This window comes from Condylostylus longicornis, unplaced genomic scaffold, assembly GCF_029603195.1.
Source record: "Condylostylus longicornis isolate FDR11 unplaced genomic scaffold, ASM2960319v2 ptg000080l, whole genome shotgun sequence".
NCBI lineage: Eukaryota > Metazoa > Arthropoda > Insecta > Diptera > Dolichopodidae > Condylostylus > Condylostylus longicornis.
In genome coordinates, this window is record NW_026578048.1 from 4,183,313 (window position 1) to 4,255,401 (window position 72,089).

Below are 72,089 nucleotides of genomic sequence, written 5' to 3' on the forward strand. Positions count from 1 at the left end.
TATTAAAATTAGTGCATATACCTATATGATTATAGGAAAATATTTAGACAGCATCATAGCCTCAATAATTTTGTTATTACTCATGTATCCAGGTTCTTGTTTATAGCACGTATAATATACAAAAGAAATGTGGTGTTGTATAGCATGTTAAAATTTGTATGTATTGGTTTGTTAATATTTTGTCACTGCTTTTTAAGAATTTAGCATTGCTATTTGTACTGGTCTCATAAAGGAACCTATTGCTCTTCTACTAATCAAATGCTGACAAATTATTACGAGTATGATGAAAATGATATATCTCTGGTATAAAATTATATAAAAAATTTTATTATTTAACAACAATTGTCGGAATTTGAAAATTGAAATAAACTTTTATGTAAATAAAATATTTAAATACGTGATATACTTGTAGTTCATTTTCAATTGAAAGTATTTTAAAATGTCCAATGATTTTATAACATCAATTCAATAAAAAAAAAATATTGAGCTTTGATCAATTACATTGGCGCTATTCTATTACTAAATTTGTTTACGTATATAGACATTAATTTAGAAAAGTATTGAAATAAGTCTTATTCATAAACAAGGTCTTTTATATTTCTTAAAAAATTATATTTTTTTTTCAAAATTTTCATATGTCTTTCAAATTACATAATACATACTTAATTTTTGCACTATAAGGCAATTATTTTATAATGCCATGGCTAGTATACAGCCTGTGCGTAAAGAGAATTTCCCTTTTAAGATTTTTGGAAAAAAGGAGTTAATTGACTTTGAATTTTAAACCTTATTTAATGTATCTCTAAATAATAATATTTTAATAAATTATATTAACCCTTAACTGATATTCGGGTGCAAAAAAATTTGACTTTTTAAAGGATTTGCATAATTTACCGGTTTTTCTAAAACTAAGTACATGAAAATTAACCAGTATTTCTATTTAATTTTTGTTAAAATTTTTGGATAAAGCTATTGGCAGTCACAAATTTTTCTAATTATATTACTTTTCTTAACATAGAGCATTAAAAATGTACCATAGTTTACGAGAAGTACCAGATTGTTTTCGTAAACTATGATACTTTGATTTCGACGAAATTTAGTTTGAAGATGTTTTTATTTAGTTCGATTGGCCAGTACATGATATCATGCCCTAGTTTCTATAGTCGTAGAGAGTTAAATTGGTAAGTGACTAGCCTACCTTAGTTTTTTTTTATTTATATTAAATATTTCAGTTTATAATATTTACTGTTTATTTTTCTTAGTCTTTAGTATCGAATATTATGAATATTTGAAAATTACTTGTATAATATTTATTATTATTAGTATTGCATATTAAGTTATATAATATTGAATATAATTTTTATAGTGACCTGACCGGGGTTTGAATCAGAGACCCTTCGGTTAAAGGACCATAACCACTGCATCAATGGTCAAGTTCGAAGATGTTAACTATTTGATTTTGTGTTTTACTAGAATTTATTATGCAATTTTATTTATGTGAAATAAAAAACGCGATTATACTTAAGGGTTAATGGGTTAACAATTATAAATAGAGTTATAATAAATGAAATTTGAACTGAATTATGTATACAAAACAAAATTTTCGAAACTCCTTTATTATTACAAAATTTCATTTTTTTCCTTATTAAATAAATATAATTATGAAATAATATAAATATAATTTAATAATGATTTATTAACCAATAATTTATTAAATTAATTAATTCGAAAAATAAAGATATTTTGTTATTTATTTATACACATACATACATATATATATATATTTTTCGGAACATTAATAAAATTTTAATAATAATAATAAAATTAAATTATGTTCTACACATGCAATATGGAAAGCGTATTTACTTTCTAGATATATGAAAATACGAAATAACTGTAAAAGTTGTTTTTTAGCTGGAAAAAAACAATATTGACAGAATTTACTAAGAAGAATAACAATTGTTTGTATGTATGTAAAACCAAACACAAATCACATTACAAATAATGAAAATAATCTGAAAAGTAGCCTAAAAATATTGTAAAAGTGTATAAATTGAAAGAAACGCAAAAATTTATACAATATTACCTTTATTTTCACCTGTAATGATTAATTTTAATAATTCCAATTATTTAGAAAAAATACGATGTTAAGATAAACTAAACGTACTCAAATATTTTTTTATTTTTGAATTCCGTATTGTTATTGAATAATAATAATGATTTTATTCTATTGAGTAGGTGACAATAATAATTACAATAAAGAGAAGTAATTAAAATTGTACACCTAACGTATTTATTTACATAGTCAAACTGTTTATCTTTATTATTAATTTCAGGAATTTTTGGATTTTAGATATTGGACTTATAGCTTTTTGTGATTGAAAAAATGATTTCTACTCCAGAATTTTACCGACTAAGAGAAATATTTTATCTTAGATTAATTATTAGTGCTCAATTCTTTTCAAAAAAATTACTAAAAAAATATTTACTAAAACCAAATCTAAACACATATTAAAAGACTTGTTACAAAAGACCTGTATCCATACATACTTAATATTTTATTATGACAAATAATTACGATAAAATATTGCGTCATCCTAAATGTATGCAATAACGAGGACTATCGGGAGTTTTCGTTTTTTAGCTTAAAAGCTAACTTTGATCAGATATAATGGAGATGAAATTTTTTAGCGTGTGTGCTGCTCTGAATTTTGAATACAAAGCCAATGTCTGCATTCATTCTGTCGTTTAATAATTTTTCAAATGAACACTAATTTTTAGCGCTGAATGCTAAGAGGTAAATTACAAACGCGGATCAATTTTTTTAATAGATCAGAACAAGAAAAAACGAAAACACAAATTGTGATCTTACATACATTATGCATGTACAAAGAATTTACTCTCATATTATATAAACATATTATTAAAAAATCAAGTTAACATTTTTGATCGAACAGAGATCACTGTTAAAATTAAAATCTGCCCTAATGTAAGAGTATATTTGATTTGATCACTCATGAGTATATATAGGATTATAGGAGCATAAATCGAGTATATACACACAGTGCGTACATATATCAATTGTCTGTACTTATCATTCCTGTTAAGTAACTTTCACTTTTTTTTTATTTTTACCTGAAATAGTTGAAATATTTGTAACATTGTTAATGTAGTTTATATATTCGGTATTAAAATATATTAATATTATTGCAAACATGTATAATTCATGTAGATATAGGTAAATAAATATACACAAATATGCAGGCATAAAATAATTTGAGTATAGGTAACTTAAATCAAGAATAAAATGGGAAACTAAATAACATGAATTTTCATCGGTTGTATTGTAATATACTTTTGCATAATTAAAATATCTTTCTGTTCATATATATAAATTGAATCTCGATGAAGATCTGTATATTTTTTTTCTATTTTACACAATTCATATAACATTTACAATGATTCCATTATTGAAAGCACATTTTTTATTTTTTTTATATATAAAATTATATAAGCTAATAACATCGACTAAATTATATATTCAATGAATAATTATTACAGATATACATATATATAAATGTACGTATATATACATTTTGTTCAAACATAATATACATAATACGAGTATATGTATGTATGAATTTTAAAGGCGAATGTCAACTATTGTAAATTTTTCAATACTTAAACCAGCTTAAACAATAATCAAAGATACTTAAGGCAGAATGTAATACAAACATAAAATTATATATACGAGTGTGTATAGTTATAGGTAATTATATGAAGAATACTCCATGGCCTAAAAAATTACAAACATTTGTGAATAATTTAATTGCATTGTATGAAAAACGTATAAACTATTATAAACACATTGATTGTAAGTACGTTTGCGTATCAATCTAGTTTTATTAAATTTTAAGTTGTTTATGTATATAATTACAATATCTGTATAAATTATATGTACATATATGTCGTTTTTCTTAATTTCGGGCAATCTCTGTTATTATACGGTACATATATGTACATTATTCTCACTTAAATTTATGCGTTAAATAAAAAAGAGTGGAGGAAAAGTTTAAAAGCAAAATCAGGCTGTATAAGTTATTAGTAATTTCTCCCGTTATTAGAATTCTCTGTCTCTCCCATTAAAATTTTCCCATATGAATATTCAAAATAACGAAATACTCAATTTTTCTTTCTTTATATACCGTATCGTAAATATGCTATTTTGTACTCACCAAATTAGCAATATGTGATTGTCCGTTCAATATTCTAGTTAAAAAAAAAATAAAAACAATAATTAAAAGCAAATTTTTTTTTGTTTTTCATTCATATAATTTCATGTTTCCCTCGTTTTTCTTTTTTTTTTTTTATTATAAATTTTTTTTATTTCATTTAAATGTTTAAGTTTAACAGATCAGTTTTTCATTAACGGTAAAACCGTTGATTCGTGTTGACTGAAATTCGGATACGTTTCGAAGATTTTTGCAAAATTAATATAGAAAATTTATACATACATATATGTGTACTTTAATATTAATTATTATAACGTGTATATAATATATTGACACCCAAATTATTGAAAATATATAAAAGAATAATAATAATAAAATAATAATCATAAATAGTTTGGAATTGAGAATTTCAGTAATTTAATTTTATTGTATAATAATAAAACTAAATTGATTTTTAATGCTATAAAGTGTTTGGTATTTTTTTTTTAGAATTTCTTATGAAAAATTATTACAACAAGAATAATACAAAATTTATCATAAATAATAAGTTATAATTAAAAAATTAAGTGAAAAATATAATAATAATAATAAAATGGGGCATATAGATGAAATAAAGAATTTAACAGAAAATTTTCTTGAGAAAAAAGGACGATTTCAAATATTTTTAATAATAGTTTTAGCATTAAATAGTATGTCAGTTGGTATTAATCATACAATAACATCATTTTATACATATAAACCTAATTTTTATTGTGCTGTAAGTATAATTAATAATTTTGATATTTTATTAAAATTCTAAAAACTGCACATATAAAAGCGGATCTACTAAAGTTCATTGTACATTTGGAAAATTTACTGTATTGTTAAATAAACTTATACAAATACGAGTATATTAAAATATTTTTTAACTATTAATAAAATTTATAAAAATACAAAATTCATGCGTCCAAGTTATTGTAATTCTGGTAATTTTGGAAATACAAAAAAAAAATTAATTCTAAAATATTTAACATAAGAGCGACTAACACTTACAATTACCGTATTTCTACCCTCCATTTCAAAAGTGATCGATTTCATATTTAATTGAAAAAATTTATTGAGTTTGGGAAAAATTAAATTAGAAATTTTTATGAAAAAAAAATTATTTTTTTTAAGAAAAGGAAAATATTTTCGATTAAAAGCAAATTTTATGCCCAATTTTTTTATGTTGATAATTTTTTTACTCACATGGAATTAAAAATTTATTTACTTTAAAAATAATTTTAATTTATAATAATATTTATTTTAAATATAGAATTTAATATTTAAATAATTAAAGTTAAATATGTAAATAGAAACCATTCGTAAATATTAAACAATCATGTTTCTTGTTAATAAAATATATTTTCATATATGTACATATATAGTTCGTTGTATGCAATAGACCTGTATCTGGTTTGAATTTTACAACTGATAACACCACAAGAAGCCGGCTTATGTCTTATTCTTTTTTCTGAAATATAAAAATGCTGGCATTGGATCGTGAATTTATTTTGCATATTTCTGATAATTTTTAAAAAAATATGAAATTTTTGTATAACAAAATTTTATATATGTACTCTTCTATAAATTGTTGATTTACTCAACAACAATATTACATATGAAAATATCATAATAAATTTAAACACATATTTCTAACAAAAACTTTGTTTAAGATTTAAAAAATTAGGTTTCATCTTTTTAGTTCTAAGTTTTTTTTATTTAATACTGCAAATTTTTTCCAAGAAAAATAAGAAATTAAAATAATGAATAAAAAACTGTTAAAAAATATTCAAAGACATTAATTTTAAGTGATTTAATACTTTTAGCAGAGAGTAACGATCGCTATATTATATGTATCTACTTTCCTAAACACCCAAAAACAAACTTTAAAAAAAGTACTAAACTTTTAACTCTAATTGCTACCGTATGACATGTTCAACATTCGTACATATTAAGTAAAGACTTGTTTTGCATATTAAATTATTCATTCATTGAAATGAGGCAATGACCCACATAAATATACTTGTAAGTTTTTAATTACAGTACTGCAGTAAACAATTAAAAAAAGTTTAAATGGAAAATAATTTAACTCTAATCAAAGAAAATTAAACAGAGGTTAACAAAAAAATATTATAGATAGTACCGAAAACGGGTAATAATACTAAGACTCACAAAAATACTTCACAAATTTTTGATTTATTCACATATTTTTACTTATATTTGAAAATATGCTTGAGAAATGACAAGTAAAACTTTTAAAAATTTTTAAAAATCTTATAAATTTTAACAAAACTAATAATTAATTTTATGATGTCTTTCGAGCCCTAAAAGTTTCATGTTTTTCAATTTAAATTAAAGCTTAAGAAACACGAAAAAATTCTATCGAAAAAAAATTTTTTTTTTGTTCAATACGAAATATTGTAAAAATTGGGAGTAATTAAAAATTGTGTAAATTTATCTCAAAATATAATTAAATTAAAAATAAACAACTATTGCTTCATAGTCAATTACATTAAAAAACATAAAATTTAAATATTTGAAAATTTCAAATTGATTTTTTTCTAAAAACAGTAAAAATTTTTAGATACGTGTCTTCGCATAAGGACCATATATTTTAAACAATAAAATATTTGCGATATTATTTTTATTTCAATATTTGACAATAATAAAATTTTTAATGAATGAAATTAATGATAAGAACACATTATAATATTAATCGTGATATTTATTAACTATTTCTACTGCTATAGGATAACAATATGGGTAATGAAATTTGGAAAAACCCATAAATTGTGATGAAATACATTTTTGTACATGAAATTTTCACTCAAAAATTAAAACAATTCATAAAATTTTTGAAATTTTAAAGTTAAATATAGCTATATATATATTTTTTTCGAAATTACTTTCAGGATGATGACGAAAGTTTAAATTCTACTTGTACAATAGGCAATACAACAAATGAATGTCAAACATATTCATTTGATCCTACAGATGATGAAACAATTGTTTCTGAGGTAAATTAATTTCCATATCTAAGATTTTAATAAATACAAAAAATATTTATTTTTTCTCATTGCATTTGAATGCAGTTCTCATTAGTTTGTAAAAATGAATATATTGGACCTTTAACAAATACATTGTATTTTGTTGGTGTTACAATTGGTTCACTTTTATGTAATATGCTGTGTGATAAATTTGGTCGAAAAAAAGTTGTTTTAACTTGCATGTATTCAATTATATTATTATCAATATGCGTTTATTTTGGAAATAGTCTAACATTATTCATAATATTTCGAATTGTATTAGGAATATTTGTACAAGGATTACAAACATGTACATACATATTAATTATGGAATATTGTAAGTATAATTTAAAAAAATTTAATCATATTTAAGTTTCATAAATACAAAATGCTCAATAATTCTTTACTCATTATTGTGTTCAGTTTCATGATCACTTAAAAAAATTTAATTATATTTCATAAAAATAATATTATTTTCTTTTATGATTTTAAAATACAAAAGAGTAGTAGAGATTTGAAAATAATTTATTTACTTATTAAAATAAATTTTTGCGGTGATTATTAAGATATTAATTTCAATCAGTAATAATCCACAAAAATTCAATAGACTTACATATTTATATTATTTATATTATAAACAAATTTATATTTTAATTTAGAATTCTATTATTCCCCTGTCTTTATTTAAATTTTAATTCTTTCTAAAATGAAATATGATAATTTATATGTTAATATATTCGTTATCATGAACGTATATAATATATAGAAAATATCTGACAACATGATAGTTGAAAATTATTATTAAAATTTTTCAATTATACCTATATATACATACTTATACATTACTAAGGTGTTTATTTTAAAAATTGTATGTAATGTATATTTGTATATCAATAAAAAAAAAACAAAATTTATTTTGTACTTTACGTCCCCGTACTACAATAAAAGTGATAATCAAATTAACAAATTTTTGTGTACAAATAAATTATAGTATACGCATACCGTATTCACTAGATTAATATACTGAAGTATGTAAATATATACATGCATAAATATGCAGTAGTTATTATTGTACTTTATTAATCAGATCGATCAGATTGCGAATAGTTTTGAGCATTCAAAATAAAATACAATTTTTAATACAATAAGTAATTAAAATGTTAAAACTAAATTATGTGACTTAGAATTAGTAGTTTCGACTAAATCAATTTAAAATCAATTTTTTGAAGAAAATTTAATCAAGTTTTTATAAATAAAAAATAGATTTTTAGAATATTTCCAAGAATATAGTAACCATGTAGGCAATTAAAAAAAAGTTTTTCTTTTTTTTTAGTTTTTCTAAACTAAATCTGTTATCGACATTTTTATTGACATTGTTCATAATTAGCAAATTTTTAAAATTATAGAGGTTTGAAGAACATTGAGTCTATTTGGAAGTGTATGAATCGATATTATGCAAAGCATTTAATTTGTATTTTTTTATCTTCTCTCTTACAAATAAATCTTATTATACAGTAGAGAAACCTATACATACGCTAATTGCATACCTATAGGGGTCAATATACTCGTTATTATTTTTATTTACACTTTATTTATCTACAATTATATTTCGAATTTGGCCAAATTTTAAATTATTGAATAGATGCGACAAATTCAAAATATAATACCTGCATACAATTGTATGCATGTGTGTGTAATAATTAAATTTTATTTTTTTTAATGGATTTTGCATAATAATTTTACCTTATTGTGACCAGTTTAATTTTTTTTTCTATGTAAACGCATAGATAATAACTTACAAATACGTTTAATATGTTTTTTTATTCTCAGATTATATTCTTACAAAATACATTAAAATATAAGAATAAAACTTACATACGACATATTGCAAAATTGCAGTAATAATATTCTTATACAAAATAAACTTGAAATTAAACCTAAGAGACTTAAAAATTTTCTATTAATTTTTCATAATAACTTGGAAAATTTTTGTATCTCTTTTTGTAGCATATGAGTTAAAAATCACCGCATTCTTGTTTTTTATTTTTTTTTATTCTTATTTTTCGCTGATATCGAATTTTTTTCAGTTTGTTTAAATTTAATTTTTAAGTCATATAATACTGCATATTGGTCTGGCACATATTTTCATATGTTTTTTAAAATTAATTCGATTCTTTTGAATAAGTTTCAATGTCAATCAAATGAACTATGATTAAATTTTTAAAATGTAATATTGAATATAATTATAATTTGATATAATGCAGTAACGTAAATATTTACGAGTATATATCGATACACAAAATATATACGTATACGTAAACATGTAAAATTATTATATTCATCATTACCAATATTAATAATATGAATACAAATAATATACATAAATAAAATAAAATTTTTATAAAAATTTTAACAAAACTGCTATATAGAAAGTTTTAGTCCAGCGTAAAACATTAAAATCCAATTGAATTTTCTAAGCATTCTAATTCTAAACAGGTTGTTCCTTAGATTTCTTCTAATAAATATTAAAAGAAAAACTTAACTTTAGTTTGTGTCCTTTATAATAGTAGCTTTTTATATTGTTCAAATTATCCGATTTTTATCAGAAAAAAATGGTGTTTTATGAGAACTGACAAGCGGTACTTGCAAACTATTTCTGCCAAATGATAAAAACACAAATTTTAATAATAATAATTTTTCTATAAGGGTTTCATTAACATTTAATTAATTAATCAATATTAATTTTGAATTATCAATTTAATATTTAATTTCTAAAACATTGAAATTATGAAATATACCTAAAACTTTACAGCGGCAATAAAAGGATAAAATATTAAATTTGAATTCCAATTTCTACATATTCTCTATTTTCTCTCAACAATAACCAATATTATACTATAATATTCAATATTCAAAAATTAAATAATTTACATACATATTAAATGTATGTATGTCATATAATTAAGTGTGAGTACAAAGTCGAAATAATTTTCAATAGAAATTTTATAACTATGCAAATAATATAATTTTTGTGTAACTCAAATTATAACATCACAACTATATTAAATTTATGAATAAATATTTTTTTATATAATATTCCCAAAAAAAAAAAAAAAAACAGATAAAATTTAGTAGAAGGAATTTGAAAACAATATTATCTCAAGTATTTTTTTAAGTACCTCTACATATAGGCACCTAAGTAAATTTATAGTATATCCACTTAATAATTTTTACTAATTAATCATACTAAAGTATATACATAATTATTGATGACTGCCTAAATTACAATATCATATATACAAATTTTTTTTATAATATAATCTTATCTGTATAACATTAATTTAATAAAGATTTTAAAAAATTGTTATAATCACAATTAATTGCTAATAATTTTGATTATAATATATAGAGTGACGTGTGAAATAAAATTAATATAATTTTTTTTATTTAACATACTTATGGCGACTTATAGACTTATAAAGTATTTTTTTTTTCTCTCTTTAAGATTATTCAGAATTAATTGTAGTGCGTATATAGCACACTTTTTATATCAAATCATTTTAATTTATTACACACAATTTTCTTCAATGAATTTAAACACTAAATTGAATTAATTTTCCAAAACAAAAACAAAAAACATTAATTAAAAATTGTTTGTAGACTTTTTATTAATTGAAAATTAATTAATGTTACTCAATCCATTTGGTTTCCACTACATTTTTGTTTCAATTCTAACTATTACAATTTGTGTTACAATTTCTATTCTGTTCTGTATTACAATGTTTTCTCTTTAGCTATTTACAATTATTATTGCATTTTATTCTGGAACAAATTACAACAAGAAAAAATGTGTGTTTATGTTGGTTTATTGGATCTTCACTATTTCCAAACATACAAATTAATGAAGTACAAATTAATGACATAATTTAAGAATATTGTCTATAAGAACTCTTCATTATTAGTCTCTGTCCTACAAGATCACAATAATTTTTTTACCTAATTATATCTACTGACCCACGAGATCACAATTAAGATCATTTATTTTTTTTTTTAAAAATCATGTTTACTACCTAAACTTAATTAAGATTAAGTACTTACATACTATTTATTTCAAAAATTCTATCAAAATTGAAATTTTAAGATTTCATTATACAATAATTACACGAAATTTTTTTTAATAAATATAGCCCCATCAAGAAATCGTACAGCTGCAGCTATATTTTGGGAACTTAATTGGACTTTTGGTTTAATGATTTTGGGTGGCGTTGCTTACAAAATACATTCATGGAGAGTTTTAACATTAGTTATGACAATACCTTTAGTTTTAAGCGTTATATATAGTTGGTATGTACAAATTAATTTAAAAATTAACATAATTTAATAAATATTAATTTTGAATAATGATTTAATGTTAGGCTAATTCCTGAATCAATATCATGGCTTTATGTTAATAATAAATATCATGAATGTGTAAAAGCTATTAAATCTATGGCAAAGAAAAATCAAGATACAGCAACTATGGATGCATGTAATACAGTATTAAAAAATTTAGAAAATGATATAACATTAACTAGTTCAATGGAAAATTATAATACTGAAGATGGACCAAAATCATCAACTGGAATTATGGACGTTTTAAGAAGTTTTATTCTAAGAAAACATTTAATTATAATGATAGCAGTTTGGTAAAGATTTTCTTTTAAAAAAAAAAATTCATATATTTTTCTTACTATATGTACAAATTTATAATTATATACACATACATATGTATATGTGTAGGTTTTCAGTAACGTTATCCTATTACGGAATTCTTTATTATTTACCAAATCTAACTGGCCAACGGCATATTAATTTCTTAGTTGGAGCTGTTGCTGAAAATTTAGGATATGTATCATCATATTTTGTTTTATCTAGATTTGGACGACGTATTCCAATGACATTTTATCAAATTGCAAATGGAGTAATATTAATATTTGTTGGTTTTTCATATTTCATTGAAGAGAGTGAAGTGAAAGGTTAATATTTTATTAATTATTTTATATGAAAATGTAAAAATATATAAAATTTATATTAATTGTTTTATTCTTTTATGTATAGGTTATTCTGTACTTGTATTAACAATGCTTGCAAAAGGATTAACTGTTTCCTCTTTCGGTGGAATGTTCATGTATGCCAGTGAACTATTTCCAACAATATGCCGTGGTTTTGCTTTAGGTTTGTGCTGTTTTGCAGCAAGAGTGGCTAGCCTTTTAGCACCACAATTTATGTTTTTGGTAAATGGAAAACTATTTTTTAAGAAATTATTAACTTATAATATTAAACGTTAAATTTTAACAAATATTTATATAACAACTAAAGTAATCAAATTCTTCTTTTTCTATCAAAAAGCGCTTAAAATTTTAAGTAATAGTGTATTAATTATTTTCTTTTCAAAATGTATAGTCATTATGTTCTGATAGTAAAACTTAGATTTATGTCTTTTATTAGTCCAGGATATTTTTATTATTTTACAATTTTAAGCTTATTATTGCTCTAATATTCACATAAGTTAAAAATTACAAATGCATTATCAATTGTTATATAAATATATATTGTATATACATTAAAATATTATTATAAAAATTAATAAATTTTATTATAGGCCACAATAATACCAGCTTATATCCCAATGACAATAATAGGACTATTAGTATCAGCAACTGGATTAGCAACAATATTATTACCAGAAACTTTAAATTCTACATTACCGAATACTATTGAAGAAGCACACGACGTATGGGAAAAACCAAATAAACTGTGATAGTTCCATTAATAAAACTCTTATAATTGTTAGTATTAAAAAAAATGTAGGTATTATTATTATAGTTATATACATGCAAGTTTTTGCCATATACGAATACAATATATGTATTACATATATTATTATTATTATATAATTTTTATATATAAAATGAATTTAATTGAAATATCAATATAACACATACAATATATGTTTAATTTAGCAAGTTATATTTAGTAGAATAAAATTTTTAAGCGTTAAGTGTTTTTAATAAAACGTATATGTATTCATATTTAATATAATAAAATATATACTTAATTTATAATTAAAAAATAAAACATAAGACCAAATAAAATTATTAAATTAAAAACCTACTTTTATTACTATTTACTATATAAACTAATAAGAATATTTTAAATCCAAAAAATGGTTTTAAAAAATAAATTTAATATAAATTTTTTTTTTCTATACCAAAGAAAAAAATTATTCTGATTCGTCTCAATACATCAATAAAGAATTACAAATGTACTTTGTTTCAATAATAATTTAAAAAACAATTGAATAAATGAGTGAGTATACAATATTTTCAATTTAAAGATAAAAATAAAAATCCTATATATCAATTATCAAGTCATCAAAACTTTACTCAATAATTTGATGTTCATTCATTTAAATTTATTTAAAACTAAAAATAATTTCTTTTTACCAAATACGAACTATGTTACATACAATAAGGGAAGCATTGTGATAATATCAATTTTCCCATATCTAGTTTTGAACGGAATATATCATACCAAAAATAAAGATAAAATAATTTTTGATTGAATATCGGTCTATCCATCGTTCAACTACTACATTTCATTGCTCAATCAATTTCAAGGAAAATTTAATTTGAATTAACTTTGTGCATGTGATGAATTAATAACTTTTTTAGCATATCATACCAAAGCAATTGGAGCAAAACTGATTAACAAATTTTTCAATAAAATCAAATTACAAAAAGCTCAATTTCAATTTAGAAAAAACTTCAACTGAGAACGAAATTTTTATTTTTGAAAAGAAACTAATTAAAAAATTAACAGCTATCTTAAAATTTAAAGTAAGTATGCATAAACAATTTTGCTGAACTAACAAGAACAAGTGAATTTGTAAATATTGTAAATATTTACAATTTATATACATAATTGCAGTCGGTTATATGCTGGTCACATCAAATATATATTTTTCTTTATTTTTGTGGTTTTTTACTCTTTTTAGTTTTTGATACTTATTTTTTAGTCTTGATTTCAATTTATCATCATAAATGGAAAATTTATAAATATTTTCTGTAAATTTGATCGTCAATACATAAACAAAAATTCTTCTTTTGTTTGTGTAATGAACCAATGTCATATCAATAAATAAATTATTCAATTAAATAAGTAACTGAATAAAAAACTATAGAACTGGCACTCTCTACTTTAGGTTTTCATCAAAATATTTTACAATTTTAGTATATGTACATTCTAATAAATTCACATATTTTAGGAGTTTTACTAATTTTAAAACATTTTATATTCGTTATAAATATTAATTATGCATAATATATGTGATTTAAAATTTAATTTATTTTTAAATTACATATTTACGTGTAAAACTTTGAAAATAATATTTTTGTTTCATTTATTTGGTAGATCTTTACACGTAGTCACGGTGAACTGTTGTCCTCGTCGCGCAAATCAAAAATCTTCAATATTCATTTATTTGGTGTCCTAAAAATAAATTTTTAAAATTTCAATATTAAATAATTATTTCATAACTTGTTCTATATTAATAAAATATTTTGATTTCCAAAGGAAGATACGTACATACATACATATACATAATATTATATCAATTTTTGGATAGTAATGAATCACTGATAGATACATAGGTTTACCATTAACAATTAAACGAAACTAATTAAGTAACCAAACAATAACTTCAGCAATTGTATTGCAGTTAAAGTTTTCGCCCAATGATATGCAAATATAATTTAAAAAAATTTTTTAATTTTGTTTTATAAAATATTTTAAAATTTTTATAATGATAGGTAGGTATAGTCACTATAATAATAATAATTTTCTAGTGTTTCGTATATAAATTTTTTTCAATAACCCAAAAACTTTACATTGGTTGTTCCATTTGTACAGCTTTACTCGTAATAGATTGATCTTTCCATTCATACAACTTCATATGGAAAAATTTTTAATAAGCCTAATAAATCAGGCTATGACCACGATTAATAAAATATTAAATTTATAAGAAAATATTTCAAAATACTATTTGAATTATTTACCAAAATACTATTTAATATAATATATCAAATTAAATTTTCTTTTTAAATCGGTGCTGTAAATACTAGATGGAATGTCAGTGCTGTGTAAGTAGATGGAATGATCCCCTTAGTTACCTTAACATCATGTACTATACATTATTACCTTAAATATTATGTACTATAAAAATATATTATTATGTATTTTGAAAATTTTAGTTTTTTTTTGCACAATAAAATTAAATCTATTTAATGAACAATTTGATTAATTAATATGCATCAATAAAATAAATTCTTCACCCAATTATTTCAATCAATTAAAATAATAAATGTGTATTAATGTGTACTGCAAATTTCAATTACTTTTAATTTAAAAAATCAGTCCTTTCATGATTTTTTTTACAATCGATAAATGAATATCCCAGAAACACCATTTTATTATATGTACTGGTTTATAAATTGTATGTACATTTATTACAATATTATATGTACATTTATAAATTTTTAAATTGCCTACATACTTTTGCAAATTTCTGTTTATTCATTGCCATACTTAAAAATAACTTATATGAATGAATGTATATGCATAGGGTGATTATCAGTGCTTTGACTAATACCATCGTTTAGGGGATTTAGAAAGAGGTAAAATTTTTATTTGGAACTTGATGCCATTATATTTGATATGGCATTCAACTTTATGATACGGTTTCGAAGAGTTTTAGCGAATTTTCGCAATGTTTCTGTTTGACGAAGTTTGCTTACAAATTTCGTTATAGATAGAAATAAAAAATTCAACACGAAGTTTTAATTTTCAAAATAAAATTTGACTATTTGTCAAGATTTATTTTTGAAACAATAGAAATGTAAAAGTGAGCTTAAACCATAAATAGTTTTAAATTTCAACAAAACTTTCATGAATATGAGTAGTTCTTTTTTAATTTTACATAAATTTTGCACACACTATAATGCTTCAAATTTTTTGTTAAATATGTTTTAAATTAGTAACCCAGAGTTATTTCATACCTATAAGGAAGTAGTAAGGTATTATTCTTACTTAGAAGATAATCAAACAAATATATTTAACAATTTTAATACTTTTCAAATATGAGCTTGTATATTGTTTTGTTTTATTTGCTTTATTTCAAAATTATTCTTTTGGACTAATTCTTAACGATCCCATTTCTAAATTTAACTCTGTTAAAACATTTTTTGAGGCATCTCCAACTTTTGTTAAATTTGATATTATTTGTTGATTTTCAGAACAATTTTCACACATATTTCTAATTGCAAGTATACTCCATTCCTTTATCACTACAAAAAAATTACATTTAATTACTATTTTATTTTTTATGTGTTTAAAAAAAAAAGAAAAAACAACTTACTAGGATTCCTTGCGTCTGGTCTGGTTGAATCCAGAATAGCTGCTATTATATTTAGTTCCCTTACATATTCTTGGTTTTTTTTATTTTTGTACAATAAATTCGCCAGAGTTCTTACTAAAAGTGTTCTTAATTGATACGAAATTTCATTTTGAAAATCTGTGTTTATTCCAGAATTGGGGGCTACTTCAGTTAGCTTTTCCATTGGTGTAAAAATATTATTTGATTGTTTACCAGTTTCATTAACAGTATACAAAAGCTGCCCAACGTTAAGAAATAATGAGTGATCTTTTTCATAAATATGACTATATAAAGCATCTCCACTGGCAACCGAAATTGTTTCGAGCAATATTAACACTTCATATGGATAAATTTCATTTATACGCTCACTGTTTACTCTCAATATACAATCTGATTTCTTTTTGAATTCTTTTGATATAAATTCCATCAAAACTTTTTGTATTTGACCATTAGGACTGCCATTTCTTACATAAATAATTATATATTTCAAGACTGCAATCCTATGTTCCGCATGAAGAGTTGCGTATATTGGTACAATTCGACACGAAATGTTACATAAATATTCTTCAAAAAATATATGCAAAAATTCTAAATTCCTGTCATACTTTTTTTCTAAAATATTTGTCCATACCTTAAGTAGTATTTCAAAAACGTCTTTTTGATCTAAATATACAGAATTTCCCTTCGCGACATTATATAAAATTAATAACTGAATGTCTGTATAAGGAGATAGCCCGTTTAAATATTCTTTAACCTTGGAACCATAGCCTTCCCAAATTAATTGTTGATTTGAGGGATTATTTACAGTCAAATTAGCCATCAGTTGCCAAATCAAAGTGTTCAGCTGATCCACTTCATCAGATGATATATCTTCAAAAAAGCTAAATATTTCCTTTTCTAGCAAAGCGAATATTGTTGGGATAATATTCATAACTTCACATTGAGATTCATAGCCTTTACAACAACTATTCCGCAGTCGTTTTAGGAAACTTATCACATCCTGAACCGAAAACGCATTGCTCATTTCTTTTCCACTAGCGCAAAAATAAATTAAATCTAATAAGTATTTCTGGGCTTCGGAAACCATTTCCTTTAACTCAGTGATATTATTTTCATTCATTTTGAAAGTTCACTTTTTTTATCGTAATTATAATTTATGTAATTGTTTTTAAAAGGCATTTAAATTTTGGAAAGAAGAATATTCCAACTTTTCAAAATTTTACTTTCGAAGAATTAACATTATTATGACAAATGCTATGAGCGACTTTGACATTTATGTAAACAATAGTTTTTCTCAACAATCAAACATCATAATTACTTAAAATTATTGAACCAAGCGTTTACATAGGTAAATTATTGTAATTATGACATTTTTTGTGTATGAAAATAATATAATTTGAAAAAAAAATTTCCACAAAAATTGATTGTAGCTATTACAATTGATTGTGTATTACTTTTAAAAAATCTGACAGTAAACTTGATTTCCAATATTGCGTCATACACGACATCAGGCGATCGAAAGATGATCTTAAAGAAGGTCTACATACATCACTTTCATCAGACTCAAATTAAATCTAAGATTTTGTCTTTTATCAGTACGTAAGATTGGTCTTATAAAAAGCAAATAATGCCTAAAGACCAAAAAAATCTAGAATAAAGTCAAATTATCAAAATTTGTATTGGAAAAATATAACATGTTTGTGGCATATTTGCCATTAACAATTATCTTGTTTATTGAGTTATTATTAAGTAGCAATAATCTTCTTAAAATATACAATTTCAATATGGACTTTATAACTTAAGCTGAAATATGTACAATAATTTAATAAAACAAATAAGAGAATTTTTTTTTACTTTGGATTAGTGATTCAAGTTTTGATGTTAGATTGTATCCTTAGAGTTCAAAATGTAAGCAATACCTCTTAAGTAAAATATCGTCTGTCGCATCTCTGCTAACTATACACATAACAACACGTTGATCAATTTTGTCGAATTGCAAAAATCGAAAAATTATAATTTTTCTTTAACGGAATATTAAATTTTTAAAATTATTGATCCATATTCATTTCGTTTCGTACACAAATCTTCAAAGGATGGATAGTATTCGATATAATGCTTCTCATGTTACACCCCTTTTTGAAAGAATCGATTAGTAACATTTGTCAAATTTTTTGATTTTAAAAATTAAAATGTTTTGTTTATTCTATGATTTTTCGTTGATTTAAGTGTTCACATATAATTTTTATTTTTTTTAAATATTTTCAACATTTTTTATTTTTTGAAATTTGAGTAATGTCTATTAATATCACTGTACATGGAAGCCCTATTAAACGTTCCACGAGAAATGCTATAATCCTAGATCCAGAGGGTAATAGGAAGAAAGTTTTAGAAGAAAGAAAAAAACTGAGATTGGAACAAGTTAGATCATTAATTATTTTTGCAATCTTGATACAAAGTATATTACATTACAGGTCCGACAAAAATCTAAAGAACTTGCATCACATGTAAGAAAAAAGGTGGAAAATGAAAAGCAAAAGCAAATAAAAATAATTGAACAAAAAAAACAAGAAGAACTAAAAAACTGGAAACGTCATTTGAAAGAACAATTGAACAACACTGTTCCTAATATCGGTGAAGCACACAGAGCCGCAAAAATAGATAATTCTCAACCGAAAATTCACCAGCTAATTCGTGAGGAATCGATAGATTTGATTCCAGCTACCAGAAATGCAAAAACTACAAAATGTAGAGAAAAAATGAAGCCAACTTGTATCTACGATAACAAAGAAAATTTTTCAAACATGAATTTTGACCGACAACTTCCTAGAGTTATAGAAGAAGGTTCAGTAGAATGTAGTGCGTCATCAAATGAAAAGCCTTTAGAACCATCTATGAAAAATGATATTAGACGAGAAAGTAAAATTAAAGACTTAAAACACAATTATTCTAGAGCCATCCCAATGCCAAATCATGCACAATTAGATTCTATTTCGAAATATCGTAGCGAAGAAATAAAACATTCCTTGTTCTCTAGGTCAGATAGACCTATAATTGGATCCTATGCGTCTTTCAAAGAAAACAAAACGAAAGAAATCCCTCAGGCTTTCAAGGAAATTCCATCTGTGATGATGTCAATAAGTTCTTCTGATACGTCTCTTGATTCTTCTTCAAGTTCTTTAGAAACACAGGATATACATAATAAGACGAATCAACACTTTACTCGAGTGTATTCAAGAGAAAAAAAACAACCTTCATTAAGTCGAAAATTAAATGTTTATCCTGCAGCTACTGAACCAATTATAAAATCCTCAAGGACAAAATTTACCCAAATATCGGACCTTTTAAATAAAAACCAAAAAACTCATAGTATTCATGCTGAAAACAATGGTTTTTCTGGAGAAATTGCAGATAAAAATACATTAGCTCAAGGAAATATGAATTTATTTCAAGAAAAAAGTAACTTGCATTCCCATAATAAGATGACATTAAACCTACGTCGAGGAAAAAATTATTTTTCAGAACAAACAACGAATCAAAGTAGTTCGAATACAGCTGTTACCACAAATACAAATTTAACAAACAATTTTAAAACTGTACGAGAATGCCAACAAAATGATTCTGCTTCTATCGAAAACAACACTGAAAAGCCTGTGAACATGCATGTGGTTAAAAATAAAGAGTTTTCGAAAAAGGCACCTATATCTTTAGATACAGCTAAACTGTCAAAAAATGTAGAAGAATCTGAAACTTTGCCATCTAAAGTTCATCTAACTAAACCTACGTCATACGATTATAACAACAGATTTAAGAAAGTTATAAATCCAACTAGAATTACTACAGTAGTAGCTGAAAAAGTATCGCAAGAAACAAGCGCTACTGAAAATGCGGATATAGAGAGACAACTACAAAAATCGAGGGAAAAAGAATTAGAAACAATGCGGTTGCTTTAACTGAATTTTATTAAAATATCTTAATAAACGAGTCTCATTATTTTAGAAAAAAAACTGAAGAAAGAGGTCAGAAAGCTTTGGAACGCGAAAGGATACGTCGCGATTATGAAATGCTGGAAGCAAAGTTAGATGCTTTAACAAAAGATAAGCAACTACCCAAGTCTTATACTGACGTAAGTATAAATTTGAAATACTTCAAACTTTAACTAAATAAATTCAATTTCAGGAAAATATGACTGAAGTTCGCCTAAAATTGTTGGAAAACGAAAGAATTAATAAAATAAATTCAAGTATTGAAAACGTTATAAAACGTCCGATTACCATAACACTGCCGGATGTCCAAAATACTAAGCCAAAAGCTTCCCAAATGCAGGAAAATAACTTATATACAGGAATTAATTTAGCCTACATGGAAGATGATTCCGGAACTCTTAATTCGTCAGATAGCTGTTGTTCGATTCTTCTTAATTACGTAGAAAACCAAACACAACAAATAAATAAAGATATAAAAAACTGCGCTAATGATGAAAAAACTAGAAAACTTAAACAACTTTTAAGTAAACTTGAAAATTTAAAAGCTAATCTTATGAAAGAATTGGAAAAGAGTGAAAAATCTACCGCAAACAAAAACATTCAAACTATGTTTGACTCGATCACTGATGTACGCCATGAAAGAGAGAAAATAATTGTCCAAAATTCAGAGAAAAAGGACATAGAAAAAAGAGAAAAAGAACTTAAAAAACGGGAAAGTATTTTAGAAATGAAATTACGACAATTCTACGAAATGAAAAAGGCAAAAAACGAAACTGAGAATTCTGAACGACATATGAAATCAAATCAGGAATCCAAAAACAAAAAACAACATGAAGATTCTATGAAAGTTCAATATATTCCAAGTGAGACCAGTGTAGAGTTTTCTAGTAAAAGTGTGGATACTCAAGATGAATCTTCTACATATATCGAAAAAAAATTTATAAAAGTCGACAAACCAATGGAAATTGTAATAAAAGTAAAAGAGGCAAAACAAAAAACCCCTTATAGAAAAAAATCTAGTTTGATTCAGAAGACAAAACCGTTTATAAAAAAGCCTAATTTTCAAAAAATTAGCACTCCGATAAAAAAAGTTGATAATTCAGAATATACTAGTTCCACAGTTTACAAAAGTCCTCCTGAAACAATGCGCACTGAATTAGGTGAGTTCATTGATAAGAATGAACAAAAACAACTAGCTAAAAATTATAACCACAATAAAATTTTTGAAAAGTCTAAACGCATACTTACAAAACAAACTCAGCGTACACCGCAACCATTAGAACAAGTTTCTGAAATTGTGTCTAGTCGAATAGTGCAAAACGAAGAATCTAACAAAAAAAATGACTATAAGCGACGCGTAGAGAAAAAGGAAAGCTCGGTTACAAAGAGATCGTGCGACCCTAGTTTAGTTCAATATATTCAACGATTACTGGGAATGTCAAGACATTCTATACAAATGCTTGGAGTAAGCAGTTCCGACGTTCAAACACCAAGTTCTTCAATTATAAATACTGCAAATAATATATCTGATTTAGAATTAGATAATGACCAACAAGAACGCTTAAATAGAATTCAAAATTTTATAGAAGACAATTACTCCTTTGTTAGTGAAATAGAAAAATCTTTGAAGAGAGATGAAAAATTAGCAGAAGAAAGTGAAGAAAGCATGCGCTTGATCGAGGACATTTGGAAAAAATCACTAAAACATCACATTAAAAAAAGTAAAACTAAAAGTTATGAATCTCCAAAGCCAATTTTGAAAAATAAAATAAGAAAGCAGAAAACTGGCGAAATTCAAGAAAAAATTTCCGATCAAAAATCGGATGGATTTAGTGCAGAAGAAAGAGTGCTTGGTAAATAATTTATTTTCTGTAAAAATTTTCAAAAAAAGATAATTTTTTTTTTTGCAGAAAAATATACAGAGATGACAGACAATTGTACTCAACGGATTGCCGAACTAAATGAAATGATTGAACGTGTTCGTAAGGAAAAACAAAAAATTTTAGAAATAACTTTGTCATCAAATGGTGGTGCAAATAGTGAAACAGAATATTTAGAAATTATTCATAAATCAAAACCACAAAGCGAAGCTGAGCTATCAGAAAAGTTGAAAAATGATGAAACAAAGCCTCAAGATGCAAATAAACTACTTGACAATAAACAAATTTTGAATATTATACCATCGACAAATTCAACTTCCGAAACCCCCAACAAAGAACCAGACGATTCCGTTGAGAGGGTTCAACTTGAAAAAAATAAATTAACCGGTGTCAGCAGAGATAGTGGAATCTCCCTTTCAAGACCTTTGACTGCGCAAGACAATCGTGAAAGCCCTGATATTAAAGGAAAAACTGATGAGACAAATTTTGAACCATTCCTAAAAGATATTCCAAAGCCTAACCAATTTTTCATAAATAAGCCTACATTGATTAATATGGCATCTGTTTCAATTACAAAACAGCTTTCCGTAGATCCACAGTCGGCTAGGAAGAACAAACCACCAGCTTCAATATCACGCTATAGTCCACAGTTGGTGGAAGATGTTCCACATGAATTATCAACAATTTTAGAAATAGATACTCCAGCTACATCTCGTTTAAATGTAACTCTTAAGGATTCAGTTGTGCCTTATGTACCAGAAAAAATTATAGAGGAATCTCAGCCACAAAAACAACAAGAAATTACCTCAATTGCCAGTGATACAATTGACACTTTTAATATTGATTTTCAAAAGTATCCAAACTTTGAAGAATACGCTAAAGCACATAATATGGACATTGAACAATTTGATCCGGAAAAAAGTGCCTATGTTAAAAAACTTTACGAAGAATTATTTGAAATCACTCAAAATGTAGACATAAATTTTAAAAAGTTTCCATCAATGGCTAGCTTTCAAAATCAAGAACGTTCTGGCAATACAACAAATACTGATCATGATAGTACCCTAAACGTTTCTAAGCAAATAATTTTTAAAAAATTCTTGACCCCAAAAGAATATTTCATGAAAATTGGAGCAACTGATTTTTTAGACTCCAAATCTCTAATTGATCAATCACAATCGAAAATAAGCTCATCACAATTAGTAACTGAAGTTGATCTCAGTAGCTCTGACAAAGAATTGTCCAAGGAAAAAGAATTGTGTTTAAAAAAATTTCCTACTTTAAAAGATTATTTGGAACAAGATAAAAAGTCCAAAGCAGGAGAAACAGTGAATAAAAAAATTGAAAACTTATCAACAAATGAACACGATAAAAATGGCAAACACTCAAATATATCCAAATCGGATTCCTACGAAAGCCTTCCAGATATTATGGCCGAACTTAAGCGCCGAAATATCATTAAACATTCTTTTGATAATAAAATTTCTACTGCTGGCGGTAGTAGCAGTTCTAAAGAAAATAAAGATCCAAAATCATTTCTCAAAACTAAAAGTAAACACGATATTTCTGGTATAGAAACAATTTCAAGTTCACATACGAGCAGTGAAATAGGTAAAGAATTCGAAGAAATGGGCCTTGAATGGGCAAGTTTAATGCTTAAAAAACAACGACAGAGTAAAGCGCTAAGTAGTAGCACATCCTCCAGTTTTATCTTTCAAAAGCAAAATGAAAGGACTTCAATGCCAATATTCTTAAAAAACACAACAGCAGAATCTCGCGTGGGAAAACATGATGATAAAGTAAATTTGTCCGTTTATATATTATATTTTATATTTAACACATATTAATTATATACATTATAATATTTTAATATAAATTTCTCTTCTATTTTCGATATTTTCGTAGATGTTTGAAGCTGAAAATGACAATACTTTAGATACCACTATAAATGAGAAATTCAGCAAACCGTTGAATCTTCGTGAATTTTTAACGCAAGAATTACAAAAACGTACACGTAGCAATACCGATTCAACATCTTTAACAGACGATTCTTTAGCTAGTTTATTCTTACGATCATTATTAGGTTCTGCTACACCTTCTCCAAAAAATGAAAATGAAATTATTGCAGGAGGTTCATCAGATAGACAACAAAAAACATCAACTCCTGTTTTGCTTGGTGTATCCAGTAGCTCAAAAAAATCTACTAGCTTAGATAGCAATGGTTTAAAACTATTTTCAGGTGAAAGTCGTATATCATCAGTTCGATTTAATAGTGAAAGTTCAATTTCAAACGACGAAAATATAGATGTAAAATCAAAACTAAAACAACATGATGATTTAAAAAAAAGTAAACATAAATCTTAAAAAAAATAACTCAAATTTAGTTCTTAATTAATTTTATGCATTATTTTAATTTTTCATTTTTATATTTGCTTAAAGAATTTAATGTAAACTCATAGTATTATATTTAGCTAAACTTAAATATTTTTTTACAAGTATTCTAGTTATATTTTTCAATGAAATATTTTTTTTGCTAGCATAAATTTTATATAAGACTATGGTATTTTAACCCCTGTTAACTTGAGAAAAAACTATAACTATTTTTAATAAATAATTTGACGATATGAAAAAGCATCATTGCATGCCTATTTTGTTTAAAATACTTAAAAAAAATGGCTTTTATATTTATTCAAAAACAAAAAAAAATAAAGTTATATTTGTTATAAAATTGTATTAAATTATCTTTTTAATTAGATATTTACATATTGTAGATAGATTTAAAAAATAAAAATCGAAATATTTTAACGAAAAACTTTGAACTTTTATTTCAAATTATTCGAAAAGAAAATAGTTTTATTTTCTTCTATATTTTAGAACCAGCTAAAAAAAAAGGTCTTCTTTGAATAACTTTGTCAGGCTTACAAGAGAAAATTAATTTAGCAACTTTATTAAATCAGTGAAACTAGAAAATAACACGCTCTGAAAAATGTGAAAGAATGAAAAAGAAAAATAAGCTTAAAATTTTAACTCTTAAATTACATATTCTGGAAATTAATACGAAACTGGACTAAAAATTTAATATAAAATTATCATAAAAATAAAACATATCTTTTTTACGAATAAAAAGAAAGTTTATTTTAATTTAATTAATTTTACAATTCCACTTTTATATTTTTTTAGATGTACCTAATGATTTCACATTTTGGTTATGTAGATAAGTAGTTTTAGAATAACCCAAACAACAATAAAATGTAAAATAATCAAAACTTAAAATAAAATAAATAAATAAATATTCAACTAACTAAGTTTAAAATTATCAAATTATATATATATATATATATATATATAATTTAAATTATTAAATACTGACATAATTTTATCAATAGTTTCAATATTCGTTTTTTATTCTACATTTTTCAAATACTGATAAATTAACTAAAATCCTTCTTACCTTAAATTCTTTGATATTTTTTAACAAAGCATAATGAATTTATTACACAATAAAAAATATTTTTATATCTACATTTATTTAATACATTTTTACGATCAAATGATATTTGAAGATAAAAACTGTTTTACGAAAGTCTTAATTTAGGTTTTAATTGAAATTAAGAATCTATTTTGAATTATATTACATTTAATATCTATTATGTATATATTTTTGCTCTTACACAAAACAAAGCAGCATAATTTCACTAAAAAAAAAGTAATATTCATTTCTTTTTGGCAGACAAAGCAAGTTTTGCAGTTGTTATAATAAAAATAACTATGTCAAAATTTAATAAATGACACTTTAAAATAAATTAATCTTATAGGAAATTGTATTTAAATTTGACTAGATTTGATTCATAAAAATAACATATACTCTACTTAAGTCAAGTAATATTTAGTAAGCACATTATGTTTCACCTACTTACATATTAAGAAAAAATATTTTCTCTTAAATTATCCATTTCCTGTGAAAAATTTTGATGTTTAATAAAATTTTCAATTCAAAATTGTTATAATTTACTTCGAAATTTTGAAATTCGTTATAAAATTAGTTGTTAATATGATATTGAAAATTTAATAATAAATTAAAACCAATGATTTACAACAAATAAAGCTTATTTGAAAACATATTTAAAAGCTAATTTTGAAAATGTTTACATCTATTGTTTTTTCTTATTAATGCGAAATTATTATTCATAATTAATATTAGTAAGAAAAATTTATTGGATTATTTACTCCATTAGTAAAAATTTTAATTTTTTTCTTGTTATCGAATCTCGGGGCAATGAAATAGCCCACTTTTTTACCGCAGTTAATGCAACTGAACTAACTACAAGCAAAGCTCCAACAACAGAATATGAATTTGGTTTTTCATCAAAAAATAAAACTTGCCAAATAAATGCAAATACAATATCTGCACATCTAGCTATAGCAACAGGACCAGCTTGTTCAATTTGTAACGATAAAGTTAATAAAATTTGTCCCAAGAAACTAAAAACAGCTAATATAATAACTAAAAATCTATCGAGCCCACATTTTGGCCAGCATATAGCTCCAATTGACCAACATACAATTATCGTATATATTAATGCAAAAGCACCAAAATTAGTCATTATTACCGAATAATGTAAATTTTTCAATGCTCTTAATAATATATAAACATTTGCACCAAATAAAGTTGAAGATATTGCTGCTACCGGACCCCATACATCAAAGCGCTGTTTGTCCAAATAAATTTCATCTGATACCGTTGGTGATAAGTCTCCGAATATAAATGGCGGTCTTGTAATCAATACAACACCAACTAATGTTAATATAATTGTTAAAATATTAAACAAACCGCATGGTTCTTTTAAAAATAGACGAGCAAATATTGCAACAAATACTGGTGTAGAAAATATTATAACGCTAGCGTCAGCTAGTGGCATATGACGGAAAGCATAAAAACTTAACATTAAACCGGTCGTGCCCATAAAACATCTTAAAATTAATATGATTCGTTTCCCTTCTGGAAATACTGGATGCTCTTTATATATCACAATTGGTATGGCTGGTAAGAGTACACCTATGAATCTACAAAAATTAAATTTTTTCTAAGAATTTTATTATAAATAATAAAATTGTAGATTTCCTTGTACCTAAAAGATGCTAATTCCATAGGATTAACATCAACAAGTCCTTTTACAATCACTGAACATAGGGAGAAAAATAACGACGATAATGTTGCTAAAATAATACCTTAAAAACAAAAAAAAGAAGAGAAATGTTTTTAGTAAATTTGAATTGGGACAATAAAAGTGAACTTTATTTGGTTTATATATTTAAAATAATGATTTTTAAGTTATGAAAGCGAATTTTATTATTTACTTACCTAAGTATGGACAAGCACACTTAGTTTTAGATAACCAATTATTTGATGAATTCGGAGATACATTCTCTTCAAGTTGATGTAGTTCTAAATTTTCTGGCATTATATTATTTACCAAAGTCCCTATTTGAGCAATATTTTCACAACTCCTTAAAAACAGATAAATTGTATTTCTAATTTATAATTTAATTATGAATGCTTGAAATTTTCTTCTTACCATAATGAAAGGAAAAATCGATTAAATCAATCTGAAATTGTCAAACACCTCGAAAATTTAATAATCTATAAGAAAATCTTGATATCATAGATTATATTTCTCTTTATAACTCCTTATTTTACAATTATTATAAGCCTTGTTTTTATAATAAATTCTCTCAATTACTAATGCATTCTATTCAATTTAAAAAAAAATATTTTAAAATGCTTAATATAATTACAATCACATTAAATACAAGAAAACTTTGACATTAGTAATATAATGATTGATATCACGGCTGACAGAAATACTGTTACCACGGCTGACAGCTATTTTATTTGTCAAGAATGTCAATAATTATTGTACAAATAGTGCATTTTAATGTTTAAAGTTTATCTATTCAAATTTCGATTTTGACAATACATGCACCAGGTCATACTTTTAATTAAACTAAATATCAGCTTTACTAAACTAAATTATCAGTTTTTTCAATCAAAAAATTAAAAAAGTATTTATTATGTTATTAAAGGGCTCATGTAGCTTATATAAAAAGAAATGTAAATTCGTCACATTCGAATTGTTGCTCTCTCTTAACACTCAGATATTGCTGTTAGTCGTACATTTTTTCTTATGTCTAATCTAAGTTTCTTTTTTAATACAGTAAAATATTATGCCACTAATGTCTTTATATCCAACAAGTCCCAATGCTCAGAGAGAAACTTGAAAACACGACCTTATTTTATATGGGTTTTTTTAAATCGAAGTGGCTATTTTTTGAGAAAATATATTAAAATAAATTTACACAGTGTAAACGATTACACTTATATAAAGCAGGTAAAATTCTAAAAATATATTTGAAAAATCAAGAAAATATATTAATATATATATATATATATTAATTCTGAATGAAATATATATTTCATTCAGAATTATTTTAAAATTCTTGAAACAGCGGAAAAACAACAAGCACAACCTTCGCCTTCAATGTTTTATATTTTATTGAAAGCATTTCATTATTTTTACGTGAACAGCTTTTTTTTTCTCATAGGGTAAGTTAACTCAAGATATGGGACGTAACTGTGGTGTCAAGTTGAAAATATAATTAATGAAAGATAATTATTAAATATTGATATAAATACGTAGTAAAGAAAAAATAAATACGTAGTAAAAAGCTCCTTCTAGGTGAACAAAGGAAAAAAAAAAAAAAAAAATATTATTTGAAACAATTTTATAAGTAACGTATAAATAACCGAAATGAGATAATTCAAATTGTTGAAATGTATCAAACTATATTACTTCTACTAACATTTTTGTTAGCCGAAACTACTCAACTTACCTTATTGGGAAATACAAAATGTGCATGAAAAATCATACATCCTTCCTCATTAACATTTGAAACCATACTGAAATATGAATTTGAAATTTTTTATCATTTTTTCTTTCCTCCTACCTTTCTTTCTTTTTCGTGCAATAGAATTTAAATGGGAATTGGGAAGCTTTTTAAAAAATGTGTATAATATCTTGAGATTTTTTAAAATGTTAAACTCTTTTTTACGTAAAAAAAAAGAAAAAAATAATAAAAAATATGACACGATCAGTGGCATTTAAAGAAAAAACCAGCAACGAAGCCAAAAATTCGTAATATTTCGTAAAAAAAATTGAGTATTGGGACTTGTTAGATATAAAGACATTAATGCCACAACACAACGAAAATGGTAAACAAGCACAATTACTACATTTTATGCAGCTTGCACGTTTATAAGCCGACTAAAAGTGGATTTCGAGCACTTGAAACGAAACTATCAAGTCAAATCAAGTTTTGATTTCACTGCATATACTCGAATTGAAAGATTGAAAATGATAAATTAATACATACATATATAATTATTGCTGTCATCTAATGTCAAACTCAAGTCGATTTTAAGTAATATTTTCTTTATAACATATTTTGACATTTTTACGATTGAATTCGGTATGTCATATAATTAATTGTATATTATATTGTATAACTATTAACTAGGCTATTTACAAAATACACTAAATAAGTATGTACTTATAAATTAGAAAATATAATTGAAGAGAAAAAGGGATTGCAAAGTGTAAACAATAACCAAGCACACAAAACTATCAATTCCGTTAAAATGCTTTCGGTAAATAATTTTTTATTTCATTATACTTAATTTTCCTTTTTTGAATCATTTTCATCCTATAGTTATTAGCAAAATTCAAACCCCAACGATTGCTTTCACAAGGAAATTTATCAAAATATGCGATTAGCCAAACAGATTTTTCAAATGAAGTTAATCCTCAAAAATCGGAATTTTTTCCAATTCCAGAAAAAGACGAAACTGAGAAGGATAAATTATTTTCTCGTTTAGAAATTGAGGTTAAAAGTGCTGATCCAGCTGTTTTAAAAAGTTATTCATGGTTTGCCACAAATGCAGCGGAGCATCTAGGTATAGAAATTGGGAATTGGTATGTTAAATTGATAAGTAAATTCCTTATAAAAATTTTTTAATAAAAAAACTTAAATTTTAGTTGGGCACAACGAAAAGCAAACCATGATCGTCTGACTTTATTGAAATCTGTTCACATATATAAAAAACATAGAGTTCAATACGAAATTAGAACATATTATCGATATATGACTTTTCATAAGCTAACAGAATCAACGTTAGATACGTTCTTAGAATATATTCAAAGAAATTTGCCAGAAGGTGTAGGAATGAAATGTACAAAAGTTGAAATTCAAGAATTGCCAGATCATTTAAAAGAACCTCCAAAACAAGCTCAATCCCAAATATAAGTGCGAAATGTTCAATACGAACTTATAATATATTACGTAAATTTAAATAAAAACATTATTTAAAAAAACGTATAAATAAATGTACAAACAATGTTTTGTTTTCATTTATTTTTTCCCAAAAGTCTTTTTTTACTTAAAATTAATAAATCGCGAAATATATGTAAGAGATTAATATTATAATTACAATTACTTGATAGTACAAATAATTTGAACAGTAATAATTTTAGAGATAAGTCAACGCACTGAAAAAGGATTTAAATTGTTTTAACGTTCGAAGTGTGTTTTTTGCTATTTTTATTTTAGAATATTGAATTTCGATTTTAAAAGTGTTCCCACACTTCGTTTTCAATAATTCAAACATTCACTACAACTTCCAAATTAAATCTTATTAGTCTTTTCAAGCATATTTACAAATCTGCAGAAACTGAATATTTTAATTTTGTAGTATGAAACAATTTTCTATTATGGTTTTCCAGTTTATATTTTTGCAAAAGTTATTAATTAAAACTTAAACTTAGTTATAACTGAAAACGTAGTAAAAAGTTCAAAAACTCCTTTAGAATTTTAAGCACAACTCTGACTTTCGAACATGTCATTTTTGCAGATGTTGCAGTTTGGACTTATCGAACTTGCTTTATATTAAGAATTTAGTTAAAACTAAATCTCATCTAAGTCCTAATTTAGAATCTCAAGACGTCATTCTGCTTAGCAAAATCTATTAACCCTTCTATTTCCATTCTTCAAAAAAAGTTAAATTGCGCTATAATTATATAAAAATTAGAGAGCAAATTTTAAGGATCGGTTTTGTTATAATTTTATTTTACCTAACCAATTTGCATAAAAAAAAATAAATAGTTTTAGGGCAAAAGAAATATTTGGCTACTTAAAAAACTTTATTTCTTTGAAATAATTACACAAAATTTCGGAATAAAATAAAATTATTTTGCAAAGTTTTTGATTTGAATTTATACTTTTCTAACTTTCTGAATGTTCTCTAAGAATACTGATGATTCTTTACAGTTTGGTGGTGGATCAGTTTCATTAAAGATAGGTTCTCCTGATGTAAGCAAAGCCAGTAGTTCCATTGGTGTTAAATCATCAAAAGGTGCACTTAAGAACTATAAAAAGAAAAAAGAAAAATTGTAAATAAGAAAAAAATTTACTTGTAATAGTTCGATTACCGGTTCCAACAATTCAATTATCATTTGTTCGTTTTCAGTCCAAAAATCATCAAATATTTCAGAGGCCAAATCTTGTATCATGTCTTCAAAAAATTGATTCAATTCTTCGTCTTCAAACAAGCCTGTTATTCTAAATTTATTAACAATCAATTTTGGCTGCAAAAGAAATATCAAAGCTAGTTACGTTTTACATAATTAATTCAATAACAAAATAAAACCCAAATTAGTTTTTTACTTAAATTATAAAATGATGAGAGATGTAATATGTTTAATTAAACTAAATTTACGTTTAAATAAAAACAAGTTTACGAAATCAATTTTAAATTTAAAAATGCACAAATTAGCTATTTTAAATTGAAATTCATGTTTTCTTACCTCTAATTTTAGAATTTTTATTGACAATTTTTTGTCTATAGATGTTTTTAATTGGACTAAAACTTCAATGGTAACTCCTATATCAACACTTTATATAAAAAGTAATGCAAATTATACATTAATATTCTATTATATAAATTAGAATTTATGCAATATTTGAAATTTTCGTTTAGGTACCTTAGTTTTCCTTCACCATCAATATCCATTAAACCAGGTATTTTTCCTTTTAGTTTGTAGTTACTCATTAATTGTAAATTATCAAGTTGAATTTTTGCATCAATTTTTTGAAATGCCATATTAATTTTTAATTTCGGAATTTCTAAATATGACAGACGACTAACTTCTATATCTTCTAGTTTTATTTCAAAGCTACAAAAATTTAACAGAAATGTAAACAGATTTTTTAGTACAGTCAAAAATAATAAAAATTTAGAATTAAAATTATCCAAAATTTTTTTATATTGGTACACAAAACTGAATAAACAATAGGTACTGAATTATATTTTATTTTAAATTCGAATACTAAATTCAAAAATTCTCAAAATATTTACTTTTGAACTTATAAGTTTTGATTGAAAATTAAATATTAATTGAAAAATATTGAAATTGATAAGATGTTGTAACTGTTTTAAATTTTAAAATTGGTGTGTATCACAATTATTGACAACTTAAATGAGATACTTTAATGTTGACCCATATTTCTAATACGCATCTCAATTTCATTTTTGATTTTATTCTTAAAATTATAAAACTTTTAAATAATAATATTAATCTCTTAATTGTGACACGTTATCGAAAACATGGAAATGGAAGATTATTTAAATTCAAAATATACATATATATATATATATATATATATATATATATATATATATATATGTATATTTTGAATTTATTTATATATATATATATATGGATAACTATATTATGGCTATACAATTCCTTAATTACTTTGGTATGAAATCAATATCAAAAAACTCCAAATTAAATGGATCCAATCGTGGAATATTTAATCTTGTTATTTCGTGACACATACGATCTGTAAATTCTTTAATCATATTTAAAAATTTATCTTCCAATGGTCCTTTTGGAGCCATATCAAGTGGAAATATGTCAGGAACTATGTGTTTTCCATTACTTTCATTAAATCCAATTGTTAAAAATAATATTATAAAAAGTATATTCATTTTATTATGTTAACTAGTTTTTATAATTTATAAATCAATATTTTTAAATTTTTAATAACAATTTTTAAAAATTATATTTAGTTAATAAATTTATACTGTGTTATAACACCGAGCACGATTTAATTATGATTAAGCAATATTTTTAATATTCAATGCTTTTTAATATAGGTAAGATGGTAATAGTAATCAAAAAATAGAAAGATAAAAGTTTGAAATTTAAGATTAAATTAAAATTACAAATAATTTGATAAAAAAAAATTAAATACAATATAATTATATTAAGCATATTAGGAATTGATTAATTAAAGATTATATATATATTATCTTATCTTAATTTAAAAGTAAAAGATTAATAGTATGTGAAAAAAATAAGTAATAATTTGATATATTAAAATTAAATTTCGTCATTAATAATTTACTCCCAACTTTAGTTATCTTTAGTTCTAGACTCAATAAACACAAATACTTTGCTCACACTTTTTTTTCTATACGAATGTTCTTTTTTCGTCTCTATATTAATATAAATTATTCTCATTGCAGTTTTTAATATAATTTATTGCTATTTACAACATTTATGGTCAATTGGAAAAGTATTCTACTGTATATTTAAATAAATCTGTACCCTACTTGCATAAGTTTAAGCTTGCATAGTAAATATTTTAGCGAATGGAAATTGTAATTAAATTTTTATTAAATAAACTTTAGTGATATTTTCAAAGTACATATTTAAAAGTAATATAAATTTTTATTTTTTTAGATAAGAAAAATTTTTAGCGAAAACCAAAATCAAACTATTTGAAAGAGTTAACGTACATCTTATTAAGAAAAAAAAACATTAATTAGATTATTTGAAGTCAGCTGGGAAATTAGCCAAAAGATTATTTAAAACTCATTAATTAAATTTTTGAAAGTATAATTTTTATAAAGAAATTGGATCTGTTTCATTCTGAAAAAAAATTTTATCTTAAAATCTAATTTGATTCCAAAACAGGCTGTTTATTAAGGCTAGGATATTTTGTAGAGAATTTTAAGACACCAATACCTTATTTATTAAAAAAAAAGGTAATATAATTTGTTATTGGTTCTCAACTTTAAAAATATTCTACATAACAATATTATAGTTTATATCATATTTTTATTATCAATAAATTTATTGAATTTTTAATAGCCTTTATTAACTTAATGTTATAAAAAAAGAACTTTAGTCACTTAATCAAAAATAAAATTTGAATTATTTTCATTTTGGTTATTGAATAAATGAAAATTATGATTTAATTATTTTATGATTATATTTGATATTATTCATCTTTAATTTATGGCAATACATAATTTTAAACTTTGACTTGAAATTCGTAAAATCCTATATGTACTATTTATAACATATTTAATAACTTTGAATATAAGTTTTATTAAATTTCATTTTTAATTAAATTAAAATTAAAAAATTTTAATATGCTAACTTTAATAATGTATAGATAAGTAGACTTGTATGTATATAAAAGCTTTAATGTATGTACCTCTATATCAAAAACAAAATTAATAATATGTAGTGTGGGACTCTATGATGCGACGATGCGTACTAAATCTTAACGTAGATAAATGAAAAAAAAAAAAATATAAAAATTTATATAAATTCATTCAACTCACATATTCAAAATTTGAACATCTAAACAAAATAATTTTATTAAGCAATTATTATTATATCGTCGGTTGAGTTCTATTTTGATCTATTTGAAAAAGCGTCCCAAATCGAATTATAAGTGAAGGTGGATCAAAACGATATCTACGTATCTATGAAACTAAATGAGATAGCATAAAACTGATTACATATTATAATGAAAGATTATCCTCGAAAACCTACAAGAGTGGTCTTAAGTATTGTGGAACTTATGGATCAAAATAGAACTCAACCGACGATATGTATTTGATATAGGACATACATACATGTTTCTACTTTTTAAATAAAAATTTCATCTAAATTTTAATTAAGATTTTGATAAAGGTTTTACGTTTTTTTTTTTTTGAAATAAACTTTAATAAATGTCTGATAATATTTAATTAAAAAATTAATGATTTTATAATTGTTATTTTTATATATTATATATATTAGAGCCTTTTTGATTTACAATTTGGTTCAGGATCATTTTCATCAAAAAATTTCTTTAAATTTTTTATTAATCTTGAAATATCCAATATGGAATAACCTTTTAATAAATCGGCAACAACCTTAAAATATAAAATAAATAAATTTACAAAATAATAATAATAAAAAGAAATAATATAAATAATAAAATGAAATAAAGAAATATACAATAATATTGTAAATATATTAAAGTATATTGTATTATTTAATTTTATTGATATTCTCTAAAATGAATTTTTACCTTTTCAATATACAAAATTAATTCAGGTTTTTTAGCTTTCCAGTAATCAATAATAATTTCAGGTGCTAAATCCTTTATCATTTGATTAATAAAATCATTAACTTCTTCATCGGGAAATAAATTATTGATGCGTAAATCAAATTTATTAATATATGGCTTGAATTGTAAAAAGAAAATTAATTAAAATTTTAAAATTTTATAAATATTTTTATTATGTAAAAAAATATTATCTATGTGTATATATAAATAAAGTTAATAGACTGTAAATAATTTTTATAGATTTTGAACAAAACAATTTCTAACAACGTTTATAAAATGGGTAATAAAATGAAAAAATAATAAAAAAAATGTATTATTTATTTTTAAATTATTCGAATACGAATTAAGTATTTAGATAAATTAGAAAACGGATAAGGAAAAGTGAATAATATTCACGTATATTTTTTGTTTTTTAATGAAATTGAAATTTAAGTTCTATTGTTTTATTTAATTTATCTTTTAAAATTTATTTATTTTAGAAATTTTCAAAATTAACCCTTTTCTAAAATGATTTAAGTTGAATTTTCTAAAATTTTTGTGTTACAATACAATTAAGTTTTGTTATTAAAGTATTTTCGAAAACATCATTTAATATGTTTAAAAGAAGAAAAAATTTCTTTAATTCGAAAAACACTTTATTTTTGCTTATGTTAATAATAGAGAAAAAAAACTTTAAATTTGCTCCGTTCGCAACATAGGCACTTTATCTGATAAAGCCTAATTTTCCTGTATTCAAAATTGGTTTACCTCAATAGTGGAAAACCAGCTTTGATAGTCTATGTTGCGAACGGAGCAAAATTAAAATTTGTTTCTCAAATTAAAAGAAATTTTTTCTTCTCCTCTTTTATTTAACAAGATCTTTTAAGCAAATTCTGGTTTTATTTCACATTTTTAGAACTTTACACCACACTTCAACTTAGGCACATTTACATACTGAAACTGAATTTTCATAAAAACCACAGGTTTAAATCTTGTGTTTTTTCTAATAGTCGTAAAACAAAATGCTACAATCTAACAAAAACTTAATTCAATCATTATGCATTTAAAAAAAAACAAAAAAATAAGTTTTTGTTTATTATTTAAGAAAAATCAAAATGTATCTTACCTCTAATTTTTGAACTGAAATTCTTAAATTTTTTGCAACTAAAATTTTTGCCTCAAAACGAAATCCAATTTTTTCAAATTTAAAACTATACATAATATTCAATTTATTATTAATTTTTTATCATTAATATACGCTATATATATGTATAATGTTATAAGATTAGAAGAAAGTTTTTTTTTTAATTATTTAATTTACATTTTGAATTTATATTTTTTATATTGATATAATATCAATCTTCTAATAATTTAATATATAATATTAATCTTCTAATCTTATATAAACATAGCTATATTATTATTATTACTTCATATCACTTTCTGCATTTATTTGAAAGAGTTCAGCTATTGTACCATTCAATTTGTAATCAATATTAATTATTTCTTTTGGAACATAGATATCAATTACAATACTTGGATTTAGAAAATATAAATGTAAATCTTTAACAATAAAATCTGATAGACCAACAGCTTCAATCTTTTTTGCTAAAAAGTCCAAACTGTAAAAAAGAATTAAAAAAATTTTTAAGTTAATTTCCTCTTAAAATCTTATTAAGTACAAACATAATACATATATGCAGCACTTACTTTCCTAATTCGCCGCCAGTTAAATTATGTTGATAATTTTCAATTGTAAAAGTATCCAATGGTGGTAATTTTAATTTTGATATAGGATGGCACATTCGATTTCTTATATCTTCTAAGAAATTTTTTAAATCTGTGTTCACATTTCCTATAAATGAAAACAATATAATAAAATTATTAAAATTATTGATATAAGATATCAATTGAATAATATACACAATATATTCAAGTACATTTATATTTTTAATAAATTAAATGAAAACTATATATATATATACATAATTATATATATTTATTTATATATATATACTTATATTTTTAGCAAAAGTAACAAATTTAGAATATTTTCCTTCAGTAATTCCAATAATAATTAAAAATAAAATTATTATTTTAAATATAAATTTCTGCAATAATTTCATTTTGTCATATAATAGTTTTATATATTTTAACTTTACTAATGAAAAATATAAATGCTAATGAATTTATGTATAATAACCATATTTATATTAAATGTTTTTTTATCTACATATCGGTATATTTTAATGATAAAAACAGGATTAATGAATTATACTTCTTATTGATATTACAAATAAGATATTAAACTGATATCAAATAATGTAAACAACGTTTAAAATATATGTATGTGTGCATTTATTAAATACCCAAGAATATACACTTCATTCATAATATATATATATATATATATATATATAAATTATATATACTGATTTCATTCCTAAAGTGCCTAAATGGGAAAGTAGTAAGAGATAACATACATAATATAAAGAAGAAAATTTAAATAATGCAAAATATAATATAAGAAGTTGTTATTTACAAATTTTTTGTAATAAATAATATTAAATTATTTACTCCATATATTATATAGATCATAAATATATTAAGTATGTATTACGATTACATATTTGCATTATCTTATTAGTATCCTTTCTTTGTATTATACTATATACAAAGAAAGGATACCAATTATATAATAACAAAGAAAAGTTTAATTAATTATCTTTTTTTTTAATTTTAAGTTATAAGTATAGTTAAAGTTCTTAAAGCATTATTCTAATCGATTCTAAAAATAAATAAAGTTTTGCAAAATTCACAAATGACTATGTATGTTTGTATGAATGTACCTATGTAGCGAATTTGTAAAAATTTAATAATTGATTTATGTCCAGTAAAATCAAATTGAATCAATTGAATATTTTTTTAAAACTAAATTTTACTAGATAATTCCAATTTAAACAGTAAATTTTCGATTTTTCAACATTTAATTAATATAATTTTCTTAATTCCAAAAAAAAAAATCAAAGGTAATTTAAATATATACGGATAGATATATATTTTTTTTAAAGAAAAATAAAAAATTTAACTATAAATATGCAAAATTTTTTATTATTAAATTAGGTGTTGTTATATAATAAAAAATTAATTAATTCTCTCTATATATATGGAGAATATATATATGCAATAAAAATTAAGTGAGAAAATTATCACTTTAATAAATAATAAGGTAGACACCTTTTTTTTAACGCGTGAGGTGTATTTTTAGCATTCACATTATTTATTATTTTGCCTTCACAAAACTGTAATTTAAAATAGATAAATCTTTAATATTGTCTTTTGCCTTTATTCTTATTCTTTATTTTTCTTCAATGAGTTTGAAATCATTTATAAATTGATTTATAAAATGAGTTTGAAAATATTTTATAAATTAATTAGATCAATATAATTTTATATTCAATATAGTATTTATTGTATAATTGTCAATATAATTAATAAAAGAACCAATATCAACTGAATCCCGAATAAGGGCTTAGGCAAGTATACAATTTTTAGTTTTGCAAAAATAATTATTCATAGAGAGTATATAGAGTTGTCTTTTACTGTTAGAATTAGAATTGAGGTATAACTAATAAAGAAATATTAATTTTAATCAATTTAAGAAAATATTTATAATTAAAATTTATTGATAAATAAAAATTATTTAAAAATAAACGTGCTCTTGCACTAATAATAAATTTGAACTTTCATTAATAATTTATGCTAGTGCCTATTCCCAAAGGATTTTTGAAATACTATACTCTTTGATATACTCTTTGAAATACTATGATATGTTTTCGTTATTTCGTTTAGTTATAAAATTCCTTCGTTTAATTACAATTTGAATATATTTAACAATATGTATGTAATTTAGGTTTTATTTTGAATAAATTGATTTTAAATTATTAATTCTACACTCAAAATTTCTGTTTACATTATTTGTTATTTATTTTAATTATTACCATCTTCCTTTCTTATTCAAACTGGAATACAAAATATAATTTCATTCAACAATAAAACTCATCAATAGATTACACTTAATATTACAGTTTTCAACAATTCATCAATAATAACTGTAAGAAGCTTTTGACATGCGCATTAAATAATAATATTCCCCTAATATTACAAAAAAAAATTAAACTCTTTGATAATAATAACTATACAATACAATACTAGACGTAGATATACATACATACCTTTCTTTTTACAAAATTGTAGAAATTGTGTTTTTAGAATGAAAATGAAGCAACAAGTAGCACTTTAGAATACCGGGTCATATATTTGCATATACATAATATTATGGTTACAAGATACATAAAATATAAATAGAAGAAATAATAATATATATTTATTGGCATTGCATATACATATATATGTATAGGAATTATAAAAATATTGAATGTATGTATTAAAAAAACCTGGAAAGTCCGTTATTAAAATTATATTTCCTTATCTACATAATGTATACTACAATTCTAAATTCTTTATAATTTCTAAATCTTAAAAATATAAAAATTTTTATATAATTTATATATGTATGTATGTACATACATTTGTGTATGTTCATATGTATATTAATTATACACAAATACTATGCCCAACCAACATAATTTAAATATTAAAATTCGTTTTATAATGCTCCTGCAAAAATATTTCTTATATCTTTAAGCCTTAAAAATTAAGGCTTAAAGATATAAGAAATATAAGAGTTAAAAATAAAATTTTCAGAACCTTATTCCTGTCCTGAGGGACATTCAAAGAAAAAAAGAATAAAGCATATAATTTTGTTCTGACTAAGCTTTTCTCTTACTGGAGAAAAATAAAGAAATCTTTAACAAATTTAAAATTAATATAGAAATAAATTCATTATTGTTGTTGGTGTATTATTATCGTTGTTATTATCCGGATTATTACAACAAGCTTTTATTTACAAAAAACAAAAAAAATTTTTTGTATTAAGAAAAGTTATTGTTGAAATTATAATATAGTCATAATAAAAATAACGTTAAAATTTGAACTTGAATTCTGTTAGCCCCCAAATAAAAAGAAAAATTTATGTATATACAATGTAGATAACAATTGTGTGTTTGTATATTATGAGTTTTAAATGTTTACAAATAGTCGAAATGCATAAAATTTTAAATCAGTCTGATTCGAGCACGTGAAAATAACTGGTCATGAACGGATCTAAAAAATAAAAAAAAAATTTTTTTTATTTTCTATACCTAAACTATTAATGTGGTAAAGGGATTTTTGCATACATTTGAAGATACTTTATCCGTGCCGTGCATTTTTTTGGATTAAAGAAATTTCTGAATTTTTGGATTAAAAGAAATTTCGTGATTCAAATATATATAGTTGCAAAAAAAAAATTTAATTTAGTTAAAATTTTAAATGAAAAGTGTAATCAAAAAAATATTTTAATTTAATTAAAAAAGAAAAAATTTGAAAATATTATACGTGAAAATAAGATTGAATAATTAAAAAACAAAAAAGAGAATATTTGGCAACAGTTTGTTTTCTATTTAAACAATTAAAATAAAATTTTTATTAACAGAATTTTTAATTGTAAATTCAATAACAAAAAATAAAATCAAAAATTTTCTAATTTTGAATTGTGAAGCTTTTAAAAATTAAAATAATAATAAATTTCACATGAAAAATTATTAAAAATACCCATTACATAGCAATTAAATCCAAATTATTGGAATACTAATAGAAAAACAATTTTCTTAAATAGACAGAGACATTATGTAAATCGTTTTTTTCAATTAAAAATTAAATTATCAATAAAAGGTATTAATAAATTTTTATAAAATATTTTTTAATAATTTTAAATTGAGAATATGTATTTTATTTTTAAGGCATTGTACTCGTAGCAGATACTTAATAGTAGAAAGCTAATTGGAATTAATAAACATAATTACAAAAAAATATACGTAAAATTAAAAAAAAAATATTAAATAATTTATTAAAATTTATTTTTAAAAATTAATTAAAAATTTTATTTTATTATATATATACTGGAAATACAAACCCCTCTTTATATAGAATATTATAATTGGGTTTTTTACCTTATAAAAATGATATTATGTAAATATATATACCAGACTTTCTGGTCCTTATGGTAAATAAACTAAGTCCACAAGATACGACATTTTTGGTTTCAGAAATTTATGTCGTAACTCGAATTGTCGTTTGGGGAGGAAAAAAAAAATGTACGGAAACAAAAAGTGAATTAGAAAAACTATTTTATAATATAATTCACCTGTTTTTTAAAAAAAGGTATCAAAGTTAAAAAAAAAAAACAGCAAAATATAATAAATAAAAAAAAACAATTCAATTTTGTAACAAAAATAAATAAAAAAAAATTAGATTAGGTTGATATGTACAGCATTTCGATTCGTATTTTTAAACTCATGACTATAGAATTTTTAACTAGAAAGAGTTCATTATTGAAGTATGTATGTGTTTTAGACTTGCCTTATAACTAAATTCAATACAGATTTTTATTCAAAAATCAGAAAAATTCGTGAAAAAAATAATTTTTTTTTAAATTTTTAATGTCGCATCAGGAAGATTGTCGCAAGCCGAATTAAAATGGTCCAAATTTATATCATGTCGTAACTCGAAATGTCGTATTAAAAGATATCGTATTTCGAGGACTTAGTGTACATAAAAAATTTATTTTTAAAACAAAAACTTAATTATTTTTTTTTTTTTTTTTTGTAAAAACAGTTTTGCTATTTATCCATTTTTATCAAAATCAAAAAAGGTTTCAAAATTTTTCAAGTATTTTTGTAAACTTTTAGATCGGAATTATTTTAAAAAGAGATGATTGAGATTGTCTTAAAATTATTAGAAAATTCATAATAGAATTTGAATTCTTACAACTTAATTTTTCAATTTAACATCTGGCATTTTGATATAGTTTATTATTAAATAATATGAAACATTGAATAAGTTCCCAACAAGATATTAATTTGTATAATAAAATATCTTATATAAGCTTAGAATACATTATGTTTAAAATTTAATTTTTTAATTTATTAATTCGTACGTACATATATTAAATAAATTTACGGAATTCTATATTAACTATTTATATAATGAAAGTAATTTTATATAAACTATGCTGAGTTTATTGAAAATAAGGTGTATATTAAATATAAAATGTTGAAAGATTATATAGAAGAAAAAGTAATTTATATATAAAGCATTCCAAAACTATTCTCTAATTATGTTTCGATTTTTTTTTGGTATGTATAATTAATAATAATCTATAAAAATATTTGATATTTCCATTAAAATATGGAGTTCCATAATTAAAAACCTAATTTGATCTTCCGGTATTTGTACTTTTTTAGAAAATTTGTTATCTTAAACTCAATTAATTTTAATCAAGATGAATAACCTTATTAATTTTCCCATAATTTGTACAATAAAAATTATTTAAATAAGAAGGTTAATAATAAAGAAATTTTAATTTAAATTCTTAAATTAAGTATAGTGAACCTGACAATGTTGCCATACAAGTGTAATTTTGAACTACATACAAATATATACCTTCTTTAAAACAACAGATAAACTATATCGTATATTTTATAAAAATAAACTATGAATACCTATACATATTTCTGTAAAATAAGGAATAACAATGCTTATAATATCACAATACAAGTTTTTCTTTGAATTCTAACTATAAAATGATCTCATTACCATATTTTAAAAAAAAGTTAATATTACTTACATTTATTCAAATAACCAATAAATTCTTGTATACTCAATTCATTTTTTTTCCTTATAAGAAAAGAATTTAAAGAATGGCAATAAATTTACTTTATTCTGCTTTATTCAGAAATATTCTTTTAACATATATAATAGGATAAACTTTATTTATAGATAACTTTTATACGTATAGTTCCCTACGATATTATTCTACACGCATAAACGAATGGTCTTTGCAAATCTAGACATACATACATGTAATTAACTCTAATGTTATATGTATATAGATATTATTATAAATTTCTAAAAAAAAATTCTTATACAGTGTTTACTTTTATCCTTTCATAGCATTTTAATTACGTTTCTAATCACCATTATTTTGATTTATGATTAAATTACATTTTAACTATAGTTGATGCGTGTAACCTCAATTGCTTTATATACAATTTCAATTATCCTTTGTTGTTCAAGTAACTAAAATACTTTTTTTCTTGTTTCATAGGTATATAATTATTATAAAATCTATATATAAAAATAATACACAATTTACTATCGTCACAATTTTACTTATTTTTTGCACAAAGATTTCAGGTCACTTGTTTTATATAATTTTATGGTCAAAAATAGCACAACATAATCTAAATATATTTAAAAAATTTTATTTATTACACACATTTATAAGACTGAAGATCTACCGTGACGAAATTGTTTATTTTTCATAAATTATGATGTCTAAATAATGAAAATGATTTAATAATTAAATGTTAACTCGTACTAACATAAAATTTTGCATAAATTTAGGGGAAATTGAAAAAAAAATACTTAATGTAATGTACATAATATGTACTAGCATTTGATAATAAATATCTAATATTAAAAAAATATTTACTGGGATAAAAATTTAATTGCCAATTCATTATGTATTGTTAATACTTTTGGAGTGGAGGACGAATCGATACAGCTCATGTTTTCAAACAAATATATAGGTCACCGAAAATGGAACGTAATAACTCATAAGAAAAAGTAGGTACAGTGCCTACAAAAATGCCGGTAAAGAATCAAATCTTCAAGCTGATATATTTGCTTATAAAGTTTCGTCTTGAAAAGAAATAGAGGGCGTAAAAAATATTTGATTAAAAAATAAACCAAAATAAATTTTGACTGAATTTCAAAAATAAGGGCGATGGTTTAAAGAACCATAACACTAAGGAGAGCATGTGATAATTTTTTTATAATAATTTAATCAGTAATAATTTTGTTTTACTTAAAAAATACGTTTTACTTAATTGATCTCCTACTTGTCGAACTTTCAGTTTGTTATCTTACAATTAAAATAAATTAAGTACCAAATTTGATAGGAAATATTCCTTATGCGTAATCACGTGCAATAAGTTATCTACATAATTAATCACACACATATATACTTCTATATGTATATTTCATGTACTGAACAATTGAGGAATTTAGTAAACCTTTTCCTGTTATAAAATAAAAAAAATACTTTAGGGATTAATATTATATTTCTTTTAAATTTAATAGAAAATGTAGTAAGTAATGCAGTGGTTACGGTACTCGTTTTTTTAACCGAAGAGTCGAGATATCATCCTAATCAGATCACCATAACAAAAAATTCTTCTTAATATTATATTGCTTATAACCTACAATACTATAAAATGTTAATAAAAAAATCAATGACCCATAAATCCAAAACATGCGTTATTGAATATACAAACAAAATGACAAAATCCGAAGAATTTAAAATACTATGTAGACAAAACTTTTACATAAATTCTTTTCTGGTACCTAATATATAATTTTTCTCTAATTCTGTGTAAATAAAATTTGTTATAGTTCCTTAACATTAGATATGTATACATTTATATAGATATTGTATATATAGACGTCATGTATATACCCTAGGAAAAAAATAATACCATAATTTTCATAATATTCACGTTTCTTCTATGTTTAAAGTATTGTTGGCATACACATAGATATGTATATATATTATATGCATATGTACAATTAATTACTTTAATGCATTGGGATTTCTTTGATTTTTCATATAGTTATTTTTTTAGTATGATTTTTTTAAAATAAACTATATAAAATCCAATTAAAATAATAATTTATTAGTAATATTTCATGATTATTAGTAATTAATGGTGACCTTATTAGTAATAGTTGAGAATTCTTAGAAATTAGTTCAATAAAATTGGTGTGAAAAGTTCAATTCTTAAATTAGGTATTTTTCAATTCAGAAATTAAAAAGATTGCAGCATAGAATTACAAAAAATTACAACTATTAATTAATTTTATTTATATCTATGTAATATTATAAATATATATATATATATATATATATATATATGAGTATAATTAACGATATATTAAAAATATAACAATTCTTATATTTTTACGCCAATAACTGAGAAATTGAAAAAGTAACCTTTAAATAGAAATTTACATAATGAATAATTGTCAGAAATTCTTAAACTTTAATATATACTAGCTACACGTGTAATTTCGAAAAACTTTATATGTAATAACCATTGTATAATAAAAGTTACAATGTACTTAGTTAATGCGTACAATGTATAAATACTTTTAACCATATTTCAATGTTCTGACATTAAAATTATTGCAAATAATTACAAATAAAATATCATGTACCATATAGAATTGTATATATATATATGGTCTTACAATAGAATACCATAAAATTTAGTTATATTTCTATATATTACTTATTCTATATACAACTTAACAATTATTTTTTGTGTTTAAATGAAAATAGAATTTTTTTTTTTAGAAGTATAACTCTTTTCCGACATTTTGACATTTTTAAAATTTCGTACTTAATTTTTTTTTTTATTTTTGATTATAAGTTGAATGGAAAATTTTTCAAATTTTATTAAAAGTTAAAATTTTGTTGATGAGTAAATAAAAAATAATATTTAAATAAATTTGTTTAGAATTTCGTTCTTATTAAAATGGTAATTTATATCTATACATTGTTCTTTCTCTTATTAAAACTATACAAGCACTTGGATGCAAATGTACATAATATGCATGTATATAAAAAATTATTTTTAAATAGTTTCTGATATAAATAAGGATATATGTTACATACATATACATATATGAACTGGGAAGTTTTAAAGTTCATAAAAATTTATTTAAAAACTATATGAATACAATATTAAATAATTTTATTGCATTTAAAGTAAACATGTGCCATTTTCAAATTTAATATTAATTATTCCTGAAATTCAATTTAATTTTAACTTATAACCACTTCTGATTTTTATTTTTTAACAAATATTTTTATAAATTTAGTCGAAAAAATGCATAAACTAAAAATTTAGTGGATTTTGTTAGCATTTCAAATAAGTAAATTTGTACTTAACTATAAAAATAGAGGAGTTGGGTGATCCTGTTGGCTTAAAAATTCAATGTTTTATAACTATGGAATAATTAATACGTATACCTTGTCATTTTTTCGTATTCAACTTTAACATTTATATTATTCTCGTTTCGTTTAATTCTAACCTAATTTAATTAGAACTTAAGATAAAAATCAAATGATGAAATTTTGTGCGATTTTCAAAATACTGAAATGTAAAATGTCAAATGCATTCAAAATAACATACATTATGTAATATGTATATGTTACATAATATTATACTCGTATGTATGTTTTTTGAACATATTCTTGAAATCATCTTAATTAGAAACCATATAGAATTCTAAATTTTAAATAAAATTCCAGAATAATTTTTTTAATTGTTTGTGAATCACTTATATAATACAAACGAGCAACAAATTCAAACAATGTAAAAAAAATATACACAATGTAGGTGAAATAGAAACAAAAACAAGAAAAAACAAAAAATTTAAAATATTTTTTTAAAATTTTTAAGAAGTGAAAGTGAAACCTATAACATCAAAGTAAAACAAAGAATTCTTATAAAACAATTATTTGCAATGAGTAATTTAAAAAGAAGTATAACAGGACTCGTTTCCATATGTTACATAAAAAGGTCTTTTTATTAACAAAATTTTTTTCTTAGAACTCATTTATGTGAAATTTCCTATTAGAATAACCACTTCTCCATATATAAAATTTAAATTTTGAAAATAATTTCTTAAAAAATATTTTATGACAAAGAAAGTCAAATCAAAGGATTTTTTCCAATGAAAATTAAAAAAATTTCTTCTTTTCTCATATACGATATTTAATATTTAGTTTTTATATGTTTTGGTAATAATTTTGAATTTTTTACCCACACCAAATTTCATTTATGTACATATTAATATTAAACATTGAAATTATTTTGCAAAACTTCTAATTTTATATTTTTTAGAGCTATATGTATATGTACCTTTTTGAAAAATATTGAAATTAAACTTCTCTCACTTTATTTTATGCTTAATACAAAATTCTACTCATAGTTTTTATTTTAATTTATATAAAACCTTAAGTGTCGTTTATAAAATTCTTGTTAAAAGAAACTTACATGTATACGTAAATATTTTACAACTACATCAAAATATAAATGGTAAATTTTTAACTTATTTTGGATTGCACATAACACATACAGAGTGATCGAAATACATATATTGGTATTTTCGAAGCAGATTTTCATTTCTTAAATATTTTATCCCTGAATTTTTTCCTCAGTATTTGATATCACAGTATGGTATATCTTTCGCAAACTAATAAAATCTAATATTGCAGATACATCCTTTTTATAGGGGAATTTCATTAATTTTTAAAATTTTTCTTAACTAAATTTTCTCTATTATGTTAGTCATCTCGAGTTTAATAATTCTTCTTGCTTAAGAAAAACGCGGCCACCTTATAGATAAGTACTAAATTATATATATGCAAATTGAAATTTTAATCAAAAAATATTGGAAAAACTTTTATATTTAACTTATCTTATCTTGTCAAGTTTTAAAATGAAACAAAATTTTTCATTTATTATGTTAAGAGTTAAAAAAGTTTTCCGTTTTTTAAAGTTTATTTTTTTGTATGTATATGTTTTTTAGGATCAAAACTTTTTAAAAAAATTTTATCTCTTTTCAAATTTTTCATTCCCATAGCATTATTAAAGTTTTATTATACAAGAACTTTTTTCTTAATGTTTATATTCGGGTGGGTCACAAAAAAGTTTAAAGTAGTAAAATTAATTATTGTACTCTTTCAACTATATTTAATATAATATTATTATTATATAAGGCTTCCATTAAAAATTATCAGTGTTAAAATTAATTTTGTTGTTTTAATTTGAAGAAGGAAGTGAAAAGTAGCAATTTTCTTTGAAAGTTTTAGAAAAAAAGCTTTACACCATTTATTTTTCCTATACTTCAACCCTAGGAGGTGTATAGCACTACGCACGATATCGTAGATAACCATGTCCCAGTTTTCTGCATCATTGGGGTTTTTCTTAACTATATGTGACGAGCCTATCGTATAGATTTTCTTAAAATTGAATATTTAAGGTTATTGATATGGTAATTAGTTAATATTATTTCTTTTTTATTTTTTTATTTATAGTGTATATTGAGTAAAAACTATGATTGAACATAGTTTTTATAGTGACGGAACTGGGCTTTTAATCCGTGACCCTTCGATTAAAGGTCCGGTGTATTAAGCACATTATTAATCAGGTCGATTAAACCACTTCATACACCATTAACCCACTCTAATGTACTTACAATTTAAAAAAAGATTTTTCCATCTAAATATGTATGTATGAATATGTATCATATTTTTTGTTTATTTTTCAATTTAAAAAATTTTTATTTAAGTGATCTGTCAGTTAAATCATATTAATTAAATGTGAATTATTCAAATAATATTTAATTATTAAAATTCACAATAAATTGCTTTTTTAATTCGAAGTAAATAAAAATTTAGTTTTTATTTTTATTTTTAAAATATTTGGTCTATAAATCAAATAATAAAGTTTAATATGCTCACTTGAAAAATTTACAAATTATGAAGAGTAATATTATTTTTAGAGATAGAAACATTTTATTTTTTTAGTTAATTTTATACATAATTTTTTCCCTCAATATAAAATATGCAATATTTTTTCATTAAATTTTATTGGTTTTATTAAATTTAAATAAAATTTAAATTTATTTAATTATTTTTTATGGAAAATTATTTTAGGTTTACATTTTTACATATAAGAATTTTATAAAAATAAATTTTCCTTTTGTTTATTTAAGAATTTGAATTCGAAACATTTTGTATATTATCTACATTATGAAAATAATAATAAATGTATAAATATTAATTTCTGAGATTTTAATATTGTTCATTCATATAAAATAAGTACGAGTATATATAGCTTATTTCATTAAAATGTTTTTCTGTTCTTCTTCTCTTGCATAAAGATAATCCAAGATAATAATTAATTTTTCGAAATTCATTATTCTAAAATCTAAAAGTATAAAATTGATAAATGTATTTTTTGTCATTAAATGTTTTTAATGTTATATGATATATGTTATATTTTATAATTAAATATTATTATATTTATTAAATTTCTAACTGCTGTCATTAAAACAATGTATGTATGTAATATTTGTTCTTCTCCTAAATATATGCAATATTACAATATGATATTCAGAGAATGATGTATAAATACATAAATGGAATAAGTATTAAAATAGAATTTCTAAATTTTATTATTTAAAAAAAAAACAAAAAGAATTTTGACATTATTTAAAGGAAATGTGCTTCTTTGAAAACCATTTCTTTCAATCATATTTTTTTTTAAGTTTTTTTTTTTTGTTTTAGAACTATGGAAATTGCGTGAATTTAAAATGTTTAGATCGGATCCTTTTTGATAATAAATTATCAGATGATTTTTGAAATTTAAGATTCATAAAAAATTTTGAATTAGTAAAATAGGCTATTATATAATTTTGTACAATAAACCATACCAAATAATATAGAAGAATATAAATACAACAACTCGAATTCCGAAATTTTCTTATGTTAGTATTTATACATATACATATATATATACAAAAGTTTTGAATAATAATTTAAATTAAAAATCAAACTTTCAAAGTTTGTTTGTTTGGTTTTCCTAATTTCCAAATTAAAACTCTCATTCTCATATTAAAAGATTTATTTTGGCATAATGTTATAGCAACCTTATTCATACACATTTTCCCTACATAATGAAAAAATATTAATATTTTTTTTTTTTCAATTTGGCTTTATTTAAAAAAAAATGAATTTCTTTTGAATAATATTAATAAATTGAACATTTATAAGGATTTTATTTCCGCTGCACAAATACGAAAATATATAAAGTTTCATATATAAATTTAATTATTCTTATGAATTTTTAAAAAAAATAGTTCATTTGATTTCTTTCAGAAATTTATATTTCAAATAATAAAAATTACTTAGTTATGAAGTTTGAAAGTGGATCTTAAAATTAAATTAAAAAGTTGATCAAGAAATTTTGAAGAATATTTTCAACACATTTCACAAAATATATACATACATCCAACCCAATTGAATTAAACTTATTTATGTATATAAAATTATACGTTTTCATTCTATGTATAACTTTGATTTAAATATTTTATAATACTTTGTCATAACCAAATGAAGCAATAGTGTCTAATTTGAATTACTTTTCGAAATTCATTCTTTCTTATTGAAATTCTATGTCAGTTTTCTATGTAACAGCTTTATAATTTCTCATTTCATTAATTTTATAAAAAAGAAATATTTTTTTCAAAACCATAAAATCACCATTATGGTGATATAATAATCCTAAAATAATCCTTATAACTGAAACGTTATAGTATTGTCGTGACACTTTACCATTAACTTTTTCATATCTTTCATCGCAAATCATATTCGTTGTTACAGTATTTCCTACCCGCTCTGCCTACCTTATAAAAGATTATGTTTAAATAGTTTATGTTTTTGTAAATTTCAAAATAATCATTTAATTTTAACTTTATTAGCTTTTACTTTTCTTTCAAAAAAAAATTCATCATTAACAATTACAAAGGAATTATTGACAGCGATTTAAGGGAAAAACTAATAATATTAGAATTACTTAGCCTACCCGTACTATTTATCTAGTAAAGTGCAGCAATACAATACTCATGTTTTCAATAAATCCCGGACATATTTCATGATACTGTGTGTTAATGTGAAAAAATACTTAAAATGAAAATTTCTTACTTCAATACTTTAAATCAAATTACAAAACTTAATCTCACCCATTTCCGAGGAGTTTATATACAGCTTTTTGCTAAACTTAATTACTATTTAAAAAAAATAATAAAATATTAGTATCCATGCGAATTTGTGACCAATCCCTTGAAATTTAAACATTTTTTGAAATCGTTTACAAATTTTTTGCATTGTCATTGTATTAATCGCCATTAATGATCGATATTTACATTATTTAATTTTTAAATTTATAGTCTGATTATAACAAAAAAAATTTCTAAGAATTCTAAAATATTTAACATGTCATGTAAAATGATTTAATTATTTCAGCTTTCCAGTTTATTGCATTACGATGTTTTAATTATTAATAAATGTAAAATTTGTTTTACGTAACCATCTTGTAGGTTATTTATTAATTAATATATTCATTCCTTTCATAATATATTATGCATATAAACTAATTATTTATTCAATATTTCCAACTTTGTTGGTATTAAAATATTTTGAAGCAATTTAAATTATTATATATATTTTTAAGGTGTTAAATTATATTATTATCAGATGAATTGCTTAGACCAAGTGTCAATGTATGATAGTTGATAATGAATTGCAAAAACAATCATTATTTGCGTAGGAGACTACAGTCTTTTATTCTTTATACGAAACCTTTAATTAAATTTTAAATTAACAAATTAATTTTCATATTATATTCATTTCTATAAAAAGTGTCCACTAACTCATGCGTATACAAGTAAATTCGAAAAATTAAAGATATATTCCCATTCACATATGCGTTTTAATTAAGCAAATACTCGTAGAGTGTTGATTAATGGAATTGTCTATGAAATCACTCACATATTCCGTGGAGTTCAAATAAAAGACTTGTGATTTTAGATAACCGCCTGATTAAAAAAATAAAATATGAAAAATAGTAAATGATAACAAAATTATTTGACCATTTTTCCAAACAATAGCAAAACGCCTTATACTAACATAAAATGCTCTACTTATAAATATCAAAAATAGAATTAAATCTTGAGGTATTTACAAATTTAAGCTCAATGTCTGACAGAAATAGAAACCTGTGTTAAATTGAAAAAAGTTATATGAAATTTAAGAATATGCACCAACTGTATACACCATTACAATAATTCAAATTTACGTTTACAAATCTGAATGTGGCAGCTTTAAGTTCATTTACATTTCATTTTATAATGAAAGTTGAATCAATTAGTACACTTAATTTATTGATTAATTATATTATTAAAAATGGAATAAATTAAACATAACATAAAGTGTTTATGTAAATTTATAATACCTTAATATGTATGTAAACTTTTTAATGAGAACTGACAATATTTAAATAAATTGCAAGCTTTAACATATTAATTTGCTACTCGTTGAATACAAAATTTATTAATTTATTTTACATATTATTATACATGTACATATGTTATTTCTATATTTTGGCATATTTCAATATATCCACGTACATGTATGTACTTAAATAAAAATGTTACATTATATGTAATTAAATTGAGTGTGTACTATTTCAAAATTAAGAGAAAAACTTAATACAAAAAATAAATTTAATATGACCAAAGTATAAAAAATATTTTGAAAATAAAATTTTTCTATTATATTTATGTACCTAAATTGTACATACATTATGATATACATACACAGATTATCAATTTGTTCAGTATTTAAATTGTTTTGTATTATATTTGAAGTCAATTTGGTGAAATACTACCATCAGAAAAAAATGAACATACCACAAAAAATATCAGTTTTAATTATATTTTAATTAAATTCTATACTTAAATTCACATGTATAAAATATTTAAAATTTTTGATTGAATTGTTTATAACTACAGCCTTAATAAAGCCCCAATATTATTTTCTTGCATACACCCGGGCGTCGACTAAAATCGTGGACTCTTGTTTGTTTTATATCTCTTTTTAAATTCTCGGTTTACTTTTCTGTTTTGCATTCTTCATACCGACCGTATTGCATACAATAAAGAATGGTTATCTTCAAATGGCACACAAATTTCACGTCATGTCGAGTTTTCGGCTGAAATGAGTTTTTTCTATATTGGAGAAGTGTTAATAAACATTATATTTTACACAAATTAAAATGGATTAGCAATGAAATCATGACATGGTTTTGTAATTAAGAATTCCTGGCAAAGTACAAATTGGATCAACAAAAAGAATATATATGTATGTATATACACATGTGTGTATATTAATAATAAAATATGCATATTATTATATTATATTCGTAAATTATAAAAGAATAACCAGTATATCAATATATAATTCAAATTATATTCACTTATTACCAAATTTCAAATATGTAGATATGTATGTATGTTTATACATAAGTAGGTAAACAGAATTTATAATATAATTATTTCAATAGTAATTCATTTGTTTTTATATATTTTTATTTGTTTTCTTAGTGATGATTTGGGTCAAGTTTCAACAATGTCACTACTTCATTTTATATATTTTCGTTTTTGATTTACATCTTTCTATTTTACATCCTTCAAGTTTAGAACGTAATCTGGATGTAAATCGAGGTCTAAGTGTATTCGTTAGCCTAGAATATATTTATAAATTACATACAAATTTTTCAATACATTTTTTTTTAAATTTCAAAAGAACACCTGATCTGTTCGTAATTTGTTCTTTGTATGTACATTCGGATTTACGTTATACTTGTATATGTACATTAAATTAAATAAAAAATATTTAAAAAATTTTTATTCCATAAAATTATGAACATTTTGTGTGGTTTTTATGAAAGTCAAAAAATTAAAAATTTTTAACATTTTAGACAAATATTTTTAGTCTAATCAGTGTTAATTCATTGATATTCTTTGAATAATGTCTGAAATGAAATGACGAAATTTCAAAAATTTTATGTGTATATACATATATAATATGTATGTATGTAAAATAAAAAGAATTTAATTATTCTTTTGTTTTTTTCTTATTTTGCTTGTTTGTATTTATTTTATTTTGTAAAATTAATTTGGTACAATTCATGTTAAGCTTACTAGAAAAAATCTATATGATTCTTTTAAAGTAAAAATTTATACTTTAACCCTTAACTGTAAAAACAAATTATTTATATACATATACTTGTTAAATTATAAAATAAGTAAATATATGTACGTATACGTACTTATGTAATTGACCAATTTCTTAAAGAAGTACTTTATTCTTTTCGTAACTTTAATTGAATGATTTTTCGGATTTTAACGTCATGTGAGATTATAATAAAAACCCTTTATTTTGAAATTTCCAAATCATATTCAATAATGTGTCCATCTGAAACAGGAACGGAGCAATACAGATGAGAATGAATTTGACTCCCTTCAGTGAACATTGCCCACATAGAGAAGCTTTTTCTTCTCACGAAGGTTTGTACAATGGTATATAGCAATGCAAAACACTCTGTAGAATCGCAAGAAATAATTCAAATTGTGCATCTTTCGTTTCTTCAATTTTCCTAATTCATTTTTAATTATCATTCAAGATGTTATATGCATAACTATTGTGTATCCATATACACATACATATAGGTACTTGCTAATTTAAATTAAAAATTTCGAATATCGGCTCATGCACCATGTATACTATTAAAGTAACATTTCAGGGTTACAAAATTTAAATACCATAGTACACAAATTGTTAATAACAAAATAAATAGATCGGTTGATTAAAAAAAAAAAAACAAAATAAAAATAAATTAATTTATTTAACATTTTGTTAATTGTGTCAAATTTTATAATATGAAATTTTTTTTTGTATTTTTAGCTTTTAATGCTGGAATTACAAAGAAAAAAAATTTCGATTGTCTTTGAATAGGAAAAAAAATTTACTCTCTCGTTGCTACACACAAGTTCAAAATTATATGTAAATGCGAGAAATTCTTTCTATGAAGCTTATAAAATGAACAGCAAATAATAAAAAAATTCATTTAATTTTGGTTATCAAAAAATAAGTATCACGTGATTTCTATTTGATTTTATGTTCAATAGTCCAAATTATTTTTTAAAAAATTTACGAGTATATAACAAAAAAAATTTATTAAATTTTACCGGACAAAGATGAGCAAATCAATAGAAAGAAGAATGTTATCATCTATAGACTGCAAATGAAATTACTAAACTAAACTAAAATTATTAATAATTAAATTTGGAACGGGAGACCGAAATAGGCGTAAACAAATAAAATATAAAATTTTATTTTTCACTGAAAAAATATAATTGCAATCAAAATTTGATGTCAGACAACCGTAAGTTTCCAAATTATATTCTACATGTTAATTTCAATATCATACCCACATACATAGTTTAGGTATCAAATATTTTCAGCGAAAATTTGAGACTAAAAAGCTCGAAATCAAAAATTTTGCACTTACAAGAATTTGCACTTGTATAAGTTACTCAATGAACTTGTTTAAACATTTTTCGTCATCGCGTCAGAAGCTGTTTTACTAACAAAAAGATTTCGTTATGTAGGTAGTGCATATTCTCTGTACACATAAGCAGAAAAATTTTCCTATAGAAATTCAACTATATGTATTTTTACCGCATTGCTGTATGCAATAAAGAAGATTATATGACGGTTCTAAATTTCAAATGTCGATTTTTCAGTGGAAATGTGTTTCTCCAACCTAGAGAAACACAATTAAGCTATTTTTAGACATGATTGTCTGTTAATTGGTCTGTCGGTGTGACTGTTTGTCTTCCGATCTGTCTAAGCCGTTCTGTACCTCGAATTCGGCTAAACCGATTTTTACAGAAATTTATATCTGATTTTACTTTAAGAATGGGACGGTTTGATTAATTTTTGGAATATTTCAGGTTTTACCATTTTCGATTTTACCATTCTGACTATTTTTAAAAAAATAATCAGCAAAATAGACTTTTACTACGGGACAAATTTACAATTCTGCTCATATTTAAAATCTAGTTATTAAAACGATGAATAAATTTTTCAGGAATATCCGGGCTCCGAAATAGAACTTTCATCAATTTTAAATATCTTGTGTAGACGAAATTTCCATTAATTTAATATTTGAGTTCCAGTTATTAAACACATTAACTGGCAAACTTTACAGGAAATCAAATCACGGAAAATGATATCTTTTTAAAAAGCAAATACTTTCCTAACTCCATATTACATCTTAATGGTAAATCAAAGACCTTGTTTTTACTTTTACAAAATATATTATTGTTCTGATTAAAAAAAAAGCATTTAAATAATTTTGATAATAAATTAACGCTCCCATATTTATGTGTAAATTCCAATTAAATAAATCTAGAAAAAAAATTCCATTTTCTACTTCATAGACATAATATACATATATTTATAAATAAAGTAAACAAACATAAGTAGAAATACATAATTTCTTAAAAGTACGTACTTCTACAATGATAAGATCTATGTGAATAATTGCGTATAGTTACTGGTCTGTCAACACAGTGATGAATTCAAGAATATACGATAGATGTGATAGATTTCATACAGCCATATACATACATATACACATATAATTATCAGTTATGCTGCTATAATGGCATAAACGTAATAAAAAAAAAAATTATTAAACAGACAATTTTTTTGGAAAATTTATTATATATATAGAATTCTAAGATTCACTTGAAAGATGTTTGATAATAAAAAATATTAAAAACATAAAATTATGTTAAATGAATTTGGTGCCAGCAATATAATCTATGTACTTTCAATATGATATCATTCAAAAAGAAAAGTTTAAGAAGCAAATTAATTTTGAACGATTTAGAAAATGTGGTTGAATTAGATATGAATTAACTATAACAAATTTTGAAAATTGCAGGAGTATACTTAAATCAAATCATGTATGGTTTTGAATCTTTAAACTTACAATATTCTAAGTAAATAATCTTCGGACATTTGCCAAAAACAGTTTGATTGCATTAAAATTACATTGCAGGTAAATTTTTTTTTAATAAATACGCGAGAGATGACAATAGTTTATGCGGATACTTTGTTAGTTCTACATTTTTTCTTTCTAGACTCGCCATATAACATGTAATTGGAAATTTGGAAATAGTAAATTAATAAGAGCAAAGCAGCTATCTCTTCTATATAGTAATATTGAGAATCTTTAATATAACTCAAGTTAATGGTAAAGAAGTATGTAAATTATTATATATTAAAATTATATATACTTGCAGCAATTTTCATATACATTAAATTTTAATTTAATTCTCAATAAGAATTTCTTCATCATTAATTCATTATTTACTCAATTTATTTTCAATATCACTTAATTTAACTTAAGTACTTTTTTTGTATTTAAATTATTATTTTAAATAACATATTTATAATATAAATTGATGAAACTTTTAATTAATCTATGTAAAAGTTTATTTTTAGTTTTAGTATACAATATCAAACTTTACTTATTAAATTTGTATTAGATACACTTAATAAACATATTTTGTCACAATTTCTAACTTAATATAATTAAACTAATGAATTTAATGTTTTGTGAAGTTTAATAACATAGCATAGAAAATCTTTAACTTCTTTATAGCATTTGTAAACTTACATATATATACACAAGCTTATGTCATTCAATTTTATGATTTGTGTGCCGCTCTATGCTATCTTGTACATTTAAGTTTTTACGCTCGATTATTGATTAGTACATTAAAAGGGATCGAGGAATCAAAGTCGAAATGAATTTAAAAAATGTACAACTAAATGTTTGAGGCTTGGATTTTTTTCTTTTTTAAGGAATCGAAAAAATTATTTACATAAATTATTCCTTTACCAGGCAAAAAAGGCCTGTGACATGACAGTTATGTATGACAAAGTTGTAGAAAATGGCGTAGTACATCGAAACAACAAAACAAAAATAGCGGGCATTTTGAGTTGTAGAAAATGACGTAGTACATCGAAACAACAAAACAAAAATAGCGGGCATTTTTGAGATGACTATAACTCGAAAACTGTAAGTCTGAGACACACCATCGGTATGTGGTTATGTAGGTCAATCAATTGAAAACAATTGAAACTTCTAACAATTCATTGTTGCAGCTTCAACACTTTCGATCAACCTACTGTTGGTGACGGATACTCGCGTGACAAAATTTCCTCCACTCCTCCCCCCCCTTCGATTTATTTTTTTAAAAATCTCCAACGAATCACCCTCCTAGCGTGTTTACGACTGAACCTAAACACCCTGTATAACTTTTTTCCGGGTATTTTTTTGGATATCATTCCCTAAATGTTCCAGGTCCTAAAAACAGTTGAGAAAAAAAAAACTCAAAAAATTTTGAATCATATCGAAGAAAATTTGAACAGCCCCATCACAATTGTTTCCTCACGATTTATGGAAATAATTTCATGAGAGAAAATGGTGTAAAATAAGGTATATAGAATGTATAGTTACTAACGTTTCATATCTTTATCTTGAATGTCTTTTAAAATAATATAAAATTTTTTTCAATCACATATTTGGTCCTCGTTCAGATTACAGATATTTACAATAGAAAAAAATTTCAAATTTATTTAGTGTATTGTAAGGTTTAATATACATACACACGTACGAATAAGATAATTCAGTTTAATGCAATTAATAATTTAAAATCTTCTGGCAAGCAATTAAATTTTCTGAAATTGACAATTAATTTTACTCCGAATTCATGGTATATTACAATGAAACAGTAATAAATTCAACTGAAACATTAATAGTAGCAAAAAATTGTATAAATTAAATTTTAAAAAGAATGTGTTAAATTGTCAGTAAAATGTTGTACTTATATTTTATTGTTAAAAAATAAAACACTATCTTCAATGATAATTGTTTTTTGCTTGGAGCTTTTTCAATATAATCTCATCTGGCAAAATGTAGTTTAATTTCGAAATTTTACTTGTTTTTTTAAATTCTTCTTAACTTAGCGGATGTGCTGTAAGCATTTATTGCTTCCTCTAAACTAAATTCTTTGACTTTTTTAATATAGATTTTTTAGTCTTATATAAATTAGGTTACGAAAATTAACGTACATATAAAAATCACTTCTGTAAGATACTTTAAAAATAAAAATTCCAATTGAAAATTCTTGAACTTTTACGATCTAATCAACGGGTAGCATTATTATGAATGTATTTTTAGTATAACTAACTTTTCATTGTAAAAATTTTGATTCAAAATAGTTTTTCTATAAGTACTTGTAGAATTTTTCTGAATGATCTAACATGTAAGTTCACAAAAAAAAATCACACTGTTTTGTAGAATTTTTCCAATACAATTGAATTCAAAAAAGTTCGTTTTAATTTCATTATTTTCGACCGTCCTTATATATCTTCGCAAATCTTTAACACCGTTTAAGATAGAAAAGCGAAATTTTATAAAAAAATGGTTTTTGCTAAAAAAGAGAATAATTTAAGTCAACAATTATTTTATAAAAATGTTTTTCTCACGTATTTAAGGAAATACTGCTTCAAATAGTTCAATAAAATTTCAAATAGTTCGATAATACTACTTTTACAATTAATGTGTATATAGCTGACATTTAAAGAATTAAAAAATCACGGCCAAATATTGATTAAATTAAAACAGCCCTTTAAAATAAATAAAAAAAAATTATGTAAGAAATACAAAAAAAAAAATTAAATCCTCAATTCAATCGCTTCTGTGTTAGCTTATATTATGTGTATTTGGACTTTTTGTATTTTATTTCTTTTGTTATTTATATGTAATTATTTTATTTTATGTATAGGCGTGTTAAATACTAAACTGAACATGAAGTGTGCGTGTATATATGTAAAACACAAAAGAAATGTAAAATGACAAGTGAACAAGTAGCAAAAAAATAAAATATAAAATGTTTTATTTAAATATAATGTATAAGTATTTTTAAAGCCTAAAACGAAAGTTTAATGATATACAATTTTTGTTAGTATAGATTTTAATATAATTAAATGAATTTAAAAAAATATTCAATAAAAATACATTGAGCTATCGACGATATATTTATATCTCACCACCTTACATTTACCGTATCGCCCAACTCTCAACAAAAATAGCATTAGAATTCTTATAGTTAATTAATTAAACTTATACATATTGTAGATTTGTAAATTGCAGAATGAAGCGATGATGCACCGCGATCTTAAAGATCTGTTGCGCCACACACCACGAGCGCCCAGCTTTCCGCCAAGAGCACTTCGTCGAGACTCATATTGTTAAGGAATAGAAGCAACTTTTCAGGAGAAACTTCCCACAATAGCATGCTCATCAAGCTGTCCATTCAGATGATTCGTGCATTGAAGTCTTTTCCTATTCCTCACGATCCTTGCAGAACCCGTCAGTCATTAGTCCCAATTTGCATAGGTGTTTCCTAGGTCTGCAGTGTCAAACAAAACAAGAATTGGTCCCCAGCTTTGCAAACATATCTGCTACGTCAAGGTGTCCTGGTATCCAGTACAACGTGACTCGGTTGTCCTAACCCAACAGGTCCGGGAGGAAAATTATATACATATTAATATTAGTTTTATAGTTTAATAAACCATCTAGAAATCTGCTGAGAATTATGTATGAAAGTTTACAAATTTTTCAAAGTTAATAAGTTCTAAAATTTAAGAGAAAAACCTAAAAACTTTAGAATTTCAATTTTTTGCCGAATTTTTTAATAAAAATATTTTATTTCAATTTTATTGAATATTAAAAATTTTGTTCATGTGATTTTTCAATATTAATTCTAAATTTTAAAAATTTCTTGTAAAAAATTTAAAAAAGATCAACTTTATTTAAGTTTCTAAAAAATTTCAAATCGTATATGTGTATTCGTATGTGCATATTTTATTCCTTTGAAATCTTTTCCATTCATTTATCCCAGATTCTGATAATGAATATAAAAACTAATTTTATGCAAGTTCTGTAGGCAGAAATCGTATGTGTAGTACACATTGTGTACACCTTTTTTACACAATTTTAGAAATACATAATGTTACTGTAACATAAATAGGAAAACAAACAAAAGGATAAAAATTTTCTAAAATAACTAAGCAAGTTAATATGGCAATAATAAAAAAAGTGAACAACTATTACATACACATGCTTTAGAAATACTATATATAGAATATCTAACTATAATATATAAATAAGAAAGATTGTACTAAAAATTTTATTACAATTCAATACTGTAAAGTTAATAAAATGTACGCATGTATGTAAAACTATTATAATAACATGATTTCATGCAAGGAGTCCCATAAAAATCGGCCATGTATTTGCTGAAAATTCATAATATGATCTATTTTAAAATTATAGGACGGGATAACAATACCAAGAGTAGGATTTTAAAATGGTTGACTTAATAACAAATTTATTTAAGTTATATAAAGTTTCTATATTCAAACAAGTCAAAGCCGTTTTTTAAATCGGGTTTATTTTCGCATTTTGGAGTTCATGACCAAATATTTGAAAAAAAAACGATATCTTAATCTTCACGGAGTTGTATTGTATAGTATGCAAGATTTGAGAGGCATATCTTAGTTTAAGTCAACAAAAAAGAATACAAAATTCATGACTATAGAAAATTTATATGCAAGTCACGATCTGTAATTTGGAAAACAAAGATTTGAAAATTTGAATAAAATTTTATTTAAACAACTTTTAAAAAACAAATTGGCTTTTACAATTGCCTAAAAAATAAATATTAACTAGTTTTTGACTAAAAATGCTTAAAATTTCGGTTCAATTCAAAAATAATACATATACTAAAATTATATACACATACCAATATATCAATTACAGACAGTACAGTAATTCTTCAATATAAATAAATAAATGAAAATGTTAACTTAATTGAACATCTGGATTATTTAAACTTTTCCTATAGGAGAAATTTACTGAAACGCAAACCTTAACTTTATTTCTCATATATGCATAAATATAGAATCAAAGAAAAAATATGTAAGTGTGTATAGAGCGTTCAGTTATAATTAATTTAAGTTTTTAATTTCCTTATACTGCGACTTTTTTTTAAATCATTCAATAATGAAATACTATATATGGAGTTACATTAAAATTATTTCCAATAAATATACATGGATATTTATTATTATTTACTTATATATTGGTTTAATGCAAAAAATAATTTTATTTATAATGATATTATGCAACAGATACCTTATCAATATTTACATTTATGTATAATATTTTTTTAATATTTTACAGGGTTTTAAGTAGATTTTTGAAAATTATCTTGAATATAAAATTCTCCATTATGAAAAAAAGTTATTAACACAAAACAAACATTATATTGTAACATTATATGAACAAGTAGAATATAAAAAATATGCATAGTAACACACAAATATATTATATACTTATTATAATTAAATTAAATTTGAAAAATTTTTTATAGATTGCATTGAAATTATATTCATATGTTATGTACATTTATGTGTATGTCACAAAATAAATACATATGTAAAATATTACATTGCGATTTTGTTTTAATTAAATTATATTGGTTTTGTGGACAAAAAAAGGGACTACATAATTCTATAAATGGAACCTACTTACTTTACTTTCACATAATTGTAATTATTAATATAATAGTAATAACAATAATAATAATAATAATAATAATAATAATAATAATAATAATAATAATAATAATAATAATAATAATAATAATAGTAATTAAATTTTTTTATTAATTCTAAAATTTTCCATTTAATTTTCATTTTCACTATATTAATTTTAAGCCTTTATTCAACCAAACTATATTTACTTTTACACAAACTTACAAAATTTTTATTTTATATGCACACTGACTATTTCACTATATATTATGCCGATATACATTATGACCTACTTAAAAAAAATTAAAATTGTTATTATTTTTAATCTCTGTCTATATTTAAAATTAGCCAGAATCCTGGATATCCTTGTTATATGTATTTAAATAAAGACAACGGTATTAAAACCTTTACAGGGTTATATATGTATATTAACATACATTTGTGTTTGTGAATAAAATGTATTTATTATAAAATATAAAGCAAGATTTCTTATTCTCTTTAACATTTCCTTCTTTAAATTTACGAGTATTAGTATAAGATCACATAAAATTACATAATGAAATTCTGAAAAGTTAAATGTTAGTAAATTTTGAAATTAGAAAAAATTCCTCAAATGTTAAACTTATTTTCATAGTATATTATTTTAAATTAAAAAACAAGACTGGAACAGTAAAATAAAATTTCACTTAAAACAAAAATTACAAAACAAAAATTACAAAAATTTTCCAAATTTACATTGCAAAATTTTCTTGAATCAACAAAGCAATCGTTATACCTACTATTTATTTTTTGATTATACACAAAAGTACATAATTTTGTACAGAAATGTAAGGGCTGCGACTTAACATTTAATATATCACTTTAAATCTGCATATACCCTCAAACACAAATAATCTGGAGGCATCAGAGCGCATGATTTTATCAGTCAATTCCCAAGCGCAACATGTGAAATTATAATTTTTAGTAATTAATTGAAATGCAATGTCCGGTTATAATTTTTTCCAGAGTGAAAATATAACCTAAACAACATGTGGATTGTATAAAAGTGTAATGAGTTATGCGTAAACAAACAACAACAACATCACTTTTGAGGTGAATTTTTACATAAAATCCTTTAATATATTTTTAAATATACACACTATAAAAATTGTATGTGTGTATATGCGAATTTGCTGTTTTTCCTTATCAAATCAACAGGTGAAAGCAGCTAACTCTTTCATAATTTAAATAAAAAAAACTAAAATTAATCATATGTACACATGTATGTATGTGCGTATAAGTAATTCCTATAATGTAAACCTACGTATGTAACGTATATATATAAAAAAATTTCTTAAATTACTAAAGAATTGTGTGATTTGAACTTTTAACTTTTGTTTGTTAAATTAATTTTCTTTCTTTTGTTTAAATAATTTTTGAATTGAACATTTAATAATGTCATAGATGCATTTATAGAATTTAATGAATTTGATGCCCACCTGTTAATCTCAAAATTAAGTATATATAATGTATATACATGTATGTACTTACCTTATATTTTTTATTGCAAATTTTATTGTTTGGTTATCCCTCTCACGCATTAAATTACAATACATAAATTCTAAAAATATAAAAAAAAAAATATGATGTGATCAGCACATAATCAACAGCAAGACATATTATCTAGTTTAATGAAAGTGTTACATAGGATTATTCAAATCCGTTTTAAACAGTTCTTCCAAATTTTAAGTACGATAATAAGTTTTTAGGTAACATACTTAGAGGAGCGTGAATTTAGCTCTTAGTAGAATTTGGCTCACTTTATATCATTTGAATTCGCCGATAAGTCAGTTAGTTTTGGTTGCAAACAAAACTCAAATATTAAATTTTAACAAATTTTGTAAATTAGTTCTTAAGATACTGAAAAAAATGTAAAATCATAGGTCTAGCACGATATCCAAACTTTGATATATTCAAAAATTTTTAAGTTTTAACACATTGAATTTAAATATTAAATTTCAATGATGTTGGTTGATTAGTTCTCTTTAAATACGCAAAAGTGATATATCCTGAAGGATCACTGCCATAACAAGATTAATTCATATTCACAATTTCATCAAAATCGGTTCATCTTCAGATACACGCGTACACATATAGACTGACTGAAAGACATAGTATATTTCCAATAAATAAAGTTGGGTCAAACCAATGGTTTGTATTGTAGCACTTTTCCCTTCAACAAGTGAAAATTCTGCTTTTAAATACAGTCTATGTATACCTATCAAACTATTAAAATTATTTTCATTCATATACAAAACTATTTCTAGAATTGCATATATTTAGGATGACGCATATATGCAGTGTTTGAAATAAAGCAAAAATTAATATAAAAAGGGGTTAACATAACGCTCGATTTTAAGGGTTAATTGTGTGAGTTAAGAAAAATAATTATATTTTTTAATTTCATGGAATTTACCGTTAACTTTTTGCGTTTATAAAAATTTGGAAAACCTTGCGGTTTCGGAAATATAAGGTGTCAAAAATTTAAATTTTACGAATTTCAAGAGGTGATAACTTGAGAGGGGGTGGAGATGGAAAAAAATTTTCTTCAAGCGAAATAAACTATTTGTTAATGTCTAAAAGATCCTAAAATTTCAAGCTTCTACAGGCTGGGGTCTAGAAGAAAAACGACATCAAAAATAACGGTAAATTTGAACGGCCATTTTGTTTTTCTAAAATTCTGTTTGGTTATGGTTTCATTGCAACAAATATTTAAAAAAGGCCATTTTTAGGGTTTTGGGGGGGTATAACTTCTAGAGGGGGGGAGATAGGTAAAAATTTTGTTCTACGGAAATAAGTTTCTAGTGAAGATCTATGTACGTATGAAATTTCAGCTTTCTATCTTAAAGGGTGTAGAAGTTTTGTAAACAAAAAAAGTGTCCACGGACGGACGGACGGACGGACGGACGGACGGACGGACAGAGTGAAACTAATAAGCACTTTTTTCAAAAATTTTTTTTGGAAAAGTGCTAAAAATAGTATATTTCCGCTTTCCTAACATATGGAGAAGTATGTTTGCAACGAAAACTCGATAATATGCAAAATTTGGTGCTACAACATAGCCTCCCTTATTGTATGCAATGTGCAGTCGGTAATAATTATGCTACACATACACATACAAGGACGGAAATGCATTCTACACACAAGAGGCAAATGTTGTTTTTTTTGTAACCTCTGGATGCTATAGTAACACCCGATTTTTTTTCTCCTTTTTTGTTTGCTTTTGTATTTTGCTGCTGGCAAATTTAATTATTAGTAAACTTTGAACTTATTTTATAATTTTTAATTTTAATAAAATTTTTGTTTTTTTTTTTATAATATTAAAACTTTAATTTTCATAATGGAGGGGGAATTAAATTAAAAAATTAAAGTAGCTATGCAAAAAAAATTTGTAAATTTATGAAATTAAAATTAATTTAAAACGAGAAAAAAAATAGAGTTGACAAGGTCAACTCTGTGATACCCGTACGAATTTGTTATCCTATGTGCGAATAACTAATGTGCCATAACTAACTATGGGGCAGACTATGACTTTAAGTTGCCGTATTACCATATTAATTTATGCAAAATTTCAGTACTATGTGTTATTCAAAATACTGGTTGTTCCAAACTACTATTGATGTTGTATGGCACCTACCAGAAAGAGCCAAGAAATTTTAGCGAATTTTATCTACTAATATATTCACTTGTGTGAAATCTCAATATCACAGCTTTTATAGTTTCTGAGATATAGTCAAATAACTTTTGAAGTTGTATGGCAGGTACAAGAAGGAGCCAAGTAATTTCAACGACTTTTAAGAGACACATTGGTCCTACTAATATATTCGTTTGTGTGAAATTTCAATACCATAGCTTTAATAGTTTCTGAAATATAGCCAAATAAATTTTGAAGTTGTATGGCAGCTACCCGAACCGGTACCCCGATCATGTCCAATTTAAATAGGGTTCTGGCACTTACTACAAAATTTGGTGAACTTAGCTCAATTAGTTTTTGAGTTCTCGTTCGGACGGACAGACAAAGCTAAATCAACTCAGAATTTGACGCTGATCAAAAACATACACTTGAGTCTATATCTAACACCGTTATTTCTTAGCGTTACAAACGGTAAGGCAAATTTAGTATACCCTTCGAACATACGTTCGTACGGGTATAAAAAGTGGGTAGGCATGTAGTTGTTGTTTTTTTTTTTGTTTAAGCACAATTCAAAGGTGTTTATAGTACAGACTTGGAAAAAAAATAATTTTTTCATAGGAAAATTAGAACTTGTTTCATCTCTTCATTCCTTTAAAATATTGAATATAGATTTTATGTGTACTTGCAGCTAGTGTTTTGTGTATATTTCGTTTAGGTTCCTTCCACTTGCCAACTTTTTTTTTAGTTTATAAACTATAAACTTTTGATTTTCAAGCATTTTTCTAAGAACTTGAATTGAAATTAAAATTGTATTGTGATTATAAAATTACACAGATTCGTATGCTTTAAATTGAATTTCTTAAATTATATTAACAGACTTAAAATCCACAATTTAAAACTTTTTTATTGCAATTATTTAAATTAATAGAAAAATATGAATTTGATTTTTTTCCTTATATAACAATAAAATATTAAAGACAAAATACAAACATTAAAAATGTAAGGATAAAAAATAAATTTTCTTATAACTTTATTCCTTAAAAATTTTTTATACTTGATGAAATAAAAATTATAAAACTTTTGTATATAAAGTTTGTGGGTGCAAAAAACGAACTACTTAAAATAAACTTTAAAAATTTTATAAGAAAAATCAAAAGTACTTTTCGTTTAAAAATAATTTTCTTTTTTCCAATGATACTCGTAAATAAATTGACACCTTCATTTTCTCTTCAGTTTGTTTTTTTTTAACATTTTTATTGGAATATTTTTCTTTTAAAAATATATATGTTGGAATATAATAAATTATAGCAATTTTATTTTAAATTTTATATTCTATCGAACATTATCTACTATTACGTTATACTACTTACTGTGCAAAAAATTCTGCATTAAAACTTTGTGTAAAATTATTAAAGAAATCTTGTGTAAAATTACAAATTTGAGGAATTTCTTGTGCATTACGAGTAATTTAAACTCTTATAATATCTCATATATATGAGATCTTAAAATTGTGCAAATTTGATAAATATTAGAATGTTCGAAAATATGAATTTACCATATAATGAGGAATATTTTAAACATTGAATTAGAGCATGAATTTAAAATATAAATTCGAACCGTAACAATTAATTTTAAATGCAAAGGCGAAAGGGGTGATTTTCTTATAATGAATCAAATATAAGCTATATGTTAAAAAGATCAGTTTCTCTTATGCGTAATCTTATAATTCAAGACACGAGTGAATGAAGGAGTCATCTACAATTTTTACGAAAATGGGTTTATTGCATAAATAGAAGTTTTATATGTTTCTATTTCATATGCAAAATCCATTTTTCAAAAAAAACTCTGGTAAAGTGACAGCTTGTCTTTAAAAGATGTTATGTCACACATAATTAAAAATTGTTACAAAATAGTAAATTATTTTGCTTTGAAAAAAGGTTAATTTAATCGAAACTTCAAAAACTGTAGTTGACACCTTCAGTCACTCGTGTCTTCAATTATAACTGAATTTGCTCTTAATCAATTAAATTTTCTTTCATAATTAAATATTAGGGTTTGACAATTTAATTAGGTTGCCGTCGTGAGGAATTTGAATTATATAAATTATAAACACAATCAAATTCTATAAATATATGTATGTATATGAATTGTACTTAAATTTATACAATATTGTAAAATACATCAATTATTGTTAAATTCATATCTCTTTAAAACATCTTGAAAACACACTACAATAATAGAAGATTGACATTAAAAAAGATCAATAGTTCTCTTCTATATATAAACTTCTATACATATATATACATATATATATGCATATAATTCCTTCTGATATTTATTGACATTTATATGTGTATAATATTTCCGGAAAATTTAATTTAATATTTTATATTTAAAGTTTGCATTATCTCCTTTTTGTTATCATCACGTAAGCGCAATACAATCATGTCAATATATTCTTATTCAATAATGTCCTTTTATTTTCAACTTTATTATTTCTAGTTTTTTCCATTGTTTTTTAATATTTTATTATTAATTTTTAAATATTCACTATAGCTATATTTATAATATGTATTTACATTCGTTATTATCTTGCATCCTCTAAAGAATATATTTTAAAGAAAAGAAAATATTTTGATTTTTAATATTAAGATAAAAATAATAAAGAAATATTAAACAGATGGAAAATTTCAAGTATATTGGTGTGGGAGATATTTCTTGATATTTTAAAGGTTTAATAATATGACAATTTATAAATAAATTATTATTATAAGCTTCTTTAAAAAATTAGAAATCTAAGTTGTTAATAATATAGTTATTGTTAAAGAAACAGTTGTTGCGTTTGCCTCTTTAAATTTTAAAGAATTCCAAACGATGATCTTATTAATTTTTCTTCCTCCAATATGGAAATAATTATAATTAATTTCAATATCAACACGATTTCTTTTAAATAATAACAATAATTAATAATGGTGTATTTGTTTTCAGTGCATTCAGTGTTTCAATTTCTCTAATATTGGAGCCATCGCGTAGGTATTTGCCACATTTATTTTACAAAACATCCATATACAACTATACATGATGCAAAAATATTAAAAGTCAAAAATTCTTTATACTAGCAGATATTAGTAAATAAATTATTTCACTTTTAAAGCAAAATATTTAAGCCCATTGTTAATTTGCCCATTCCTCTTCAATGTGTGACTACTGACTACATTCAAAATTTGAGAATTGTTTGAAGGAAAAATTTGAGAAATTTGAAAAGCAATTTTCGGGAAAAGCTACTGTGTCCAAACAAAAAAAATAATTTATAAAATTCTGTAAACACATCCAAGTGAAAACGTAACTTCTACTATATTATAAAAAAACAGCCATCAGGAAATGCCAGCTTGTTGGTGCAACATAATATTTAAATACTATACTAATATGCACTTTCTATATGTATTTACACAACGTAGTCGATTTACTTAAAGATGGAGTTACACTAAATAGTAAAGATAGGACAACATAGTACCATTGTGCATATTATATAATTTATAGTGCTATACAGAAAACAATTTTTATAATTTGACAATAGAACTTCTCTTTTTTAGTGGCACTGGTTTAAATAAATGAACCTAATACTTACTAGTTACTACTACTTAATACACCCCTCAAGAAAGTAATTACAAATTTCAACTTTTAGAAATTCTCTTTTTCTTTCTTAAATTTTCAATTTTTAAGAAATGCAAATAAAAACAAATTTTACATTCTAAAAATAGTAAAATTGATCTTAGATAACACCTTTATATTTTATGAATTATCTTAAATCTAATTTAATAATATGTATTTAATTTCAAATTTGAATATAAAGCCGACCAAAAATAATCATATACATATATTTATGTATGTATAAAGAAAGTAAGCAATATGAAAATAAATTTTAAAAATAAATAATTTGTTTCCAAAGAAAATTTATTTTAACGAGTTCATGTGAAAACTCCTTCTATATTAAGATAAATAAATCGTACATCTACATATATGCAAACATATTTCTAACATTAAAAATATTTTAATTCAAATAATATGAAAAATTATATTAAAAGTACCTAGGTATATAATTTTTGCTGTTATACCTATTCGTAATTACACATGCAACATAAACTTTGAAGGCTCTACTTTGGTGTTAGTCAATTGGAAAATAATTTTAATATCTAATTTTTTAATCAGATTTAGAAAATAAATTTTTTTTTTTAAAATCTATACACATAGCAGTGATCGTTTTAATTCAAAATATTATAATAGTATGCTAATAACTTATAATCTAATAATTATATCAAAATAATTAATTAAATATACATAATATATAATATAATTCAAAAGAAGTAAAATAATCCCCCGACATCATTGCACCTACGCAACCATGCTAATTATATTTTAAAAATTTAGATTATGACATTGACGTCCAAACAAATAACATAAATTGTTCAAAGCAAATTGCTTCACGAGTACTCAGAAATATTTTTCATAAAATTATCATTAGATTGCCAAAAAGAAAGAAGAGTACAGTATTTTGTGTGTTGTACTCGTATCCAACTTTTTTCACTTTTGTGATATTTCGCGCTCACCGGCAGTTTTTTTGTGCTCTCTGAAGGAGGGATACTGTAATTTTTTTTCATGCAGGCAAAATCTTTTACAGTACAAAATAAAATATTT

At 23.2% G+C, this 72,089-nt stretch overlaps 7 protein-coding genes across 8 annotated transcripts; 3 read left to right on the top strand and 4 right to left on the bottom strand.

Annotated features, from left to right (window-relative positions):
* Positions 1-4,435: 4,435 nt before the first annotated feature.
* Positions 4,436-13,401, top strand: LOC129613034 (organic cation transporter protein-like). The gene is made up of 8 exons (XM_055526921.1): positions 4,436-4,989; positions 7,166-7,270; positions 7,346-7,616; positions 11,467-11,623; positions 11,695-11,964; positions 12,059-12,294; positions 12,377-12,552; positions 12,921-13,401. Exons 1-8 carry the CDS (start codon positions 4,825-4,827, stop codon positions 13,077-13,079), a joined length of 1,539 nt encoding a protein of 512 aa, XP_055382896.1. The 5' UTR covers positions 4,436-4,824; the 3' UTR covers positions 13,080-13,401.
* A 1,177-nt stretch (positions 13,402-14,578) lies between these two features.
* LOC129613036 (ataxin-10) lies at positions 14,579-17,983 on the bottom strand. Its single transcript, XM_055526925.1, has 3 exons — positions 16,734-17,983; positions 16,375-16,662; positions 14,579-14,809 (listed from the first exon to the last, which is right to left on the bottom strand). Exons 1-2 carry the CDS (start codon positions 17,869-17,871, stop codon positions 16,499-16,501), a joined length of 1,302 nt encoding a protein of 433 aa, XP_055382900.1. The 5' UTR covers positions 17,872-17,983; the 3' UTR covers positions 14,579-14,809; positions 16,375-16,498.
* A 982-nt stretch (positions 17,984-18,965) lies between these two features.
* LOC129613043 (uncharacterized) lies at positions 18,966-25,544 on the top strand. The gene is made up of 7 exons (XM_055526937.1): positions 18,966-19,169; positions 19,223-20,691; positions 20,748-20,874; positions 20,928-22,587; positions 22,645-24,413; positions 24,520-24,961; positions 25,489-25,544. The coding sequence occupies exons 1-7, from the start codon at positions 19,044-19,046 to the stop codon at positions 25,515-25,517; spliced, it is 5,622 nt and encodes a 1,873-aa protein (XP_055382912.1). The 5' UTR covers positions 18,966-19,043; the 3' UTR covers positions 25,518-25,544.
* A 751-nt stretch (positions 25,545-26,295) lies between these two features.
* On the bottom strand, positions 26,296-28,408 carry LOC129613047 (solute carrier family 35 member G1). Of its 2 annotated transcripts, none has more exons than XM_055526942.1 (4): positions 28,191-28,408; positions 27,977-28,119; positions 27,744-27,843; positions 26,296-27,678 (listed from the first exon to the last, which is right to left on the bottom strand). In XM_055526942.1, exons 2-4 carry the CDS (start codon positions 28,074-28,076, stop codon positions 26,838-26,840), a joined length of 1,041 nt encoding a protein of 346 aa, XP_055382917.1. In that variant the 5' UTR covers positions 28,077-28,119; positions 28,191-28,408; the 3' UTR covers positions 26,296-26,837. The 2 variants fall into 2 exon arrangements, with proteins under 2 accessions (XP_055382917.1, XP_055382919.1); XM_055526944.1 differs by having other exon boundaries at positions 27,977-28,122.
* A 1,685-nt stretch (positions 28,409-30,093) lies between these two features.
* LOC129613060 (28S ribosomal protein S10, mitochondrial) lies at positions 30,094-31,096 on the top strand. Its single transcript, XM_055526972.1, has 3 exons — positions 30,094-30,319; positions 30,382-30,644; positions 30,708-31,096. The coding sequence occupies exons 1-3, from the start codon at positions 30,311-30,313 to the stop codon at positions 30,973-30,975; spliced, it is 540 nt and encodes a 179-aa protein (XP_055382947.1). The 5' UTR covers positions 30,094-30,310; the 3' UTR covers positions 30,976-31,096.
* A 745-nt stretch (positions 31,097-31,841) lies between these two features.
* LOC129613073 (uncharacterized) lies at positions 31,842-34,341 on the bottom strand. Its single transcript, XM_055526991.1, has 5 exons — positions 33,483-34,341; positions 32,709-32,900; positions 32,532-32,619; positions 32,157-32,312; positions 31,842-32,093 (listed from the first exon to the last, which is right to left on the bottom strand). Exons 1-5 carry the CDS (start codon positions 33,716-33,718, stop codon positions 31,941-31,943), a joined length of 825 nt encoding a protein of 274 aa, XP_055382966.1. The 5' UTR covers positions 33,719-34,341; the 3' UTR covers positions 31,842-31,940.
* Positions 34,342-34,898: 557 nt separating this feature from the next.
* On the bottom strand, positions 34,899-38,271 carry LOC129613057 (uncharacterized). The gene is made up of 6 exons (XM_055526969.1): positions 38,138-38,271; positions 37,831-37,975; positions 37,551-37,742; positions 37,247-37,331; positions 36,103-36,258; positions 34,899-35,944 (listed from the first exon to the last, which is right to left on the bottom strand). Exons 1-6 carry the CDS (start codon positions 38,244-38,246, stop codon positions 35,825-35,827), a joined length of 807 nt encoding a protein of 268 aa, XP_055382944.1. The 5' UTR covers positions 38,247-38,271; the 3' UTR covers positions 34,899-35,824.
* Between the last annotated feature and the right edge of the window lie 33,818 nt (positions 38,272-72,089).

Coding starts and splice junctions, on each gene's coding strand:
- LOC129613034 (XM_055526921.1), top strand. CDS start 4,825: ATGGGGCATATAGATGAAATAAAGAATTTAACAGAAAATTTTCTTGAG. Junction 4,990..7,165: donor AACCTAATTTTTATTGTGCT/GTAAGTATAATT, acceptor AATTACTTTCAG/GATGATGACGAAAGTTTAAA. Junction 11,965..12,058: donor ATTATAATGATAGCAGTTTG/GTAAAGATTTTC, acceptor GTATATGTGTAG/GTTTTCAGTAACGTTATCCT.
- LOC129613036 (XM_055526925.1), bottom strand. CDS start 17,871: ATGAATGAAAATAATATCACTGAGTTAAAGGAAATGGTTTCCGAAGCC. Junction 16,663..16,733: donor ACCAGACGCAAGGAATCCTA/GTAAGTTGTTTT, acceptor ATTTTTTTGTAG/TGATAAAGGAATGGAGTATA.
- LOC129613043 (XM_055526937.1), top strand. CDS start 19,044: ATGTCTATTAATATCACTGTACATGGAAGCCCTATTAAACGTTCCACG. Junction 19,170..19,222: donor AAAAACTGAGATTGGAACAA/GTTAGATCATTA, acceptor ATTACATTACAG/GTCCGACAAAAATCTAAAGA. Junction 24,414..24,519: donor TGGGAAAACATGATGATAAA/GTAAATTTGTCC, acceptor ATATTTTCGTAG/ATGTTTGAAGCTGAAAATGA.
- LOC129613047 (XM_055526942.1), bottom strand. CDS start 28,076: ATGCCAGAAAATTTAGAACTACATCAACTTGAAGAGAATGTATCTCCG. Junction 27,844..27,976: donor GTGTGCTTGTCCATACTTAG/GTAAGTAAATAA, acceptor TTTGTTTTTAAG/GTATTATTTTAGCAACATTA. Junction 27,679..27,743: donor ATGGAATTAGCATCTTTTAG/GTACAAGGAAAT, acceptor TAATTTTTGTAG/ATTCATAGGTGTACTCTTAC.
- LOC129613060 (XM_055526972.1), top strand. Junction 30,645..30,707: donor GGTATAGAAATTGGGAATTG/GTATGTTAAATT, acceptor CTTAAATTTTAG/TTGGGCACAACGAAAAGCAA.
- LOC129613073 (XM_055526991.1), bottom strand. CDS start 33,718: ATGAATATACTTTTTATAATATTATTTTTAACAATTGGATTTAATGAA. Junction 32,620..32,708: donor GATGGTGAAGGAAAACTAAG/GTACCTAAACGA, acceptor TTTTATATAAAG/TGTTGATATAGGAGTTACCA. Junction 32,313..32,531: donor TAAAAATTCTAAAATTAGAG/GTAAGAAAACAT, acceptor TTTCTTTTGCAG/CCAAAATTGATTGTTAATAA.
- LOC129613057 (XM_055526969.1), bottom strand. CDS start 38,246: ATGAAATTATTGCAGAAATTTATATTTAAAATAATAATTTTATTTTTA. Junction 37,976..38,137: donor TACTTTTGCTAAAAATATAA/GTATATATATAT, acceptor TTTCATTTATAG/GAAATGTGAACACAGATTTA. Junction 37,743..37,830: donor ACTGGCGGCGAATTAGGAAA/GTAAGTGCTGCA, acceptor TCTTTTTTACAG/TTTGGACTTTTTAGCAAAAA.